The sequence below is a fragment of the Anastrepha obliqua genome, chromosome 4, assembly GCF_027943255.1.
Source record: "Anastrepha obliqua isolate idAnaObli1 chromosome 4, idAnaObli1_1.0, whole genome shotgun sequence".
Taxonomy (NCBI): Eukaryota; Metazoa; Arthropoda; class Insecta; order Diptera; family Tephritidae; genus Anastrepha; species Anastrepha obliqua.
Window position 1 is genome coordinate 90,790,283 of NC_072895.1, and position 72,089 is coordinate 90,862,371.

Genomic DNA, 72,089 nt, shown 5'->3' on the forward strand with positions numbered 1-72,089 from the left:
CTGCGCTCGACATATATTTGTCCAATTATTGTCAATGCGATTTTGTTAGAAAGTTTTACAAGTGTTTCTTGAGAGTGAAAGCGAAATTTCCGGTTCTTTTTGATGAAAAGAAATAAAGTAGAAGAAAAAGTGGAAGGAAAGCGACATATGTATGTGTGTATATAGCATTATGTTGACAGAAATATTCGATATGATAGCATTGCATGCGAGGGTTACCTCTTGTACTTTGCGTCTTTGCAACACCACTTGCTATGAGCTTCATATTCGATATTTGTTTATAAAATTTTAGTATTTTCTGTAGTAAAGTTATCCAGTCTGTGTCAGAAGAAAAGAACCGTTTTTTTTCTTGTAACTTTCAGATATATTCCGATCTGCTTTTTGTTGCGAAATAGTCCCACTCAAGGGCTACGACGCCAGTGCTAAATCAGGTTAGTGTCATTCGAAACTTTGCCGTAAACGCAACCAAACAAAAAAGAGTGAGGAATTCTCGAAGCGTTTTGAGGCGGTATTTTGATGCACGCACTGGAAAGGGCCAAAACCATCTTACGCCGCGGCTGCAAAAGTGCTTAAAAAATCAAAAAAGTTTGTTGTGATGTGGAATCAGCGATAAAGTGTAAAAAATGTTAATGACTTTTCCGAGCGCATCTTGAAGCGAGTGACGACAAAAAACAGAATAAAGTGATCGTCCAACTTTTTAAGCGGGACCCTTCTTTGTGACTACGTCGATCACGGCCGGTTCTTGCTAAAAAGGGAATAGATATGAGTATCAAAACCATCGAACGTCGCCTGAAGGATGCGAACATATCCTGCCGTCCCACATCATCAAAACCAATGCTCTCAGAAAAATACATTGAGAAACACCAACACAAGAAAATGGTGTCACAGTACATATTGGACTGGCCTTCCCAGTCCCCAGAAGTCAGCCTCATTGAAAATGTGAGGGGAATTATGAAAACGCATCTTGCCGGAAGTAAAGTCCATGATTCAAAGCAACTCGTGCGTAAAGTTCGCAAAATCTAGTCCTGTTTGTCGACGAGCTACGCAGAAAAGCTGGTTCAAAGCATAAAGAAGATGCTAGGCTAAACTCGACAACGATGAGTAATTGCGACTCGTAGTTTTGTACATAAAAAAAAAAAATAAATAATTGGCACGTACACTTCTGTTAGGTGCTTGGCCGAGCTCCTCCTCCTATTTGTGGTGTGCGCCTTGGTGTTGTTCCACAAATGGAGGGACCTACAGTTTCAAGCCGACTCCGAACGGCAGATATTTTTATGAGGAGCTTTTTCATGGCAGAAATACACTCGGAGGCTTGCCATTGCCCTGCCGAGGGGCGACCGCTATTAGAAAAATGTTTTTATTAATTTTGCTTTCACCGAGATTCGGACCAACGACCTGGCTGTGAATTCCGAATGGTAATCACGCACCAGCCCATTCGGCAACGGTGGCCGCAAAAAAATTTGAATATATACCTTTTATACTTCATCATCACGGTTCCTTTTTTCCGACACAGACTGCGAATCACGTTTTCACTTACGAGCTGTTCATGTTTACTCTTGACGTCTAAGCGCCACACCTTTTTTTTTTTTTTTTTTTTCGTGTTTTGGCGGTCGTTACTACGTGCGTTTGATTCCACTAAAACATCCCTCCCGCTCTCTTGCATTTTTTTCCCACCCCCGAGACTGCTTACGCATTGTTTCGAGGTAGAGGTCCAAGACGGCGTCCTAAGACGGACTTATACACTTACTCACCCAGCGATCAAGGTTACCTGCTTCCCAAAACACATGCCTAAGTCGCTTCAACATAAGTTTCGATTTCATGCCTCTTTTTTGGGATAATATCCTCAACATGATTTGCGACGGCAATCCGTTTTTCTTCGCCTAACATCACTTCCACGATTATTTCTACATACACCGATAGTTGTTCTCTCTGTGTTCCATCTCTTGTATTTGAAGAAGTGTTCAGTATCGCCATAAATACAATTTGGTAGGTTGAACTTTCCCATTTGCTACAAATACTTGCGAAAGAACCCATAACCGTACAAGAACTATGTGAGGTAGTAGTTAACCTCACCCTGCTTTCTTTCTACCCACTTTTCTAAATCGGGTATTAGTCTTGCAGTCCATCTGCCGTACCGTTCAGAGTTCCTTCTTGCCTGCCGAAGTGTGAGCGTTTGAATGTTAATGTCGAAGAAGCATGGTCCTGAAATCCCTTAGATTTTTGCCTGCCAACACAGTTCGAGCTCTTTTGCTCAAAGTTCTATAGGGATGGTTTCGCTGATAACTAAAACCGCTGCTCCTTATGAAACAGCCACTCGGAGAGCGTAGGGGCGTTGCACCGATTGCAAAGTTTTTCGCCAGCATTTCACCCTTAGCGAATCTGCCCATATTTCGCATCCATATAGAAGAATTGAGTTTGTCGTGTCCATGAAAAGTTTTCGCTTACTCTGAGTGGGATCTCCAATGTTTGCCATGAGCATCCTTCACATGCCGCTTACTTTGACAGCTGTTGTGGTAGCATGATTTATGTGCGCCCAGTAAGTTAATCTTGCGTTTAGTTGCACTCCTACTTGACCACTCTTTTTGCCAATAAAGTGGCACCGAGTACTTGCATATCTACATCGAATGGGATACGTCTGTTGGTTAAGAGGATTAGCCCTGTTTTCTCTGTGGCCAGTTTTAATCCGTGGTTTTCTAGCCACGCCAGTACTCGAATTATCACATGTTTTAACTTCCTTTCGACTTCGTCAGTGTTTAAAGCAGTTATTTCGGCTGCAAAGTCGTCTGCGTATCCAACTAGATGCCCATTCTGAGGCATATCTATTCGAAGAATTCCATTATAGCTTATATTCCAAAGTTCAGGTCCGAGTATTAATCCTTGGGTCGCACCTGCTGTTATGTGCTTTGTCTTGCATGTTTCGCGGGTTTCGTATAAGAATACGCGATTGCTTAGACAGATAATAATTAGATAATTTTCAATAAAATTTTGTCTTTAAGGTTTCAATTAGGTCGCAACATCCTAAACAGTTGAGAGCTTTTCTTATGTCCAGTGTCGCTAGTAATTCTAAACGCTTGGCGTATCGCTTGCCTGAGCTATTACGTTTTAGATAGCTCCAAACTGTGAAATGCTGGTACAGCGAGTTCCACGGTGGCTGTCGATCCTTTCTGGATGAATTTCGTGAATTTTGACGGTCTTCACGGATGTTATGTCCGAAGCAATCGATGCGAGGCGTCAACTGATAACGCAAAATCGTCATGTAACATATGACGAGATATAGGCATCCTTATGTATGAGTTGGACCAGCATACATTCAATATTGCATGAACATTTGGCCGTCAAGAAGCACTCGAGTAGATTGCTGCAACTACAAAAACGATGAAGAAATTCAACAGCGGTAGTTCAAAGCACCTCTACGACTTCGTAACTGGTGAAAAATTTGGAACCTATATGCATATATGAGCAGAAAACGAAACAGCAATCGACAGTGTGGACGTTCGAAGACGAGCCTAATCCAATAGAAGTAGTTCACGGAAGAAGCATCCCAAAGCAAATGGTCGCCTGTCTTTTCGGAAAATCTTGTCTCTGTCGCAACTGCACCAGTAAAAAACCTTAGAACATTGAGAGTGATACAACCATTTGTTTGCTTCAAGTTTTCGAGGAAACAAAGAAAACCTGAGGCCAGGTTAGGTTGGAATAAGCACACTTGGTCAAAGCTAAAGAGAGAGCGGGGAGAGGTGGTGATGAGATGGTTCGGAGGATGGGTTTAGAGTGTGTGGATTATGAACGATGACTGTGCTGCGCTTGCGCCAACAGCTTTGTGCTGCTGATGAAATTCATCAGATTTTTAATGTCAACGCCAGCTGTATCAGCAGGCGTAACAAAGGAGTAAGAATCGAGATGCCTAGATCTTAATCCCGTCAGAGCAGGGCAGCTAAGGAGAAGGTGCTGAGATGATTCCTGCTCATCCTCCATACATCCGACGCAAAAAGGACTCGAGATAATTCCAAGTCTCACTGCATGCATTCCTCGCGCATGGTATCCTGTGAGAAAACCCACGAGATTCGAGAGCTGATTTTTTCTCAACCTCAGAAGTTCGCCCGAGCGGCACCGATCCACACATGGCCTGAAGGATTTCGCTACCTTACAAGTTTGTGCACTTGTCCAACGCTCGTTGAGTTGGCGCGAAGCCCATCTTTGTAGGAGCAGACCGCAGGCAGTCAGGGGGATCCCAATTCACTCCCTTCGCGGGGAAATCACCCCCAATGTGCTCTGTCTGGTCAACTCTTCCGCCTCGCAGTTTCCCGCAATGTTGCTGTGACCAGGTACCCATATGAGGCATATGTCAAAGAATTCGCACCCAGTCGAAAGTGAGGGCAGGCATTCCCTGACCTGTTTCGAACGCACCGTCTTTGACCCGAGGGTCCTTATTGACGCCTGGATGCCGGAGTAAATACATATTTACTTTCTTGACTGTTAGTACGCATGTGAGTAGCCAATCAGCTGTCTCCTTAATTGCGGCTACCTCTGCCTGGTACACACTGCAGAGGTCCTATAACCTGATTCTGAGTCTGATGACAAGCTTCTCGTAAAAAACTCCTCCGCCAACTTCGCCTTCCAAGTTCGATCCATCCGTGAATAAGTTCACCAGGCCCTGTCTCCAAGTGCAACCCCCCGTCCACTCTTCCCTTGATGGAATAAGAGTAGAGAATTATACAGAGTATCCACAAATTTTCCTCTAACAATTAGTGCCACGTCATCCGCGTAGGTAATTACCCCGCAGCCCCCCCTCGCCACCTTGCGGAGTGCCCCTCCTCACCTGCCAGCGGATGGAGATGCCGCCCCACTCTGCCGCGACTATTCTGTCGCTAGGCATTCTGTAGATAAATCTTATAAGGTAGGTTCCGATCCCCAGTTTACCCGAGACCTAGTAATTGCCTCCAGGAGGGCGTTATTAAAGGCCCCCTCAATGTCGAGGAAGGCGCCCATCGCAAACTCCTTTCCAAAAACAGACTCCTCAATCTCTTTCACAATTATACAGGGCAGATTTCACCAATCTATCCTTACAATAAGCATGTTGGGTATGCGACAACCGACCCCGAGGAAAGAAAGATAAAAGACTGATTGGCCTGAAGTCCTTAGGGGAGATGTGCAAACTCTTGCCTGCCTTCGGTATAAAGGCAACCCTCACGGCCCTCCATGATCTTGGTATATATCCCCTGGCTATGCAGCTTGATACTTAATGATTTCTTTTTGTTCCCGAAGAGCTAAAATAAAATGTGAGGTTAACGTTTTTCAACGCCTGAAGAAGATGTTGAAGGCATTGAACAACTCGTTTTTAAGGCATCCACTTCTGAGTTGATTTTTCATTTTTATTATATGTATTATATTAATAACAGAATTTGTCGCTTGACGCCGTTCTATTTCTCGTATGCCCTTGTTATGTCATAACCAGAAATACTCTCACGGATGTGGTAATTTATTTATTTAAACTATCATCTTCGTTTTTGTATTTCCAGAGACTCTAAGCGCATTTAACCGATAAAAGGTATTTTATGCCATAGTTCATCCGGGCCACCAGTTCTAATTTACCTTACCTAGCATCTGCCCTAATAAAAAAAATATTTTTTTTTTCTAAAACTCAGGAAACCCCAGGAACTTCAGGAAATAGTACACTTTTTTACGGGTTCCTGTTGTACACTGAACACATCTCAGTTTGCTTAGCCACCATTCTTTCGTCTCCCAACGCGCCTTGTCCGCGTTTAAAAGCTTCTCGCTCTTTACCATACTTTAATAATGGTTTTTTTCTACTTTGTGCACATAAATTTTGCTGAAAGGACTTCACTTTTGACTTTTAAGCTAACTACTACAGTACTTCGTTGCAACGGATGTTAGCGGGATACATTTAAAATCATTATCCATGTCGCCTGCACTGACCTGACTCATCTTAGCTCAACGAGGCTAAGCCTGATGCTTACCAACAGCAGCAGCAGCAGCAAAAGTTGTCGTTATCGCGCTCATCATCGCGTTGGCAAGGGCTTTACTGTCACTGTATTCCACGGCTGACATGCATGAAAATGCCATTAATACCCGCCGAGTCACATCCACCGCGTTGGCACCGCCCGCTCACCCGTTTTGGTCCTTCCGCCTGCCGTTTGCATTTCATTACGCTTAAACAAGTAGTTGTAAATTGTCGCGATAGTTTGTGTTGACGAACAGCTCGTCTCGAGTTCTAAGTAAACATGATAGGCACACATACACATGCGCACATGCATCTATACTCAGTCGAGCGTGTCCTTGTCAGCTAGTTTGTTATGCAAACATTGTTGTTTTGGGTTCGACGGGGAACGGGATTATAAAATGCAACGCGGATGCGCATACGATTTAATTGTTTCATGCTTCAGCCAACTGTAATGAGAATTTTTGTATGAATAGCGAATAGGGTTAGGCGGCTGGGATGTAATGGGAATGGGAGGTGAAAGTAGTTTGTAATTATAGCTTAATATTAAAACGAGTGTCAGGCGGGTGTTTATTGATTTCAGAGACTTGGAAGAGATTAGAGTGTTAGGAGAGTGTGAAAAAGTGTGGGGAAGTGTTAGGAAAGTGGAGAGATTTTTTGAATTTTAAAGTGATTTGATGTATAAAACGTTTTTGGTATCGGTTGGGGTTGGTAATAGTGGCTGTTGCATTGCACAGGTTGCAGAGAAGTATGACTTAGGTCACGCGACCTAGTGTATAAGACGGAGGCTCCGTCCTTTTGCAACGTTTTCTTAGAGAAACTCTGAAAGTGAAGTTTTCTGGAAATTTCGAAAGTCTGGATGGACTAAAGATTTAAACAATTTTGTTTTAAATGACAAGAACGGAATAAAGCCAGCGATAAAGCTCGACATTCTCAACCTTCTCTTCAACTCTGCAGCTGTGCCAAAATCCAATTTAGAGAACGCTCATTCGTTTACCGCGCGATCGCAGTACTTAATGGGCTGTAAAGGTATTAAAACCCCATTATTTGAGGAACATTCAGACGAGAGATTCGGAACCTTTTTCGTTGTACTCTCACTTAGTCCAAGCGGAACTCTCTCCACCAGGCGTGGACCGGGGGCAACTCGTGGGGACAGGGCCTGGTTAACCTGTTTACGGATGGCTCGAAGTTGGACGGTACGGTTGAAGGAGGAGTATTCCGCAAAGAGCTCCCCATCAAACTCAAATTCAGGTTACCGGATCACTGCACTCTGTTCCAAGCAGAGGTGGCTGCAATCAAAGAAGCAGCTGACTGGCTACTTACTTGCGTAATAACTGTTAAGAAGGTAAATATTTCGCCCGATAGCTAAGCAACAATTAGGGTCCTAGGCTCTATTATGATGCACTCGAAACTGGTCAGGGAATGCCTAGTCCCACTTTCGATTGCATCAGAATTCTTCGACATAAGAATAATCTGGGTATCTGGTCATAGTGACGACGAACTGGCAAGACAACCAGATTGCAGGCATTCAACTAGATTGCAGGCTTACGTTCTGGGCCCAGTTACGGTACACGGCTACTAGAGTAGCGAAGGTCTCGCGAATTCTGAGCAGACCATTGACGAGCATCGGTGGACCAACACAGAGCAAAAACCGAGCAAGAGTCGCTGGTTATAGCGGCCACAATCTCAATTATCCTGTACGGCAGCGAAGTATGGGGAATTGTGCTGAACTACAAAGCCAAGCGCAAAGCACTGGAGGCAGGTTATGCAGCGCACAATGGCACTCAGAGTTGCCTCAGCCTTCCGCACTGTCTCTGGCGCAGCAGTCATTGTGATCTGTGCGGAGATATCCGTCGACCTCGTAGCTCGGGAACTAATGGATGCGTGGGACTCCAAGAAAAAACACGTAATCACTAGTATTGTGGAACGGAGATGACAAGCTACGCAGCGGTGTCAAAGCCGATGGAACACTGAATCGAGTGCAGATGAACGGCGAAGTTGATTCCTACTGTAAGCAAATAGACTCAAAGGAGCTATGGCGAACTGGGCTATTTGATGACTCAGTTCCTCTCGAGCCACGAATATTTCCGGAAATACCTATACCGCATGGGTAAGGTAAGTGACCCCAGGTGCATATATTGCGAAGCACCGAGCGATGACACCGAACACTTCTTCTTATTAATTGCCGCGATAACCGCTTACGCGATTTAGGCCGAGTTTAACAAAGCGCATCAGTCGTTTCTTTCTCGTGCTAAGCGGCGCCAGTTGGACACACCAAGTGAACCCAAGTCCTTCTCCACCTGAGCTTGCCAACGCAAAGGAGGCCTTCCTCTTCCTCTGCTACCAGCTGGTACCGCATCGAATACTTTCAGAGCCATACGGCTTGACCCATCCAACGCAGCCGCTGGATCTTTATTCGTTGCGTTATATCTATGTCGTCGTAAAGCTCATACAGATCATTGTTCCATTGCCTGCGATATTCGCCGTTGCCAACGTGCAAAGGTCCAAAAATCTCGCGCAGAATCTCTCTTTCAAACACTTCAAGTGACGCCTCATCGGATATTGTCATCGTCCGCCGTACGTTAGGACGGGCATGATGAGAGCTTTGTAGAGTGTTAGTCTTGTTCGTCGAGAGACGACTTTACTACTCAATTGCCTACTAAATCCAAAGGAGCACTTGTTGGCAAGAGAAATTATTTGTTGGATTTCCACGCTGACATTGTTATCGGTGTTAATGCTGGTTCCTAAATAAACGAAGTCCTTTACAACCTCGCGATCATAACTCTCAAAAGTGATGTGGGTGCCGATACGCGAGTGCGCCGACTATTTGTTTGATGACAGGAGATACTTCGTTTTGTCCTCGTTCATCACCAGACCCATTTGAGACGCCAAATACACGTTTCTTAATAGCGACAGATGGTTCGTGGAGAGAGATGCTCTGAGGGTCAGATTGGCGATGCCACGCCAGGACTGGACGTCGATCTGGGCGCTCTCGAGGCAATGCAGAAAGTAGTCGCAGGAAGGGAGTCTCACCAGAAGAGAAGGAGGGATTGTTTTAGCGGCCACACTACTCGACGCAGTAGGTTACGGTCGCTGTAAGTGCGAAGGCGTTTTGAACCCAACCTCACTGACCAAAAAAAGAGGTTGTCTGTAAAGTCGGTTTATTGACGATAGTTTAACGTGACAACGTCATAAGAAAATATTGATGGAATGGTTGCAATTTTCAAAAAAAAAAATTTAATTTTATTTGTTTGATAGATATTTTATATGGATATAGAGGAGGAGGTAAATCGAATTGCAAAGGAATAGGTCAAGTTACATTTACACAAACGTGCAAAATTACGAAACATTTATCAAATTCATGAAAGATATCTTCAATTTCGATTGTGCATCAGACGTTAATAAGTCAACAACACTAAGAGGCACCATCATCGATTTGCCTTTTTCAAGGCACTTTACACTCGAAACACTCCCTTTCATTTCCTACTTTTTCTATCATCGTCCTATTCTCAACAGAGAAATGGTTCATTACCATGCACACAGGAAGAAGGCATATGCAAATACAAGTATGTGAATTTATATACCTACATATGCGCACATACATACATATATATGCCCACTCAAGTAGGACAGAGCCAAATGTCGAACGTTGCCGAACGCGGGGGCCGATTGTGCTCTTTGTCGTTCGTTCCGCGCTCTCGCTTGCAGTTCAAGCACATTAGCTTACATTTGCTTGCGTACGGAATAGATTCGTACATTTGATATGTCCATATGACTTTTATGCATCTTTACATATAGATTTGTTCTTTTTGAAAATTGCGCGAAATTGTATATGTATATGCATGTTTATATACATAGATTAGTATACAACATATCTTATAAGGTATGTGGTAAATATTACCATACATTTTTTCCTTCATATAAGTTAAGGCAGCTACCTGACTGCAATACGCTAGCAATGCGTATCAGATGACACATGCGCAGCAGCGTTAGTATATAACCGCCGCTGCACCGTGTGAACCGCTATGTCAGCAAATTAAGGCAGCTACCTGACTGCGATTCGCTAGCAATGCGTATCAGATGACACATGCGCAGCAGCGTTAGTATATAACCGCCGCTGCACCGTGTGAACCGCTATGTCAGCAATATGTTAGATTAAGAATTAGCTTAGCTTAAGCATAAGAATAAATTGTCAATACACTCTTAGTTCTGGACTGAAGAAAACCTCAACGTATTTTCACTTGCTGCAAAACAGGAGTAAGTATGGAAAAGGGGCCAAGTGGTTGGCCCCCAACTTTAATTTTTTGGTGCTCCCTGAAGGGAGCACCTTAACTGGCGCCCGAGCAGGGACCCCTCTTTTTTTTTCAAAAAGATGGGGTACCTAACAAGGATCTCCGCAAAGGAATCCTTGTAGTGTAAAGGATCCGCAAAGGAATCCTTGTGGTGTAAAGGAAGTGGCAAAAAGTGAAAGTGAAAAAGTGAGTGCGCCGTGTTATAAAAAAATGTGAAGAAATAAAATAAAATGAATGGAAAATAAAATTAAATCTTATAAAATAAAATAAATCAAATTATAGTTAAAACCAAATTGAAATTAGACAGGAAACTAAAATTGGGATCCTAGCTAAAGTAAATTTTTTAATGTAAATTAACAAAAAATAAATTAAGTTCAAATGAAATTAAATTTAAAATAAATTAAAAAATGAAATTAAAGTAAAATAAACTAAAATAAAATATAATGATATGAAATAAAAAGTAAATATAAATTTAAAATTAGAATTGAATAGAATTAAACAAATAAAGTAAATATAACTGAAATTAAAACTATGGTAAAAATAAAAGGAAACAACTCGAGTGAAAATTAAACAATAATAGAAGATAACTAAATGGAAATTAAAACTGAATTTGAAATAAATTCAAATTAAATCAAATTAAGTGTTAAACAAAAAAACTCTCGACGATTCACGGCGCAAAACGAAAAATCACGAACACTTGAAAATGCCCTTCCGCAATGTGAAGCCGCACTTGTGCAAAATAACAGCCGCAATGCGGGCTTCACAAAGGATTTCCCTGTTTAATAAGGGAATATCCGGCAAAATGGAGCGGAGTGCGACGATAATTTTGTGAGGTGCAGTGAAGGGTGAATGCTTGGTGAAAGTAGGTTTCTTTCTCTTTCGAATAAAAAAAATAATTATAAAATAAATATAAAACTCGAAGTATATTGCTCAGCGATTCACCACCTACGGGGGGACCCTCCTGGCAATTTACTTACGAGGATGAAAGGAAACTGCTAAAATTTGTGAATTAAATAAAAGAAAATATTACTTATAACTGCACGACTGCGATAAATAAATGTAAAACTCGGAGTATATTGCTCAGCGATTCACCACCTACGGGGGGACCCTCCTGGCAATTTACTCACGAGGACGAAAGGAAAATTGCTAAATTTGTCAATGAAATAAAACAAATAAATAAATATACAACTCGGAGTAATATTGCTCAGCGATTCACCACCCACGGGGGGACCCTCCTGGCAATTTACTCACGAGGTTAAAAGAAAATAAATAAAGTATTACTTGTTACTGCACCACAGCGATTTTTCGTCTGCACTCGGTGGCATTAGAATTGCCACAGGAGGCCGTATGCCTACGCCTACTAGGACGGACTCCTGCGACTATAATGTCGATCGGTTACAGTCTTGTGTGCCCGCAATAGTAGTCATGCTACACCTTCCACATTGGAGATTGCAATGGGGCCAAGCTGGGTGAAGCAAGCTGTGCCTTAGTAGGTTGTCTGCAATCTGATTGCGGGTGACTAAAAAGGATAACATAGCCCTTCCGTGACCTAATAATAAAAAAAAAAAAAAAAAAAAAAAAAACAAAAAACAAAAAACAAAACATAAGACTTTGCTTTCCTAAAAAAAAAAAAAAAAAAAAAAAAAAAAAAAAAAAAAAAATTTTATTCATTAACAAGAATATTAAACAATTAAAAAAATAGTTTATTCTCATCTATAGGAGAGAGAGAAGAAAACAAAGGGAAAACCAAAACGGAGGAAAGAACCGAAAGAATCCGAATGGAAAAAATCCTGTAAGGAAGCAAAGTCGATATTAAGCAAAAAACAATTCCGTGCCGTGCCGTGCCGATAAAACAGAAAAAAATAAATAAATTTATCATTCTTTTTTCTATTGTACTGTGCCTTAAGGTTTAGGTAAAGAATTAAAAAATGGAGGACCTGAAGAAGTCAATTACTGAATTAAATGGGGCGGTTAACGCTATCCTCGATCAACTAAAAAATTTCCATAATCGATTAGGAGCATTGGAGGGCTCAAATGGCGAATTGGGGCGGTCGATCTCGCTCATAGAGCAAAAACTGGCAGAGAAGATATTTGACTTTACCCAATTGAGTCCTGCCGAAGAAGTAAGGCCCACGGTTATTGCTAGGGCTCCGATGACGGAGGAAGAGCTTAGAGAAATAGGCAGACTCCCCGACTGTGTAAAGGAAATTCAAGTTTTTGAGGGGAACCCCTCACAATACATTTCCTGGCTCAACAATGTAGAGTCAATTCTTAGAGATTATGAGACAATTAAAGGAAAACCATTGTATAGGTCAATAGTGCAGCATATAAGGCAAAAAATTAGGGGTAGGGCCGATGCCGCCCTGGTGTCACACAATATTTTCAATAACGATTGGTTGGAGGTAAAAAGAGTGCTGTCACTTCATTACGCTGACAAGAGGGATATCCGAACCCTCGAACATCAATTAAACCAATTGACGCAAAAGGGTTCGAAACTTGACGAGTTTTATGCAACTGTTAACCATCAGTTGTCACTCATAGTCAATAAAATTAAAACGGACGAGTACTCTGAGGAAACAGTAAATGTCCTAATAGGAACTTATAGGAATCGGGCGTTGGACGTATTTATTCGTGGCCTGAATCCTGAACTCTCGAAGATGTTAATTATACAAAAGCCGCGATCGTTGCCAGAGGCATACTCAGCCTGCCTCGATATACAAAATTTGACAATGAGGAATACCCTTATCCACGCTAACACCTTTAATAAGGTAGTGGTTCCAAGGAATGCCATGTCCGCTTCAAATCAGCGACCCCCAATTCCACCCAGGACACGTTTTTATAACAATTGGGCAAACAAACCATTTGGCTCGGGTCATTTCCAGGTGAATAATAATAACATGCAATGGAGAGCTGGCGGAGTCAATAACTCAGAAAATCCGGTAGTTAAAATGGAAGTGGATGGCACGGTTCAGACACGACAGGCCAATTATATGAACCGCCCGAGGAAATGGAATGCTGATAAAAGGGGACCATCTTCGTCAGCCGGGGGACTGCCCAAACAACAGAAGCTTTTCAACTTAGAAGCAAGCCTTGAAGGGGCTCAATGTGAGGAAAAACTCGCACAACACGATGAGACCGAGGAAAATTTTTTAACGGAGGGTCTTCCTGCTTATTTCATATAGGTGAGAAGACGGAAATCCTGTCAAGTGTGCCATATTTTACGTATGTGGCCACGAATAATAAGCAACTTAACTTCCTAATAGACACAGGCTCCAACATGAACTATATAAAAGAAAATCTGCAAACCAACACCAAACTAATCGAATCGCCTTTTAATGTCCAAACAGTAGCAGGACCACTGACAATAAATAAAGCAGTAAGAGCGAAATTATTTAAGTGTGTGGGAAACGAGGACATACTGACCTTCTATGTACTCCCAGGCCTCGAGTCATTTGACGGCATTATTGGGGACGATACCCTGAAACAACTTGGCGCAGTCATAGACAGGAAAAATCATATTTTAACTATTAGGCCGGGGATAAAAATAACGCTTAGGAATAAGGTAGTAAACAGTCTCCACCTATTGCGGACAACGGACATACCGGACAACGCAATCGAATTAGTAAACTCCTTGCTTGAAAAATACTCTGAACTATTTGAGCCCTTAAGCGACAATATTAGTGCAAAGACTTCAGTTAAGGCCGAGATAAACACCTCAACTAATGACCCCATTTACACAAAGAGTTACCCCTATCCTATCAATATGAGAAGTGAAGTGGAAAAACAAGTAGCCGAATTATTGGCGGAAGGCATTATCCGCCCTTCCAAAAGCCCCTATAATTCCCCAATATGGGTTGTCCCTAAAAAACCAAAACCCAATGGTGAAAAGCAATATAGGATGGTAGTGGACTTTAAGAGATTAAATGCAGTGACAATCTCAGATGCCTATCCAATTCCGGACATTAACGCAACATTGGCGAATTTAGGAAATGCGAAGTTCTTCACCACAATTGATTTAACATCGGGTTTTCATCAAATCCTGATGAAGGAATCCGATATACAAAAAACAGCTTTCTCGACCATGAACGGGAAATACGAGTTTTTGCGACTTCCCTTTGGGCTGAAAAATGCCCTAGCAATTTTTCAACGTATGATCGACGACGTACTAAAAGAATTTATTGGAAAGATATGTTACGTTTATATTGACGACATCGTCGTATTTGGGAAAGACCTTAAGGAGCATGTCAAAAATGTCGCCAAGGTATTTGAGAGATTAAATGAATCTAATTTACGAGTAAATTTGGAAAAAACGAAGTTCGTAAAAACCGAGGTCGAGTTTCTAGGTTACATTATCACTTCTGAGGGAATTCGCCCGGATCAATCCAAAGTCAAAGCAATTATCGACCTACCACCTCCAGAATCCTTGAAGGAATTAAAGAGTTTCTTAGGTATGACTTCATATTACCGCAAATTCATTAAAGACTATGCCAAACTAGCCAAGCCACTTACCAACCTAACCCGTGGAGAAAATGCACAGGTAAAAGCGAATCAGTCAAGCAAAGTTTTAATAACACTAGATAATCCGGCTTTAAGAGCTTTTAATAGTCTGAAGGAACTCCTCACCTCGTCTGAAGTTCTTGCATTTCCCGATTTCGAGAAACCATTCAATTTAACGACAGACGCGTCAGAATATGCCATAGGAGCCGTCCTCTCTCAAGGGGAACACGGCAAGGATAGGCCAATTGCCTACATTTCCCGATCCCTTAATAAATGCGAGGAAAATTACGCCACCAACGAAAAAGAAATGTTGGCTATTGTATGGGCGCTGGATAACTTGCGCTCATACCTGTATGGGGCTATGAAGATTCGAATCTTTACAGACCATCAGCCCCTTACCTTCGCTCTTGGGAATAGGAACCATAACGCGAAACTAAAACGGTGGAAATCTCGCATAGAGGAATATAACCACGAATTGATTTACACTCCGGGTAAATCAAATTACGTGGCTGACGCCTTGTCAAGAATACGAGGACAAATCAACCACACGACTGCTACAAATTACCCTCAGGACGATTCTACAACTGAAACTGCTAGCGAGGGAAATGGTAGCCTTAGAATCGATAGTGTTGGCGATTCTTCCACCGTTACAGCAAGCGAAGCAGGCACCATCCATAGTGCAGATCAGGATGCATCAGACCTCATCCCTCATGTAGAAGCTCCAATCAATGTATTTAGGAATCAAATAATTCTCAGGGAAGGAGGTGATTTGATATGCACAGAAAATCCCTATCCAGGGTATACCAGGCACTACGTAACTCTTCCAAATTTGAACAGCAATACACTCACCGAAGTGCTGAAAGAACGCTTAAATCCATCGGTAATCAATGGAATAAAAATTCCAGAGTCTCGAATACAATTGCTCCAAGACCTATACTTACGAAATTTTTTATATTACAAAATAAGGCTAACACAAAGAATAGTTGAGGATGTAGCAAACGACGATAGAGTGGTAAGCATCATAGAAGGGGAACATAGTAGAGCTCATAGGAATGCCAAGGAAATGAGGGAACAAATCCTGGAAAATTATTACTTCCCAAAAATGGCGAGCTTACTACGAGCACACGTTACTAGGTGTCAAATCTGCTCATTAAATAAATACGACAGGCATCCACCAGTCCCACCGTTAAAAGAGACTCCAGTGCCGAAGTTTCCTTGCGAAATAATTCACGTAGATATCTTTGAGTTACAGGGCGAGAAATTCCTTTCATGCATAGACAAATTCAGTAAATTCGCTAAGTTTTTCCATATCAAAGACCGTTCGGCTATCACTCTTCGTACCAAATTTGCGAAATTACTTCATTACTTCACAGCTCCAAGGATGGTGGTAACCGACAACGAAAGAGGATTCATGAGTCCGGTGGTGACCAATTATATCAAGGGGCTAGGTATAACCGTTTACCAGACGCCTATTCAGAGAAGTGAAGTAAACGGGCAAGTAGAAAAGCTGCACTCAACGATCCTCGAAATATACCGCTGTCTGCGACAGGAATTAAAAAATGTTAACCCAAAGGAATTGCTGTATATTGCAGTAGATCGGTATAACACCACAATTCATTCTGTCACTAAGCGAAAACCTAGTGACATATTCTTCAATCGGTCTGCTAGAATTAATTATCAGGGCTTTACTGACTTTAGGAAAAGGATTCACAGAGAGATACGAGCACAAATTAAGAAAAACCAAGAGCAGCGAAATCTCAGACTGAACAGAAACAGGAAAACACCCAAGAAATATGGAGTAGGGGATAAGGTGTACATAAGGGATAAACAGATAAAAGGGAAACAAAAACCCTTGTATAAAAAAGCAACCGTGAGTAAGGATAATAGAGTTACTATACAAACAAGCGAGGGGCGAAAGATTCACAAATGCCAATTAAAGACCAAAGGATAAGAATTTTTCATTCTTTTTACGGGGGGAGGCACAGTACAAAGAAAAACAGCTCTCTTCCAATCCATAAAATTGGTGGATATTCTTTGAATATCGGGGTTCGACTCCTCATGAGGAAGAGTGAATGAGTGAAAAATATATATAAAAAAAAAAAAAAAAAAAAAAAAAAAATATACATATATATATACAATATATAAAAATGGCACTTTAAAAGGCACATAAAAATTAAAAATACAAATATTTTTTGGCACGTTGAAATAAAAAATAAATACAATAAGAATAACTCTCTCAACCCATAAAATTGGTGGATATTCTTCGAATATCGGGGTTCGACTCCTCATGGGAAACGATGAAATTAATAGAGAGCATTTAAGAAAAAAAGAATGGCACTCAAAAAAAAAAAAAAAAAAAAAAAAAAAAAAAAAAAATTACAAATATTTTTTGCCACGTTGACGTAAAAAATAAATGCAATACAAATAACTTTCTCAACCCATAAAATTGGTGGATATTCCTTGAATATCGGGGTTCGACTCCTCATGGGAATGATGAAATTTATAGACAGCATTTAAGAAAAAGAATGGCACTTTAAAGAAGAAAAAATTATAATTAAAAATTTTTTTTTTTTTTTTTTGAATATTAAAATAAGAATTAATACACAAAATTTTAAAGTAAAACTAAAATTTAAAAGAAAAATAGAACATTTTAAAATTGCCTAGAAGTTTAAAACACTACAATAGTTTTAGAAGAAGTTATTAAGAATATCTTTAAACTTTAAATTTCATTGCAAGATAGGTTAATGTTAATTTGAAAGTAAAACTAAAATCTAAAAGGAAAATAGAACATATTAAAATTGCCTAGAAGTTTAATGCACTACAATAGTTTTAGAACAAATTGTTATAAGAATATCTTTAAACTTGAAATTTCATTGCAAGATAGGTTAATGCTAATCCCCGCCTCAATCGGATTCAGCATTTTTCAATATGAATCCCCAATTGTTACGGTGGAGCACGGTAGCGGCTATGTCATCAGCGGCCATTTTAAATTAATCCACGCTATTGACCTAAAATACTTCGACACCGTGTTGGCAGAATTAACAAGTCTGTCCAAGAAGAGGATCGGAAAAGAAGCAACCAAATCACTCATCGACTTCCAATTAAACCAAACACGTCTGCGCCTCATTGAATTGACAGGTGAAAAAACTAGAAAAACACGATCCATCAATTGGATTGGATCCGCATGGAAATGGATTGCGGGATCCCCTGATGCCGCAGATTGGGATTATATCGTTAAAAACCAAAACGAATTGATGACGAATGACAATAACCAATACGTCATAAACAAAAAGTTATTTAATGCGACGCAAGAAGTAATCCAGATGACAAACGACATGGTAGAATACACGAACGCCCTTGGCAGAAATATTAATGCAGAAGGTTGGGGCGCAATTATATTCAATAAGGTTCTACTTCTAAAGGAGCAAGTATCAGAAATCGTACGTGCAGCTCAGATGGCGAAATCCGGAATTGTTGATACAAACCTATTGGATAGAGAGGAAATAGAAAGAATACTTTTCGAAGAGAATGCCTTACCATATCAGAACCTGGTTGAAGCCGCAGAATACGCAAGCCCATCCTTTTACTCCAACGGCACCCTTCTTCTATATGTACTTTCGGTGCCAAAAGTCAAACCTGAACAATACCGACTTCTGTTAGCTAGACCTACAGCATTGGATGGCAGGCGCGTAGTTCTTGAGTACAGAAAAGTCCTTATCAACCGAGATGAAACTTATGGCGTGACGACAAACTGTTTCTCCATTAACAATTCCACCATCTGTGACAGAAGTTCAATAGAAAAACTACCAGAGAATAGTTGTTTGCCAAGGTTGATCAAAGGAGGCAATGCCCGTTGCCAGTTCGAGCCCGATAAGGGCACTACTATAGAACTCCTCGAGGAAAATACAATATTCTTGACTAATTTTCAAGGAATAGTGTGGGGCAAAAACCAAACGGCAACGCTAAACGGCACCTTCCTCATTCGCATTAATAACGAGACGGTGCATGTGGGCAATCAAACATTTTCGAGCACGATTGCTAGAACTTCACAAGTACTACCATCTGTTTTGTCAAATGTCACAAATGATGGCTTAAAGGTTAGCTTATCCTACATTCATGGACTTAGTCTGGACAACATAAATCAACTTAAGAAGCTTTCCTGGAATTTTCACCTCTCTTGGGCAACGGACGGAATTGTCCTTATAATTTTAGCATCAGCCTGCTATATGATCTGGCGGAAAATCACCTCAGGAGTAGATATACCCAGAATTGTTAGTGTGGCTGAAATTCATCAATTTCCTGCTTCCTCCGCCACAACTGAAGCCCCCCGGCTACAACGCTGTCATCTGCGGGACGCAGATCTTTAAAGGGGGAGGAGTTAAGGCAGCTACCTGACTGCAATACGCTAGCAATGCGTATCAGATGACACATGCGCAGCAGCGTTAGTATATAACCGCCGCTGCACCGTGTGAACCGCTATGTCAGCAATATGTTAGATTAAGAATTAGCTTAGCTTAAGCATAAGAATAAATTGTCAAGACACTCTTAGTTCTGGACTGAAGAAAACCTCAACGTATTTTCACTTGCTGCAAAACAGGAGTAAGTATGGAAAAGGGGCCAAGTGGTTGGCCCCCAACTTTAATTTTTTGGTGCTCCCTGAAGGGAGCACCTTAACTTATATAATAAAAAAATTAATAATAATAACATTAAAACAATAGGTATTATTAACAAACTTGGTTTTATTTTTAGTTCTTCAAGTAAATCAAATTAATAATAATCAATAAGAAGGCATATGCAAATACAAATACGTGAATTTATACAGTGAAATTCCCCATTACGGACAGTCCTTATAACCGGACAGATCCAATAACCGGACAAATTTTGGGCACACAGGTTTTTCATTCATTTTTTCATACAAATATCATCCTAATAAACGGACACTCTAATAACCGGGCGCGGACAAAGGATTTCAAACCATTTCCATAAAAAAAATTCTCATAAACGGACAAAATTCAAAAATATCACAAGCAAGCTTTATTGTTCATTATAAAAATGAAATAGGTGATTCCCCTTTTAACATGTATGCACACATTCAAGCCCTGTGTTTTAAATTAAGAGTCGTTTTCCATTCAGTTTGTTAAGTCAGTTGTATGCGAATGGTTGCGTTCAAAGTTCGTAATAATATAGCGCCGAAAAAAAGGTACTTTTTATTAAAGAAAAAATGGAAATTGTATTCGAAAAAGATAAATTATCAGTACGTGGAATTGCAAAAAGGTATAGTGAGCCCAAAGTATAGTGAGCCTAAAAATTGAATTGTAGGTACACGTTTCTTTTGCTTTGAAAGGTTCAATATTGGCAAAACACAAGCTGCTGAAATCAATAAAAATAAAGAAAAAATTCGTTCTAAATGGGAGTCTGGAGTTAATGTTCATCAAAAGCGAAGCTTTCTTAAAGAAGGCGGCTCTGAAATAGACAAGATGTGTTTTAATTGGTTCGCTAAGGCTAGAAGTCAAAACATTCCGATTTCTGGTCCCATTTTGAAAGCAAAGGCAATGGAAATTGCAGGCAAACTGGGTGTACCTAATTTTAATGCTTCAGATGGATGGTTAAACAAATGGCGAATAAGGAATAATGTTGCTTTTAAATGCGTATCTGGTGAAGTTGCAGATGTAAACCCGGATGGTGTCGAACAGTTTAGTTCAAAACTGCCATCTCTGTTGACCGGTTACAAGCCCCAAGACATTTACAACGCAGACGAAAGTGGGCTTTTTTTTCGTGCCTTACCTGACAAAACCCTCGCTCTTAAATCCGAAAAATGCGTGGGCGGTACACTATCAAAGGAAAGACTCACAATTTTGTTCTGTGTTAACATGGCTGGAGATAAGGAGCTGCTTTTGGTTATAGGTAAAGCAGCCCGTCCTCGATCTTTTAAGCATGTTCCAATCGTAAAACTGCCAGTGGATTGGAAATCTAATAAAAAAGCATGGATGACTCAAGAAGTAATGAGGGAATGGCTGCAGCGGTTCAATCGAAGAATGAAAGCCCAGAATCGAAAAATTATTTTTAGATAACGCGGCCTCTCACCCAAAGGAATTAAACTTAACCAATATAAAAATTATTTTCTTGCCGCCAAATACAACGGCAGTTAGCCAACCCCTTGATCAAGGTATAATCCAAAATTTTAAAACTTTGTATAGAAGCTTAGTTTTAAAACACTTGCTATCTAAAATTGACAATACAAGTTCAGCCTCAGAGCTTTCAAAATCGATTAATGTACTAGAAGCTGTGTATTTCATCAAAGCATCTTGGGATAAAGTGGAAGCCACAACCGTCCGAAATTGCTTCCGTAAAGCAGGATTTTTGGAAACTTATGAGGATCTTCCAGATTTTGATTCTGAAGATGATATTCCACTGGCAATCTATACTAGGCTTCAGGAAGGACTAGACTTGGCAAATGATTTGGAAGGTTTTCTCCAAATGGATCAAAATGTTTTCACTGAGGACAACAATATAGAAATTCAATTTGACCAACAAGATGATACTATGGACATAAGTGATTCAGAAGATGAATTTTCAGAAGAAATATGTGAGCCTATAACATCATATGATAAGGCTTTAAAACTTGTTGCGGGCTTGAAACAATTTGCAAAAAATGACTATGTAGCTTTCCAGCACATTAAAAATATCGAGAGTCACTTTGAAAATGAGCATTTTAAATTAAAGCAATCAATGTTTAAGCAATCTAGCATTACCGAATTTTTCCAATCAAACTAGTATTGAAATGTAAAGACTTGTACAATGTACTTAAAAGATATATGTACATATATGTATTTATATGTAATACTAAAGTATGCAAATATTGTTTACTTCCAAAAATTTCTTAAATAAACTATGTACAATACAATTTATATGTGTGGTATATATTTTGTGACTTCATCCCTTATAAGCGGACATCTCCCATAGCCGGACAAAAACACTGCGACGGTGAGTGTCCGGTTATAAGGAATTTCACTGTATATGTACATATGCGCATGTACATACATATTGTATATACGCTCACTCAAGTAGGAGAGAGCAAGATGTCGAACGTTGCCGTTCATTTGCTTTGTTTGCTTTGTCGTTCGTTCCGCGCTTTCGCTTGCAGTTCATTCAAGGTAACGGCAATGAGCAAGGTAACGACACATTTTTTCGTGCGTGCAGCCTGTTAAATCGAATTATAAGACGTTATCACGTCAAAAAATAAAAAAAAATGTGTATTCACCTACATCTTAACAATGTGGAGATGTTCTGTATAAAGGCCGTTCACTATATCTGGGCAAGACTGTAACTATAAATTCAAAATTGCAGGTGTAGGGGCTCAGCTGTAAAAAAGGAAAGCTTGGTCGAAGAAAAGCTATGCGGCCGTCATTTTCGCTTATATTATTCCACAGAAACAAGAAACCACACTGCTTGTGGCATTCACAAAGAATACCCTCGTTAGAATTTTGATTAATTCATTGTCTTGCTAAAAAAATCACAAAATATTTTTTTTTCCGCTGCTATAGATACGTAATCTAGTAAGCGCGCATCTCAATACCACTCAAGAAGGAAAAAAGCATTGGCCCAAGAAAACTTCAAAAAAAAAAAAAAAATCCATACGCAATGGAAAATATCCAAAAATTACTACAAACTATGTAGCGATTGAGTGACGCTGACATTCTTGTTAGTGGCTGATGACTTCCCCGCACTCGGCAACAGCTGGAAAAAAGGCGATAGAAAAGCGTATAACTAATACAAAAATAACAATATTTGCATGTAATAGCGCAGAATAGTTAGCCAACAACACCAAGTGGATGCAGAAATCGGTGAATAATAGAGCGCGCCATTTTATTACAGAGCGCGAAATACGCCAACCCTACGGAATCTTTGCATATTCATAGCCAGCGAGCTGATTGCGCCCACTTTACTCCTACTTAATGGCATCTAATATCCAACTAACTTACTGACGCCGCTTGGACTGGCCACATTTTTTACATTAAAAACGCCTACAGCTGTATGTCATAGACGCCGCCATTCTGCATTCTCCCGCATAGACCATCATTAGTGTATGACGTCGTCGGCAACGCTGTTAATCATTTGTCACATCAACGACATCAGAAACTAAGCAGCAAGCAAAATTCAGTCGACCACTCGACACTTCCGCTCAGTCGCATCGACACATTGCGTGGTAAGCAGCAAATTAACTGGCCGACCAAGCCGACCAAGTAAACCAGCTAAAGCAAAATTAGTCGCGCTAGAAGGCAACAACCTAGCCATAAATAGATTGGAATGTCGGGCACGGTTTGTTGTATGGACGAGTACAAACTGAGCAAGCTTGAGGGGTTTTGTTCAATATTGTCCCATTTGCTTGGTAATTGAAAGGCACGAGTTGGTCGCATAGTTCGCCCCTCTCTACTTGAATTCCAATTTACCAGCAACGCGTTGGAGTGCTGGGCCATTAGAGCTTAGTTGAATGGCATGTAATTGAGGAAAAGCTGAATGCGGTGCCCGCTAGCCAAGGTATTCATTTAACAGTTTGTTTAGACAGCGGAGGTAGTGTAAACATTATTCGCTCCCTGTGTTGCAGTCTTTGATTTGTGGCTGTCTTGTTTGGCCACAACAACGATGGTGCCATTTCAACGCATTTCACAGTGCTCTGTTGGTCATTGGATATCTCTCAGCGTCCTAGAGGCAGAAGTGAGGCCAGTGAATGAAAAACTATAAATGTGCATAGATCTATCGGCGAAAGATCTAAAATAGGAGTGAAGCACATTCAGTTTTGATGAGTTCAATTGTCATCTGAAATAGAGAAAGTACTCCACAAAACAAAAAATACGCCAAAAGCATAATGAAAAAATGTACATGTATACGCTTTTTATATCCTATTCTTTCTAATTTATTGGCATTTATTCACACATTTATTTCCGTATTTCAAAAATAGCTGATACCACCAAGCGACAAATATTAACTTTTTTATTCAGAAAATAATTCATATGCTCGTGAAACTATAGACTTTATGCAATAATGATAGAAACAAGATTGTCTCCATCAGAGAGTGCGTGACGTCACGTTTGCCAAGCTGTGCAGTGTTACCAACCATTTGCTCTTGAAAGTAAATTTAGTGCTTTTTTATACCCAAAATGCGAAAATTTTTAAGTTTGGTGTTTGTTTCTTCTTTTTAATTTAAAGCTACCGAAACTATAAGTTAAAAAAGAAATTTTATTATTAAACAAAAGAGTGCTAAAAAGGTCACTCTGAGAAAATTTTAGTGTTAATGAATATTTATTGGTTCTTATAAAATTTGATATTTTAAAAGTGTAAATTTATTTTTTTTTGCTCCTTTTAAGGTTTTGCAAGAATATTAAATGTCCTTTAAAACCTTTTTACACATTTTAAACAGCGTTTGAATTTACAGAATGCGAATTAAAACCATAGAGGTGTAATCGTTTCTTCCAGTCCTAAATCCTTAGTGGGACATAGGGCATCAAGAGGTGTATTCATAGTAAAAATAAGCTACAAAATACCAGAAAATACTAAAACAACCATAAGGACACTTTTACTAAAAGAGTTCCTTACAATATATATATATATATCCAATTGGCGCGTACACCCTGTTTGGGTGTTTAGCCCAGCTCCTCCTCCTATTTATGGTGTGCGTCTTGATGTTGCTCCACAAATGGAGGAACCTACAGTTTTAAGCCGACTCCAAACGGCAGATATTTTTATGAGGAGCTTTTTCATGGCAGAAATACACTCGGAGATTTGCCATTGACTGCCGAGGGGCGACCGCTATTAGAAAAATGTTTTCCTTAATTTTGGTGTTTCACCGAGATTCAAACCGACGTTCTCTCTGTGAATTGCGAATGGTAGTCACGCACCAACCCATTCGGCTACGGCGGCCGCCAATACGTTCACATATAAGCAGATGATCTACTTCTTCGTGCTTAACTCCCAATCCGTAATTAAAAAGTGAGATTACCTATACAAAATTTCTCTCCCAAAATCTGAAATTATAAAATAATCCTAGATAATAACCATACTTTTATCTTGCTACATAACCTCAAATATAGCAAAAAAGTCGTTCTCTTAACAAAGGAGTTTCTATTAACAAAAAACTCATAAATTAAGTTGTACATAACCATAACACATTTATTAAAAAAACATGCACATTTGAAAGACAATTTGTCACGCCTACAAAGTTCTTCAACTAATTCAATAAAAAATTGGTATTTTATTTTTTTTAAATGGGCATTTTAGTGCGTTTTTATATCCAAAGCTAGGCAACACTGTAGTAGCGAGAGAGAGATTTGACTGCTTAAAGCAGAAGAGCACCAACAACAACAATAATCACAGGAAATGCGACCAGATGTTAAAAAAGTAAAGCTAAATAAAACTGAATGAATTATGGAACTAATTTTTAAAAAAATATATATATAATATTATATTTTCAAAATTATAAACATTACATTTTAATTAGAACAGGCTAGAAAAATGTCATGAAGAAAGGACTAAAACTCCGAGACCAAATAACAAGAAAAAAATCAAGTTACGAAAGTGGTAATCTGGTCATACTGGTGTTAAAACGACGTAACTCATTGTCAAATTCGCTGAGAGCAAAGTAATGGTACCACGATAGGCGCCATCTCATTACTTTTCCATCATGGATTTTATGCATATAAAAAAGCTATTTACCCGGCTTTTGATTTTCTGATAAACTTAATTTTTTAAAGGACTTTAAAGTTAATAAAATAATCAAGTTTTCAATAAATACTTTAAGATGCTTACACTCACTCTATGACATGAATAGCAACACCAAACGAGAGAAAAAGTATCCAGCTCGTAAATATTTTTTCTACTTTTCGTGGGGGCAAGTGCAGACATTTTAATATCATCCATTCTTCTTCCTCTTAATTGACGCTATAACCGCTTACGCGATTTTGGCCGAGTTTAACAAAGCGCGAAAGTCGTTTCTTTCTCGTGTTAACCGGTGCCAGTTGGACACACCAAGTGAGGCCAAGTCCTTCTCCACCTGATCTTTTTAACGCAGAGGAGGCCTTCCTCTTCCTCTGCTACCACCAGCTGGTACCGCATCGAATACTTTCAAAGCCGGAACGTTTGTATCCGAATCCTGTGAATACGGGGATTTGAATAAATTTTCTTGAAAGAAATTCAACTCTCTTGGAACGAGTCGAGCAGCCACGCATCTCATGCCCAATTGATGGTGTAAAATGTTGCGAATTGATTCGTGAGACACGCTAAGGTCACGAGTTACCTGCCTCAAACTTAAATGGTGGTTTTCCAGCACCATTTTCTTAACTTTGTCGACGACTTTGTTTTCATCAATTGAAGACGTTGATCGACGACCAGACCGGGGCAAATTTTTCACGACTTCTCGACCCTCTGCAAAAGTTTTATACCCCTTGCAGACCCGTGTTTTTGATAAAGCACACTCGCCATAGGCTTTCTGCAACATTTTCAACGATTCGGCACACGAAATTCCGTTCAAACATACAAAATTTAAGGCAAATTCATTGTTCGATATTTTTATCCATAGTGAAAATCGCAGACCACACCTGCGGTTGACTGATATAATTAAATGCCAAAAACAAGCTAATTGACAGATGACGCTCAAACTCTGTGACACTATAGAGGCCAGTTTTGCCAACATTCCGGCAAAAAGAAAAAAGACATATTTGCAACGCGCGCTTTTAAAATGAATAATTCCCGATATTTTTTGACTGAATGTATAAGCGAGTTCCCGAGAGTTCTGGCTATGGGATTCGCTCCGACTCGCATCAAGCAAAGGTAGGCTGGTGGGTAGGTAGAAGTGGCAGTCGGTCTTTAAGCCAACTCTCTTAGGCTGTTGTTGATCTTTTGTGAGTAACAGAAGTAGCTCAGGAGATAGCCCATGAAATTGGCTATTCTTAAGGTCATCCGTATCATTCACGAACGTTGTGCCAAAGTATCTACACTTAGGGGCATGCCTCACAGGACAGTAACAAAGAAGATGTGTGACAGACTTTTCCTCCTCGTCATTCTTGCAGCTTCTGAAATGAGGCACGTTCAATCATTGAACCTATCGACCTAGGAGACAGTAGACTGTGATCAGAGCAACTAACATAGAGACATTTTTCCTTGATCGATCAAGTAGCGTCTTTGAGCGTCTGATGTGGCCAAATTCTTTTTATAGCGCTGCGACTATCAATCCATCGCGTGTTAGCTGAAGTGACAATGCTCCTGGTACCACGCAGTTTATAGGTTGCGAGGGGTATGCCTACAATCTGCATACCAAGAGGGAGGCGAGTGATAGAGCCTAAATAGACGGGATCGATCTTTCACAGGCCGCTGGGCATATAAGTTGATTCCCAAACTAGATGAATGGATAAACAGAAGACATGGTGAAATACATTTCTATCTAATCCAACTTCTTAGCGGACATGTTGGCTTTCTAGCATACCTACACGGGTTTAATCTAGCAGATAATTCGACTTCGAATGCCAGAGCGAAAATGAGAGTGCACAACACTCAACTTTTCACTGCGCAAGATTTTACGAAGAGCGTTCCGAGCTCGCAAATGTCGAGGACATCGGACGTCATCACCACGTCACTCGAAAGAGAAATGGGATGCAGTGAAAAAGTTCGCTAATTTGTTAGCCCTCCGCTTCCCTGGTATGTCACTATGCCCTGGCATCCATATCAATTGGTTTCGGAAAAAATCCGCCATCTCTTTAAGGCATGCCCGGCATTTAGGAGAAATGCTGGAATTATTGACAACCCAACCAAGAGATGGAAGCGCCACTTAGCTTACAGAATAAAGAGAGAAAGAATATAGATTTCTCTAAAGGTAGTCACATTTTTGCCTCACGAGGCAGTTACCTCATTAATGGCTCTAGTACTAAATAACCGATTATAATACGGTTCATCCAACCAATAGTCAACAGGATTTATTGGAACCAGACCGAGTGTTATGACCGAGTATCCAACACCTCAATCGCGCTCTTGATTAGTTATGGCAAGCCGAACAGCAATTTTATCTGCATTTTGTTTACTAACAAAGTGTAAGGGAGCTGAGAAGGAAGGAGTATTCAGAGCATCAGAGGGGCTGGCTTTTCGTAGTATTGTCGAGAACTGTTCACCAGATTATAGTCCCGTAAAGGAGGATAAGTCTGATGAGTCAGTGAATATTATTCGGAGAAACCCCTCACCTGCGTTCTATGGCATTTTTGTATGAAAACAGAGCTACAGTAGCTTTTTTTAGCCGGTCCTTTACATTCATGTTCCAGTTTAGTTTCTTGTCGAGAACTACACCCAAAATGTCATCTTATCTCCCACTGCTAGCCGTACACCATTCGATGATGAGTTCCTTTATTATATTTCCTCGAGAGCAACATTACTCTGGTTTTCTGAGGGTTTACACTCAAACCGCCATTTAAGATACCACTGTATAACAGACTGAATGGAAGGGTTCGCCCCAAAGCTTCGTACAACGCAAGTGATGGATGCCTTAAAACTTAGTGGAGGATTTAAAAAATTGTATCGATAAGAAAACTAATAAATTTGAGTAGAATTTTTATTCTTGCTTCAAATACTTACTTAAGTGAGAAATATTTTTTGCATAAGAAATGATGCGAAAGTATTTTTTTTTCCAAATACCTTAGTTTGATTTTTAAAGAGTCTGACTGTGGGTTATTTTTCCATTTAATATTAATAATAAAGTATATACTTCTAACTCAGAAAGGTGTTTTCAATAAAAAAGATGTAAAAAGTTCTCCTATTTTTCGTAAACTTTGGTTAAACAAATTAAAAATTTTTCTAATAACTTTTATATAAATCCTGAAGTACTAGCAGATATTTTAACTGTGTAAATTTTTTTCTCTAGAATTTTGATTTAATTTTAAAATCTTCATTATGAGGTTTTTCTGTTTAGCTACATGTGAGAAAATTCTCTTCTTTTAAAATAAATATCTTATGACAGCACTGCTTTATTTCAACCTAACTCTCTCTCTCCCTCTTTTACATAATTATGCCACTCAGCGCACAATTATGCTCACATCTCTCTTCCTCTTCTGATAAATGAATCATATAGTCACACAAATATGTTCCCCCTAAAAACAACACACACTTTCTTACTTATTCTCTCTTTATCTCTCCTACTTATACTCTCGCATCTCTTCTTCATATTTCTTAATTTACTCCATTACTAGATGACCTTTCTATAATGATATTATCTAAACCAATCTATTTTTCTTTGTTACACAACAACAATAATTTACATTTTGACTCTCACTATTAGTTTTTAATATAATAAATATGAGCTTATGAACTTAGTTGTAAGAATTATGTAGCCTTAGAAGTGGAAAATAGCACGAGAAGAGAGTTTTAACAAAATGCAGGTGAGCACCTGCATAGTTGAATCTATTCTCTTAAAATATGGTAAAATAACATTAGTTTGGATTACTGCGTTCATGCTTTTTATGTAAAATAGCACTATCTCAATTGTTCGTGCTTTTCGCTAACTTAGTGCAGAGGAACAATAGCACCAAATGCAATGATAGAGAACGCAATGCGATTATGGCGCCATTTTACAAAACAAAGGAATTTAGTTTTCTCTCTCTCCCAAACACCAACTATTACATTTGATGCAAAAAAGAGATCAACGCTACAAAGACAATACAGCATACAAAACAAGAAGAGCAACACTAACAACTCTGCGCATAATACTTAAATAAGAAAAGAAAAACAATTAAAGCACCAAATGTACAGTTAAGTATTCACATACTGTCGTTTTTGTTTTTGTGTTTGGTTTCTGTTTTATTGCTTGTTGTGTGTTAAGGCATAGCAACACAATAGCCGCAAATAAAGCGTAACAAATCAAATCCCTCGCTCAAAGTCCGGCCAGCAACAAGCCAGCCACTCGACGTGATTCGCCTCGTAGCCATTACATGTAAAGAGAAGGATGGGGAAGTTTTGTTAATATATTTGTTTGCTTGGGGCGCACTTTGGAATAAGCAAACAAAGCATTTATTGTGCCACAAAGTGATATTTAAGCAAATGGGCCCAGCGAGAGAGAGAGTGAGATGGAGTGAAATAGTAGAGGGCGTAAGTGCATAAATAAAAGTTTATTTGCGCTCCAAAGCAAAGCAATTTTTTTATCTTCAAATATTAGCAGCATGTGCCCCAAATTGCGAGTGGCGCTGACTGTGGTAGTGCCCAGTGCTCATTTGCTATTGTCAGTTAAAGTTTGCCCACTCATTTATCTCGCTCATCACCATTGCTGGAATTGTTGTGGGTGTATGTAGGAAGTACTTAAATGCCGTATTTATTAATATCTTTTGTATGTTTTCTAAGGACACCAGTTGAGTGTTGGTGTAGAGGATATATAGAGTGCAAGGTAAGTGTGGGAAGGCGTTTAGTGCGGAAGTCCGAAAAATAATTTGCGTAATAATAATGGAAATGCCAGCACAATAGTTTGGTCTAAGCGTTGGATGTGAATCACAGTTGACAGTTAATAAATTAAGAGAAATGTCGCATAAGGATTACAACGGAAAGCTGCATTAAATGTTATTAGCATAAATAATTAAGCCCGAAAGTGATGCGTGCCCTTAAATGGATTAGGTGTACTTTAGAACGGATTTGAAAGAGATTAGTAATTAAGAGAAAAAGAAGAAATAATCTTAAATCGAGTCTTACATGGGGTGCTCCATCTATAACTGGCGCCTGAGCTTGAACAGCTTTGAACAGCTTTGACTGTTATTGCGCGATATGCTTCTCATGGAGTTTTAGAAGCGTCTACTCATTACAATTTTAACCACGTGGTGCTACACAGGCCCAGAGTGCGCAGAAATCGGAAAATTTTATTTTCAAAACCAGTTCTCGAATTTCAATGCAAGCCGATATCGGTCCACGTTCACAGAATTTTTTCAATTAATCGAAGAAGCCCAATTGAATGGCCATTCTGCTGAACGGCGGAAGATCTTACTGAAGTTAATATGACATCTGCGGATCATCTCTAAAAAAGATGCTCTGGACAGGCTTTCTCGCTCTCTCGGCCTGATTGCGTCAGAGTTTTTCGGTAAGAGAGACTCGAAGGTCAATACAATTGAAGAAATTGACCTCATTGCACCATAAATACTTCAAAATATTATGAAAAAGGCAAAAAAAAAAAAATAAAATGCAAAAATAAATAAATATATACTAAACTGGCGCGTACACTTCTGTTAGGTGTTTGGCCGAGCTACTCCTCCTATTTGTGGCGTGCGTCTTAATGTTGTTCCACAAAAGGACCTACAGTTTCCAGCCGACTCCGAAGGGCAAATGGTTTTTATGAGGAGCTTTTTCATGGCAGAAAGACACTCTGAGGTTTGCCATTGCCTGTCGAGGGGCGACCGTTATTAGTAAACAAAAATTTCTATCATTCGGTGTTTCATAAACGGAGATCAGAGCCCTCGAACTTCCGAATGGTAGTCACGCACCAACCCATTCAGCTAAGGCGGTCGCCAAAAAAATAGTTAATATCGCATCGTTGCTGTATAAACTCAGTGACCCAATAAATTGAATCAAAGAAAAAATGAACAAAAAAAATTTCCCTGAGGTAATCGAAATCGATGCATTTTTCACTAAGTTATTTATAGGTATTTGTCTAATCTGAATTAAACACCCTGTATGTGTAAACGTATAGCTAAAAGTACACCATGCCGATATTGAGCAAAAAGAGACTACTTTTTTATAACCTAAAAATACCTTCGTAAATCAAATGCCCTTGGCATGACCAAGCAAGTTCGCTTTCTCTGGGCGCCAAGTCATTCACTATTAACAAAATGAGATTGTTGATAAACTCACAAAGAAAATAGCATCGACTTTGTGGTGTAGTAAAAGGGTTTGAGCATTCCAGAGTACTATTAGGACCTTAAAGCCTACACCTTTAAGCGATTCATCACCTGGAAACTTAGCTGGCATCTACAGATTCTGCAAGGTAAACCACAAAACTGTAAGGCTAATATTGGAGAAGTGCCCTACACTAAAGTACCAACGCAAAAGAATCCTGAGTGGTCAGCTCATAATGAGCCGCACGTAGATTCCACGCTTGGTGGATTGAAAACAAAAAATTTTTAGAATATTCTTCAGCCTCAAAGAATATTCTCTTGAATGGCGCATAACAGAAATATCAGAGTGTTCGCAGTGAACTCCTGTTTGATAGACTATTGGCAAACCTATCTCGGCAAAGCGCCGAAGGTTGTCAAGGACGGTCTGCATTATAGCCACTGAAACGATCAGTGGATTATATGCCAAAGAAGCTGCTCTTCAGAATGCCCAAAGGCTAAAGGAAATTGAAAAAGAACTTTCTAGGAAGAGCGGACGGTTGGACATGGACGTATTCTATATTTCTGAGAACGCTGAGTTCTTAGGAACTACCGATAAATCGGTTTATATCTGACTTACAATATTATCGATATAGGAACAAAGTAGCAGATGCATTGGCAGAGAGGCGTTGCAGTCTCTTCCCTATAGACGCCGAGCCCTTCTTTCCTATGGGACAGCACACCATTAAAAAGAAGCTTAAGAGTAAACAGCTAAGGCTAAGAAAAGTTAGCTGGCATCTAAATATGGAGCTATGCCAAGTGAAAGTCCTTACTGAGGGAGTACAATCGAAAGAGGTTTAGGAAACTCATAACCCTCCCTTTCAGGCTTTCGCACAGGCCATTGCAGATTGCGTAGTCATCTGCACAGGATGGCCCACAGACTTTTGTGGTTTCTATGGGCAGATCCCAGAGGTTCCACTACAAGGGGAGTTACACACTAAGGGCAGTTGCAGCCAGAAGAAAGACATATAGACTAACTCAGCTCTATCTTAAGTGTAAAAAGGTTTTGTTTATTTTTTGAAGTAGTTGGAGCTGGCTGTCCTAGCGCTATCCGATAAAATGCGAAAACAGTGTTTGTCGAGCTCATTGTCAGAGTTTGACAGCGATTGGGCCTTTGGCAGCACCACAATGTATCTCATTTCAAGTACGACTCTTGATTCCATGAGTCAAAGACCACGGAGAGGATCGTTGGATCGAAATCCATGCCTTCTCTGTTGTCCAATGCCGGTCTGGAGCCGTACCAATTGCCATTGAGTTTCAGCCTGCAGATGGCCTTCAAGGCATATCCTTTGAAGGATGAAAGCATTGAGTGGTGTCAGGAGGCTGTGAGTGTTTTGAATGTCTTTGTTTCAACGTGTGACTTCGTGGTGATCAGCAGAGGGCGCAAAAGACTATGAGGCAGAAGTGAAAATCTTAAATCTATCTAACTATCTAACGATCCCACTCAGCAGAATCTTTAAAACATTGTTTCTCACTAGGGAGTTGGAGGAACTCACAGTGAATCAATTTAAATATTCGCCTGCACATTCTCACCGACGACTTCACGAGAAACTGTGGGTTGGGTGCGGAAATATTTTTAGTGGATCTTCATATCGAGAGATATTTCCAACTACCACTCATAGCGAGTATTTTTTAAATCAGTTTGTTTTTAATTTTTGTAGAAACTTGTCAAAAAGTTCTACCGTTCAGATGACTTGGGCTTAACATTGCTAACTTTTCAGATAAGCAAGACAGTTGTAAAATATCTTAGCTTTGTTTTAATGATATCTAGCTTCGTACAGTAGTGAAGAGAGCACACCACGGGCTTATCTTGTGCGTACAGTGTTACCTTGCTTTCAGTGTTGGGGCATCGTCACATTAATGGTAATGAAATGGATGGCTCGGCCCTAAATATCTTCGACTTAGAAGAGGTTCTTGTGGCTTTCAGTTTTTTCAGCTGGTAAATCTCTCAAAATGCCTACTTACAAACGGAAGGGTCAACAATCTTGCTGAAACTGCAATAGCCTATCGCTTTTCTATTGCGCCAGACGAGCTGCGATCCTCATGTGAGGCAAGCAAATTGCGGCAAAAGTCATCGTTATCGAATACAAACTGCACACATTGAACTGGATGATTAATCCTAGAACTCTTTTACTCCTTAAATATCAAAGTCAATTATATAAAGCTATGTTTTATCTGATTCAGATTTATATATAATAGGGCGGGTCGATTTAAGAATCGCTCATTGCTCTGTGAAAATCGTATTCTAGGGATCAAAATAAGAAACTTTGCCGAAGGAACCATACCTCTAAAACGAATTCTGATGTCAACCAATTTGGGTCGAACTTTTGGGTAGGGGCAAATTTTGAAAAATCCCACTTTGACCCATTTAGAGTGCTCCAATCGAGTCCAAATGTATGACCGACCCCCACTAACTTATAATAATATCTATTTTTTCTCTTAAGAAATTTATTTAGTCAGAACATATGTAAATGAACAAATTAATTTAAGTGAGTTATAGAAAAGAAACTAAAAAGTTCGACCCAAATTGGGGGACATCAGAATTCGTTTTAGAGGTATGGTTCCTTCGGCAAAGTTTCTTATTTTGATCCCTAGAATATGATTTTCACAGAGCAATGGGCGATTTTTTTGCCTCCCCACAAATCGACCCGGCCTAATAATAAATATATTATATATAATTGGTGCTTACATACTTGACATCTTTTACTAGAAATTCGGTCGAGCTCTCCTTCTAGTTTGTGGTGCGTGTCTTAAAGTTTTTACACAAATAGAGGCTCGTACAGTTTTATGGCGCCTTCGAACAGGAAATGAATTTTTAAAAGGAACTTTTTCATACCAGATATACAATAGGAGGCTTGCCATTGCCTCCCGAGGAGTGACAGTTATTAGAAAAAACTTTTTCTATTAATTGGTGTTTCGTGGCCGAGGTTTCGGGCAGGTGTATAACCGAATAGTTATCACGCACCAACTCAATCGGATACGGCAGCCGCTTCGATTTAGATTTACTACATTGAAATGTGGGTATAGCTCCTCAAATTAACAAAGAAAAACTTCACGGTCTGCCACTCTCGTTCTCTGAATGATCGCTAAGTTCTCATCGTAAATCAAAAGCTCCGACTTATACAGAGAATCGTTACAACCAATTGCTGTTGATGCTGAAGTGGCTACACTGAGTTAAATATACCTGCAGTAACTTTAGAATTATCATCGAATTAGCTTGAAGTCTATTGATCAACAGAAGTGAAAGTTTTATATGAAAAAGGATGCAATGACGTGATAAAAGACCCTTTCGAATTCCGCAATGCCAAATATTATAGCATATTAACCCAACCAAAGCCAGTTACCTACTGCATTTCATACTTGAAATTTCTTATCTTAAAGCATAACTAATTTCAAAGCATTGGCAGGGAGAACTTTAGAAGCACAAGTTGCAGGATTAAGAAATGTTCTGCTAGTGTCTTAAGAAATATTTAGAAAACAAACATTTTATGCAACAACAAAAACAAAATTAAGTGTTGAACGGAAATGTATGACACTACAGAAAGAAAATCTCCTCTAACCGCTTTTAACAGTTAAGTGCTTATGAGGATTATTGATTCCAACTTCACTTTTATTACTGAGCAATTTACTATTAAATAATAAATAAAAAAAAGCAATTTTTATGGCTGTTCATGACATAGAGAGCTTAACTTATTCTGACTTCATAAAATCTATGCATCACTTCGTTCATCATTGAAGCCAATCAAAAAAAGAAACTATAAATCCAAATATGAGAAAGTAATAAATATTTCGGGCAATCAAAAGAGTGCAGTAGAGGAGAGTCATAAAAATTCAGCAATGATGATTGAGTGGCGTGTAAGAGCGGTAATGAACTCATATTTTGTAAATTTATATATACAAAGCTCACCCTGTAGGGAATTTCAGTGATGCCGAACTCGTGTGATGCCGACTGTAATGAATTTGCAGCCAAGTCTAGAAATTTCTTTCATAGCTTTCCTTATATTTTTCTATAGAAATATTTGAAATGGTGAAATGTTTTGGGGTTGCGCTTAAGGGGGGACCCTCATTTATCGGGTCAAAAAAATCGATTTTTTGGAAATAATTTTAATCTATTCTGCAACTATTTAAGAATATACTTTCAAAATTTCAAGTCGATATCTGTATTTTTGAAGGAGTGACAAAATTTTTAACAGGACGCGACGGGTGGCCTGATCGCCTGTATCCAAAACTTTAAACGCGTTTTTCTCGAAACATCATTTTTCGATTTTGTGTACACAATTGAGAACGCTGTATTGAACCAATCAGGCTTTACAATAGCTCATTTTAAAGATAATTAAATTGTTTTCAATGTGACATTAAGTGTTTTTAAAAAAAAAAAAGATTTTCATATTTTTTTGTAATTTTAAAGTCAATTTTTATGCATGAAAAATCACTTTTAACATAAAACTGGGTAAAAAATATCAATTTCGACATTTTTTTTTTATTACAAAATGTCACATCGAAGGTATTATCCTAAAGTTTTAAAAAAAATTTGGTTTTTTTATTTCAGAAAAAAATTCAGAGCGCTAGAATGTACACAGATAGAATGAGGTGCCATGGACGAGGTGTATATTTCCGTACTTAAAATGTTTTTTTTCTTCTCCGAAAATTTTTGTAGACAGTCAAAACATTTATTAAAGTACTTTATGAATTACAAAACGTTTGAAGTTATTTTACCTGAGAAAAAAATTCCCAAAAATGATGCATTTTTCGACCGTCTAAATGAGGGTCCCCCCTTAATTTAAAATAAATTAAAAATATTTATGTAGGTAATAGAACTTATTGAACCCATTTTAATAATTTGATGTTAATTTTCAAACATTTCTTTTAAGTTAAATTTTCGGCTTTTGTTTTGTATCTTATACTATTGGCAATAGTCGTACTTGATGGCTGTTCTTGTAATGCAAAAAATAAGTTTTTAAAGGATGCAGAAAGAATTGTATCTTAGTAGTGAAGCAAGCAGTTGAAGCCAAAAGTTTGCAAAAATTAGTCTAACAAGAACTAAGTTAAGTTGTAACAGTGAGTAGAAAAAAAAAATGCGGCAGGCAAAGTAGCGCAAAGCACAAAAGTATGAATGTCGCAAATAAACAAAAAAAAAAACAATATGCAACGGAAGAACTTTAATGCACTTTAATGCACTCAACAAAAGTATTTCCGACTGCCTTAGTTGTACACCAGCACTTAATGTCTCAGAGCTTTAAATATATTTATGTAAATGTATGTGTATAGGATTTTGTTGCACTTGTACTACACTATCGCTTGCTGGCAAATAGAACTTTTGCTTAAAACATTTTTTCTATAATACATGAACCGATTGATAGACAATTTTTCCAGAAAATACCGCTAGACATCACAAAGTTCACACGGGTTGGTGGTCTTTGCATGTACACCAAAGCGCGAAAATCACTCAACCCTGACCTAACCTCTCTCTGTCTCTCTGTCTCTTTCTCTCTCCGGTAAGTTGCTTGCTCCACTGAAACTCATGCAACGCTTACTCTTCTCAATTTGCTCTTCATTTGCAGCTGTCTATAAAGTTAACGGAAGTGCTCGAACTTTGCTAGTGTAAGACAGTACAACAATACCACACTAACAGACACTTTCATTTACAACAAAGAAATCATTCGAAAATCCGCTTTGAAAGGCAGCACAAAAGCCGCGCCGTGAAGTAAAAGTGTTAAAGTTGACTAATGCACACACACACACAAACTAGCATAACTTATAGTGCACACCTCATGAAATATGTGAAGGATTGTGGCGGTTGAGAAAATATCAAAGTTTTTTGTATTAGAAAAAGTATTTGTTAAAAGCTTAAGGGCGTATTTGTGTTCAACAGCTTAGCACTTTTTGTAAGCGCCTTTTCGTTTTTTGTTTTTGTTTGCTTAGAGACTTATGGGGCTTGTTAAGCCATAGCACAATAATTGAATTTTATTTTGACAACTCAAATCGCGTTCGGTAAAATAACTGAATAATAAAATACCACGACGAGGTAAAGTAAAATGCTAGGCTTTTTTTGTTACTTTTTTTTTTGTTTTTGTTAAATTAAAGAAACGAAGACGAAATGCGCAGTCATAAAATACATCGGGGAACGCAGTCTGAGGTGAAGTATGTTTATGTAGCGCAGAAAATTGTTTGCGAGTTCTGAAATTTATTTGCTTCTGACTTAATTCTAATATTTTTTTTATGAAAGTACATATATTTTTATTATTTTTATTAAAAAAAAAAAATTTGAATTTTTCTCAAAATTTCAACGTTTTTGATTTTTGCAAAAAAAAAAAATTTAACAATAATTTTGGTAAGCATCTTCGTTTTAATTTTTTTTGTAAAAAGTTTATTGCTAAAATTTCGACATTTCTGATTTCTTTTAATTATGCTCAAATAAAAAAACTTTTCTTTAAACTTTCTCAAATCTTGGCCTTTTGGTTTTTGTAAAAAAAAAAATAGTTTTTTTTTGTTGGTTTTGGTAAAAAAAAAAATAGTTTTTTTTTTAATTTTACAATATTAAATTTTGTTTGAAATTTTCTTAAATTTTGGCCTTTTTGGTTTTTGTAAAAAAAATATATATTTTTTTTAGTTTCACAATATTATATTTTGTTTGAAATTTTCTGAAATTTTGGGATTTTTGGTTTCTGTAAAACAAAAATTAAATTTTTTTAAATTTTACAAGCATTTATTTTTCTTTTTTTTCTGAAATGTTCGCCTTTTTGGTTTTTGTAAAATAAAAATATAAGATTTTTTGTTATTTTAGTACTTAATTTTGTTTTAAAGTTTCTCAAATTTCGACATTTTAGTTTTTGTAAAACAAAAATTTTAATTTTTTTTTAATTTTGTTCTAGTTTTTCTCAAAATTTCAAAGTTTTTGATTTTTGTAAAAAGCTTTAACAATAATTTTGGTAAACATGTTCGTTTTAACTTTTTTTCTAATTCAGAAATTGTTGAATTATTTAATTTAAAGAAATATTTCGCTCGAAATTTGCAAAAAATTTTCAGATGCATTTAAAATGGTTTAAAATGTACGTTTAGCGTTAATAAAAAAACTCGATTTTTTCCCAAAGGCGTGTACATTTTTTTGTAGATAAGTTGTTCTTAAATTTTGCGATTTATTTCTATACGTCAAAGAACATGCAGCGACAGCTTAATCTTTTATGGAAACTTTGCAGAGCCTAAAACACGATCTGCTACTCATCAATATAATAAGGAATATTATATACAAAAAGAAAGACACATTTCAAAAGATCTACGGATATATGCGTCAAATTACTTAGCCGACAAACACGTGAACGATTGGCCCGCCTATCTACACTACCACAAATTAAATAGGTTCTGGGAAGTAAACCAATTTTCCCATGCAAGGAACCTCTATGGAGACCCCTCTAACTTCGAGTAGCACAACGCACCAATTCTCTCCGAAAGCACTACAGACAAGTTTCTTTCATCCCCAGAATGAACGACTTGAACAAAAAAAATTTTTTTTTAATTACTTTTTAAAGTGGAATACATCGAAAACGGCTAACTTTTGGATATCATGCCAAATAACCAATCAGAATAAGCAGAAATGAATTTAATAATAATGCCTCTATGTATCTAGGACGACTTTCCCGGTAATCCTGTCTGTGAGCAGCGGCCATTACATATTCCATGCCGCCCACGCCCCATTAAAGCTGAAATTACGGAAATTTCTGGTAAACAAAATACACATAAAAGTAATGTATACGTGCAGAAACAATTGTGCGTGTCCGAAGGCAGACTGAAAGCGGCAAATATTTTATTCGCTGAGTTTTTGATTTTTTGCGCCAGTGTGTGGAAAATTTAGCCCACAATTTTTGCACACCCAAAAATGGGTGTGTAGATGTGCAAATTGCTATACATTTATATGCATGTGGGCCGTAAGCGCTTTAGTTTACTCGCACAGCTTCATGTATATGTATGTGTGCATATCTGCACTAAAACACACACTGTAACTAAATTTAGTGCATATTTTCGGGCGTTCGCAAGTGATTTAAGCCATTGCCGGCAGCTGAGTGAGTGAAAATGTTAGCGTAAATTTGCTAATATAACCACACACGCACACACTCACACTCGCTTAGTAGTCAGCCAATATTAGTGAGGCGACACGCTTTCATCCACATGCTCATTAACATTTATATTCATTTTTGTGAGCGCATGCATATTTAAGTACATAAGCTTGTTAGATGGATTGTGTTTGTTTGGCAGTGTGAGTGTTGGCCACCGTTTGTTTACGCCGAAAAAGTTAATCACATCAGTTTGTGGCAAGATAGTTTGGGTAAAGTATTATAAATAGAAAAACTGAAAAAGACAGAGTAGCGAAAACTCATTTGAATAAACTCATTTGGCTCATTGAGCGCTTGGGCAACAATAAAGAGGATAATGTTGGTAGGGATGGGATTATTAAATGCAAAAAAGGACCGTATGTAATATGTGGAAAAATATAAATGTGTACATAGATTGGGAACATTCGAAATTAGCAATTTTTATTCAAATTTAGGATGAATGGAATTTAAAAGTTATTATAAAAAATATTAATTCAGTTGGCAAAGCACAGTCATTTTTACTTTAAGCAACTCCTATAACACAAAAGCATTACGAATATTTGATCATTTTATATATAGGGTTTTTCAGTAAGAGCGCTTCAACTTTTGAACTTTTTTGAATAAAACACAAACGGTTTGACTTTTTTAACTAATTTTTTTTTATTATCGAGTTTGAACATATACATATAAGTATGAAATTCGATTTCTTTTGCATGACCACCGCGTGCACGTTTTACGAAGTCCAATCGTTGAACCCAATTTTCGACCACTCTTTTGCATAAATCGGCCGAAATTCCAGCAATTTCGCATTCAATATTGGCTCTGAGCTCACAAACCGTCGCCGGCTTGTTACTGTAGACCAATGACTTCACATAACCCCAAAACGGGACGGCTTGTTAAATGGACCGTAAAATGGCTGTAATGCTGTTAAAGTAGCAGCAACAGAACGATTATTTTCATAAAAAATTTGCACGATTTGCAATCGTTGCTCAGGTGTGTAGCGTTCCATGATGAAATGTATACTAATGAAGTTTACAAATGACAAGCGAAAAATAAAAAATATTGCGTCGTTCGCCCTCCCTATCGGAAAAAAGTTGAAGCGCACCTATTGAATAACCCTGTACTTAGTATTGCCGCCGTAGATGAAAGGGCTGGTGTGTGACTACTATTCGGAATTCAGTGAGAACGTAGGTTGAAATCTCGGTGAAACACCAAAATGAACAAAAAGTTTTATCTAATAGCGCTCGGCCCTCGGCAGGCAATGGCAAATCTCCGAGTGTATTTCTGCCATGAAAAAGTTCCTCATAAAAATATCTGCCGTTCGGAGTAGGCTTGAAACTGTAGGCCCCTCCAGTTGTGGAATAACATATAGACGCACACGACGAATAGGAGGAGGAGCTCGGCCAAACACCCAGTACGCACCAATTATATGTACATATATACATATTGCCATAAATTTTATGACGAATATTACAAAGGTTCCGTTATTTTTGCTAGTAATCGTCCTCGAGTGCTTCGAATCAGTGCCGCCTCAAAAGCCGTTCGACAAAGAATTCGCAGAATTCTCCTTAAAAACTTGCATATTTTGTATGTCTTTAGGCACTGCATTCCTGGCCTTATGGGTTAGGCTTAGGCCTTTATGCACTGCGACTAGATTGAACTATTGTGTACTTAGTGTATCGAGAAATCGAATCAACTGCTTAGGAGGGATCATTTGTAAGTCTTCTTCCTCTAGTAGTTACGAACCCAAGACTCTGTGTGATTAAGGCCGTTTGTGCCATTCTAGTATTCTTTGGTTTTTGTTTGGGTCCATGTTTTGCTTTCCTGTTTTAGGTTGTTTTTGTTAAACTCAAAAAATGGAGTTGGTGCAATAAATGGCCCTTCCACCCCTTTTTTGGCATAAGAGTCTGCCTTCTCGTTTCCTTCGTATGCTACATATTCTGGTACCCAAATCAAGGAAACTTTATTGCGAGTCGGCAGTTTGTTAAGTGCTTGTGGCACTCTATAAGACTTTTTAATTGAACGTAAAGGTATTTAAAGCTTGGAGAACTGATTAACTATCCGAAAGTGTTTTAAATTTTAATTTGTCGAACCCTCTTTTGGATACGATTTCAGCTGTTTCGATTATGGCGGAAAGCTTCGAAATTGTGGTATCTGTGATCAGCGCTAAAGCTTAGTGTGCTCAAGACCCTACTATTCCTGCTTCTACGCTCTGGAGCGTTTTATATCCATTTTTATACCATTTGTGCGAGTCATCAGCGCAAAAAGCAAAAACGGTTTGTTGTAGATAGTAAAGTTTTGGTTGCATTAGCTATCAACTCGGCAGGCTTCGATTGTGTCAGCGTTTATTTAAAGCCCAAATTTTGTTGCATATTCAGCCATCAGATCAATTTGCTTTTCGTATGACTAAAAATGTTGCTTAGCAGGCAAAAATTCATCGACTCTTTCCGTTAAGCGCCACGAGTTGCCTCTCTTTTCCTTGTTGGCTTTCAGCAAAACAATATCTAAGACGATGTTAAAAAGTAGTGGAGATAGAATGTAACCTTGCCCTACCTCGCATTTAACCATTAGTTTTTCACCAAGCTATTTTTCGTGGAGAATGCGGTAGGTTGCCTGTATATAAAGTGCTTTGACAAGTGATATAAATTTTTTTGGAGTACTCTTGCACGCCAGTGCTTTCCAGATGGCGTCGTGTTTAAGAGTATCAAAAGCCCTTTCGGAATTTATAAATACCTATTGAGCAGATAACGAGCGGTTTTGTCCAAAAGCCAATGCCATTAAACTCAGGTTGGTCCGCTGGTTTGCCTGAGTGCGAAAAGGGAAACCCTCAGCAGTGGTATATTCTTCAAACTCTTCCAGGTGCTTTTCGCAAAATCCGTAGCGAAAAAGTGAGAGCCCAGATGTCTAAGTCTTTGCCAGACGAGAGCAGGGCAGCTGAGAAGAAGGTGTTGAGATGATTCCACCTCGTCCTCCAGACAGTTTCTGCAGAACGGACTTGAGGCAATCCCAAGTCTCACGGCATGAACACCAAACGGACAATGTCCGGTAAGGATGCCCACCAAATTCGAGAGCTGAGGCTTTGTTAGCCTTAGGAGTTCCCTTGAGCGTCCCCGATCTACCCGTGGCCAGAAGGATCTCGCGACCTTGCACGTTTGCGCACTAGCCCAGCGCTCGCTGAGTTGACTCGAGGCCCATCTTTCCAGGAGCAGACCACAGGTTCTCAATTTTCTCATTTCGCGACGAAACCATCTTCAAAGTTCCCTGTCTAGCCAGCTCATCAGCCCAACAGTTTCCCTCTATGCCGCTGTGCCCGGGAACCCAAATGAGCCTGATGACGAAGTATTTGGATGCAATCGAGAGAGAAGCCAGACATTCCCCGACCAATCTCGAACGCACAAACAGCGAGCCCAAGGCCTTAAATTGCCGACTGGCTATCGGAGTAAATATTTACTTCCTTAACGGTAATTAACGAATTAAGCAACCAGTCCACCGCTTCCTTAATTGCGGATACCTCCGCTTGGAAAACACTACAGTGGTCCGGGAGCCTAAATTTAAGTTTGATGGGAGGCTCCTTACAGAATACACCCCCACCAACCCTTCCGTCCAATTTCGAGCCATCTGTGAACATGTTTGCCTCGCCTTGTCGCCAAATGTTGCACCCCGCCCACTCATGCCTTGAGGGAATGTGAGTAGAGAAAGGTCCGCTCGGATCTAGCGTGGGTGTACAGTAGTCCAGCACCATGGGGATGAACTCAAATTTTTAAGAATGCTAGAGTGTCCGTAACTTAAGTCTAGCCTATGGCCCGAACACCTTAATCTGATTGCGGCGCGTGCAGCGGTCGTTTTTCCTACAATGCCCACGGACGCCACATTCAGCATAGCGTTAAGTAGAGTAGGAGTGGTACGGAGCGCCCCACTAATTCCAATGAGGGCAACCCTTTGCACCCTCTCCAGCTTAATAACTGATGCCATCCTTTCTAGCGAGTTCCACCAGACAAGGACTCCGTATAGCAAGATTGGTTTTATAATCGTGTTATAAAGCCAAAAAGTGACTTTAGGCGAGAGGCCCCATCTTTTGCCGATAGCGCCCCTGAAACCATACAAGGCGACTGTTGCCTTCCTGATTCTCTCCTCAATGTTTGGCCTCCACGTAAGACCTCTGTCAAGGTTGAGGCCTAGGTACTTCACCTTGTCAGAGAGCATCAACGGAGCGCCCGCTATTGAGGGAAGAAACACTCTTGGTATTTTGTATTTCCTCGTAAATAAGTCGAGCTCCGTCTTCAGAGGATTTATCGATAGGCCGCAATTTGCAGTCCAATTTATAACTAGATTCAGATAACCCTGCATCAGTTCCATCAGAGTATCTAGAAACTTGCCTCTGACAATAAGTGCCACGTCATCCGCGTAGGCAATCACCTTACAGTCCCTCCACTCCAGCTCCTCCAGGAAACCGTTAAGTGCGGCAATCCAGAGTAGTGGCCTTGCGGAGTGCCTCTGTTCACTTGCCGGCGGAGAGAGGTGTCACCCCATTCTGCCACGACCGTTCTATCGCTAAGCATCGTGTGGATAAGCCTTATGAGTTCGGTTCCGACTCCTATTTTACCTAGCGACCTGGTGATTACCTCCGGGAGGACATTATTAAAAGCCCCCTCAATGTCGAGGAAGGCACCTACAGTGAACTCCTTCTGGTGGAAGGACACCTCGATGTCCTTAACAGTTGTATGCAAAGCAGACTCTACCGATCTGCCTTTACAGTAAGCATGTTGAGCGTACGATAAACGCCCCCGAGGAATTTCACTCCTTATGTGCAGATCAATCAGCCTCTCCAGGGTTTTTAGCAGGACCGAGGAGAGACTGATTGGTCTGAAATCCTTAGGGGATACATGTGAAATCTTACCTGCCTTGGGTATGAAAGTAACTCTCACAGCCCTCCAAGATCTAGGTATGTAGCCCCTATCTGTGCAGCTCGCGTATATAGGAAGAAGCCAATGGCATGATACCTCAGCAGATTTCTGCAGTTGAGCCGGTATAATGCCATCGGGCCCAGGTGGCTTGAAGGGCTTGAAAGAGTCAATCGCACAAGCCAGGCGTCGCTTGTTCAGCCAGCGGTGGTGGGTGCGTGAAGTGCTATGCATCCTATCCCTTAGTGACAGTCAAGCTCTTCTAAAGGTCTTAGAGATCGCTCGCACCACTTTAAACATAGTTTAGGTATGTAAGTTGAGGCTAAACTTTATTGCAAGGGACAATGTGGTGTTTAAGACAGTTCCTTGGAGTTTTGAATTGTACCGGAGCCAATATGGCAGGCGCCCACTATAGTAATTTATGTACGTCTAACGGTTCACTTATCTGGGCAGTGTGATAGCGCATAATGGCGGTGCAGATGCTGACGTAGACTCTTGCATTAGTAAAGCTCGCGCAGCCATCTTCAAGGTGAAAATAATCTGGGATTTCAATTTTATATTCCGAAACACCAAACTAAGAACCTTCAACTTAAGTATCAAATTAGCCCTTCTGTGCGCCTCAGCGATACGGAAAGACACTGACGCGATCTACAGTAAATTGCTAGTTTTTATTAGCAAATACCTACGCATAATCTACCGAATTTTCTGACCAAATTCCATTTCAAATGAAGATCTCTATGCGCTCACAAACCGTAATTCCATAAACTCAGAAATCAAAAGGAAAAAAACTGAAGCGGAAATGGCCATTCCATATAAATATAAATTAATTATATGCGTTTTTCACAGTGTTTTTTTTTTGACACGCGGTGCTGCGCTTAAATGAGAGAATTAGTACTTAGCGAGGTAATAACCGTCGGCCTTTATTTTCCAAATTCAACTTACTTAATAAAGACCTTAATTCCTAAGCATAAGCTAGCCCTAAGCTCCAAAGACGCTGGTCTTGCACTTTACTGTAAGGAATCGTGTTTCGTCGCGAGACATAGCTCGCAACATTTATGTGCATCGACGTTTCCATTGCCAACTGTTATTTTTTGCTAAGTTGGTCACTCATGTTAATTTATACATCAAGATTCTCAGCAATAACTCTCTGGCTTCTGACTGACTTAGACGTTGGATCGGATATATTGAGAATGGACGAACTACATTCCCTTTCCCGCGACACACTGCTAAGCTTCATAAAGAGTCTAAGCAATTTGCTGAGAAGTAATGCATCTCCATCTCATCTGTGCCTTTCCTTTAAAATTGTATTTCTTGGCCTTAAGTGCAGTACGCCATGCTGCCTGAGGGCTTAGGAAAATTTTAGGTCAACCACAATTCCATTCCATTCTGGTGTTTACTAATAATAATTAGAGGCTGCTGTATAAATTTCGATACGAGTTGCAACTATTTTGGTAGAGAAAAATTACCACTTCTAAAAGATTTCCCCACTAAAAGACAGAGTAAACCAATTAGCTATAAACGCATATTTCACAAATTCCCTATTAGTTGTAATCATCCACTGAACACAGCTGAAAATATGTAACCATTAAGGCCACACTTCTAACAAATTGGATTGCAATACAGTTGCTAAGCCATTTGCGGCCAACCGACTGACTGCCGATTTATGCAGTTGAGTTGGAGATTATTTCCTCACTGGAATATCACATTTTGAACTGTTCATTTGTTTTGATTTTGAATCCAATTTGTATTTGTTTTTCACTTGCTGCCTTGATGTTTGCTGTTGCTGCTATTAATTGTATGGGATTAAGCTACACACACATGTGTATGTTGGTGTGAGTACGTACGTATGTGTATGTTTTCATGACAGCACTTTTGATTGTATGTTTTTCTATCTGTTTGCTTGATGTTTGGCTACATTTTATGTGTCTGGTGGCCTAATCGAAAATGGCAACCAAAGCAAATTATGTAGAAGTTGCAAAAAACCGGCGTCAAAGTGGGAAAGCGCAAACTTTGTAAGAATTGAATTGCAGGAAAGAGTAGAGTGTACGAGTACAGCTAAGTGTAACTGAATGAATGGCATACTGCTTAGACAGCAGTGAACAAAATTAATGTAACAACACTTAATGCTGCAAGTGGTAATCCTGCAGGGAAATTCACTAGTAACAAATTGAGTTGCTTCTTTGCGAATTTGGAACCCTGACTGGTTGAAGCGCCTTTTATTTTCCATATATTTGTAGGCTGAAAAGTGAACTAAATACTCCTACGATGATGTTGTAGAAAGTGTCAGTTAATCCCCACTGCATACCTTTTTCAAAAGGTACTCGAGTCTACTAGTAAATTAGGCATAAGTCTAGAAGAGTCTCCTCGTCATAGCCTGTGCCAGAGCATAGCCGATTCTTTGCGTTTATTTTTCTGAGGTTTTGAACCTGTCACACTCTGCAAATAGATGCCGCTACTCGCAACTTCAGCAGCGTTGTGATACACAGTTGTTCAATTCGCACTAGTTATGAACCAGTTCTGAACTCCTTTCACGAGTGTGTGATTTTCCCTGCAGGCAGCTGTAAATATGTGTACGCGTATGCCTTGAGATATAATCAAAAGCTCTCTTCTCCTGTAGCTTTTGATTATCTCTGATGTACAGTTAAATGCGAAAAGTAAGTGAAGGAGTGTGGGCAAAAATAAAAAGATTAAGAAATAGCAAGTAAAACGACTTTCTTGCTGTTGGCGTTTTGTGGCGAAGCGCAGACTTAATGAAATTTGTGCTAGTGTATGTGCATGTTGTAAAGTTCGTTTGTATGTGTGTTTATTTGTGCGCTTCACCGACATTAATTGGAGTAAGCAAGTGGCATTCTATAGAAGTACATAGCATATTGGCTTTGTATCTAAAGGCTGTGAGTGCGATGCCAACTTCTATTCAGAATTAGACAAGTCGCTTTTTCTATTATAACAAAAATAACAAGTTGCTATTGCGCCGACTGGTATGCCCATAGTGCCTTCACAATTGTTTCAAAATATTTTCGGTTTTCAGCCTTTGTCTTGAGTTGAGACCACGCCACTTTTAGCCGCTTGCGCTGATTTCACCACTAGGACTGTTTCTCGGGGTCATCCACTGCTGCGCATCCAATCGAGGGCTATTCTACTGATTTCGGAAGCCAGGCTTCCGAGCAATGTAGAAACAAGATAGGAGAAATTTGTACTAATAGATGAGACTCAAAATAATGGGTGTCTGGATAGTAAAGAGTAGAGGGGAAGTAAGCTAACCGGTGATTTTTTAGCTATTATCTTTTTAAACAGTTGGTTCAAACAGTTGACGCACGTTTCGTGTTTTATTTCACTGTCAAACATCTTCAGTTTGGTCTATAATTTTACCATGAATCGTCTTACAAGCGAACAACGCTTGCAAATCATTAAATTTTATTATAAAAATGCGTGTTCTGTTCAGGGATGGTAAATGTCCTGCATGTAGGGATTTTCGTCGAAAAATGTGGGTGTAGGGGAAAGAAGGACAGATTTTTTTAAATTCTGTAAATGTAGGGAATTTTCAAGAAGGACGGATAAAATTTTAGAAAAGCGGGAAAAATTAAAAAAGTTCATTTAAAATAAAAATCCGCAGTAAGATTTCATGTCAGACTTTTGAACTGCGGCAAGTCTGCACGCCGAAACAAAAATGCACCAAAAAATATGAAGGCAATAAAAAAGTCACTTAAAATAACAGTTTTTTTTAAGAAAAAGCTGAGTAAACCATATGGTTCCAGAAATTTCGAAATAAGACTTAGCATGTTTTTCGCTGTGCATAATGTCGCGCTGCAAGTGGTGGACCACTTAATCCCGCTCTTAAAAGAAATCGTGCCGGATTCGGAAATAATAAAAAACTGTGAGCTCGGAAGAAAGAAGTGCACCAGCGTAGTAAAAAATGTATTGGCAAAAGAGCAAAAAGACAATTTAGTTAGTACAAAAATTAAAAGTAAACAAATTTTCCATAATGATCTATGAAAGCATAGACATCGGACTCAATAAGCATATGTGTCTCCTGGTGAGTTTTTCGATGAGGAAAGCGAGCGGGTTGTGGTTAAGCTGCTGGATCTAATTCCAATAAGAACTGATTGCTCTGTACGGAATTTTTAAAGAATCAATTTTATCTCTTGGAATTTCATTCAACAACATAATTGGTAATCAAAGTAGATTTATTTTATAACATTTAAGGTATGTGCAGCGATGGTGCCAGTGTAATGGCAGCATAGTTCCTTTGCATGAAGATTAATTAGGGACATACCAAATGCTATAGTTGTAAAATGCCTATGCCATTCTGCAGCAATTATTACAAGTAAGGCTTGTTTAACGCTATCCAGAGGACCCACAGTGTGGCCGATTCCCAAAAAGCTGGCCAAAAGTCGAAAAAAAAGTTTCTAGATAGAGTTTTTTTTGTCTTTGGGTTGGCTACATTAATGCCTTAAGTAGTGAAAACCGTTCATAGCAACGTCCTGCACCCTAAGTATCCTCTGTATTTTCAGTCGCAACGTGGCCTTCGTTTGAGCATCGTATTACTGTCGATGAATAGTGAAAGTTGTACACATTTGAAAGATTTTGTAATGGAGTAAATTGAACAAAACCAAATGGAATCATCTTCGGAAGATTAGTAAAATTCGAGAAATCTTTAGTATATTACATATCAATACCTCCACACAAAATTTTTAGCTGCAACAATACGTAGAGACATTTTTTGCAATTTTTTTTATAAAATTTGAGTTTTCAAACTGTATAGTAATACAACGCCGTCATATGCTGCTTTGAAACCTATTAAAGGTTACTTAAAAAAGTAATGGTTACTGAATAAAACAAGATTCAGCTGCTACCACTTGCTACCAAATTCGTAATCAGCGACCCCGACAACCCCTGAGTAAGAAATTTTGAATCAATTACTTAATTTTTTGAGTTTTGGCCAGCTTTTCGGGAATCGGCCGCACTGTGGGACCTGAGTATCTTTTGCGGCAAACCGGTTCGTACGTTTCGAGAAGTTCCAAAAGATGCGCGCAATTAGAAGCTCTACAGGAAATGATAACGAGAAGAAAAAGAAAATCCTTCGGACTTATGCAACCAGGTGGCTCTCTCATCACAAATGCGTCGAAAGTGTATTACAAAATTAGGGTGTGTTATTGGCATTTTTCAACCAAGCTGTCACGCAGGACAAATTGAAATCAACAGAGGCGATTTTATTTGAGCTCAACAACCAGTGCAATAAGATTTATTTATTTTTCCTCAAGTATGTACTCAATTACTTCAATACTCTAAACGCACTTTTTCAGTTGAAAGCACCTTTAATACAGGTATTCCAACGAGAATCGATCAAAATATTTTTAGGCTTAGGTAAAAATTTTATTAAAAAGTCTGAGCTTAACATTACTTGTGCTGTTACATCGCCACATACTTCTATAGTATGTGTGGATGTCAAAGTTTGCCTTGTTTTAAATAGAACTGAATGTAATGAAAAAGTATAATTTTTAGTCTTTTTTGAATTACTCTTTATATATGTGTTTATAATATAATAAATATGTATATTTATATATATTTAAAATAAAATTTATTTTTATTATAAAGTATCAAAACAGCACCAAGTCCAAAACTTAAGCAAATAATTCAATTTTGACGTTGCAAGTGCCTCATTGTAGTGTAAACACAGGAAAAAACAAATGTAGGGAATTTTGTCGGGAAACTTTTTTGTAAGCATAGGGAAAAGTAGGGAATTTTTTTGGGCTGTGTAGGGATTTTTTAAAAAATCATATACCATCACTGGTTCTGTTAAGAAAGTTTATCGCGCGCATCTTCCATTTTATGGTCAGTTTAATTGACCCACTGAAGCCGCTATTCGAGCTATTATGACTAAATTTAGAACCAAATTTACATTATTGGACATCAAACCACCAACACGCTTACGTAGAGTGCGAACTGAAGAAAATATCGCAGCTGTATCGGCCAGTGTTAATGATGGCCATCAATTATCGATTCGTTGCCGTTCGCAGCAATTGGGCCTCTGTTACTCAACAACGTGGAAAATTTTGCGAAAGGATTTAGGTGTGAAACCTTTCAAAATATAACTGGTGCAAGAATTGAAGCCGAACGACCTACCGCAACGCAGAATTTTTGGTGAATTGGCTCTTGGAAAGTTGGCCGAATATCCACTTTTTTATCGAAAAACTGTGTTCAGCAACGAAGCTCATTTTTGGATCAATGGGCACGTAAATAAGCAGAATTGTCGATTTTGGAGTGAAGATCAGCCAGAAGAATTGCAAGAGCTACCAATGTATCCAGAAAAGGTCACAGTTTGGTGCGGTTTATGGGCTGTAGGTATCATTGGACCATACTTCTTCAAAGATGCTGCGAATCGTAACGTAACTGTGATTGGTGAGCGCTACCGTGAAATGATATCCAACTTTTTTTTTGCCCAAAATGCAAGAGCTTGACTTGCATGACATGTGCTGTGTGTGTGTTCAGCAAGACGGTGCCACATGCCACACAGCCCGCGTAACAATGGACTTGTTGAGAGGCGAGTTCGGTGAACATTTTATTTCACGTTCGGGACCTGTCAATTGGCCACCCAGATCGTGCGATATAACGCCTGTAGATTATTTTTTGTGTGGCTATGTTAAAGCTCATGTCTATTCAGACAAGCCTGCTTCAATTAACGCATTGGAAGACAAAATTATACCAAAATTCGACTTAGCTAATGGACCATTTGAAGCACAGTCGCGGTCAACATGAAATGAAATAATCTTCATTAAATTATATGGACTGTACTATCGATTTAAATACAAATTTCATGCATTTTTCTGAATTTTTTTTTGAAAAACTTTCTTAGAGCTCTTAAAAAATCACCCTATATAAACCAACTGTCATTCATAAAACTGTAAGCTCAACTTTTTATAAAGCAAGTGAATCATGACGAATGCTACCAATTGAAGATGAAGCTCGGCCCAAAACTGCTAAGCTTACTTTCGCTTCACTATTACTAGTGTTGGCGTAATAGGATCTTCTTTTTGGCTGCCGGCAACCAACGGCTGATTGCTATGCCAGCAATTTCCCATTTCGCCGCTCCTCGCCTGCTCAAATTAAAACTGGCGCAGTTCACTTAAATTTTGGCTTAAATGTCTACACTTGGTGGGCTTTCAAATTATCATAGCTGCTAGGCTTAACCGGGTTGTTGTACTTGCATGTTGTGCTTTTTCGGTTGTGGCATTTTGCTGTCACTTTTTCTGTCCTTCTCTCTGCTCCACTATCCGTTTGCTCCTCCCAAGTGTTGATTGCCAAGCAACATTTTCACACAAATTCACATACGCGAATGTACAGGAAAAAGTATGTATGAGTGTGTTGGTGTAATGCCACACATTCACATTTGCAGCGTGTATTTAATTCCCGCACACTTAGTACTCTTCCTCTTCCGCTTCCATGGCATGTCGCGCCATGTTGGCTGCTCATGACCGGCTACTGGCAGCCTACTGATTTTTGCTTTCAATTTTGTGCTTTCCTTCTTAGCGGCTCTTCTTAGTTTTTGTATCTGCTGCATAACCACATGCGGATTCTCCTTTCTGCTGTCTTTATTTCGTTTTTGTTTTTAGTTTTTTGTTCTTTTTTTTGGTGTTTTTGCTGTCCGCTTGTCTTGGTCGTTAACCAGCAAACTGCTGCGTTTGTTGTGTGTCACTCGGTGATTTTCCGCTGTAAAAGTGATTATACATTTAAGTTAAGTTTTTGTTTGTGAAAATACTCGTACATGCGTTAACTTTAACTTAAAACAAAAAAAAAAAAAAAAAAAAACAAAGCAGAGAAGTGCGGATTTGCCGGAAAGGTCTAATAAAATCTGTTTGTGATGTGTAATGCTTTTTCTTTGCCTTTGCAGATGGTCGCTCATTTTTCTTAGTGAATTACTTGGTTATTCGGAATGCCTGAGAGGCTGTAGGGACTTTAAAGGATAACACTCAGATTAGTATTTTCAAGGCAGTTAACTATAGGTTGCCAATAAATATTTTTGGTGGAATTTTTTGTATCCATTTTTGGTGTTTCTCTTGCGCCCTTTCACAACGGAGCTGCATAAAGACTTATGAAGTTACTTAATCTTGATAGTAAATATCGCCTACTATCACATGGCCAACTTACGCGCGCCCAAGATCTTATAACACTACCTCGCTACGCACAACTTGTTGTTTTTGTTGTTGTGGCAGCTAACTAAACTCTGTCTGTGCGATGTAATCATCTGCCGTCTTCATTTATCTCATCTAACGGGAGACCCAGGAAACGTGCTGTTTCGAAAGGTTGGGTCCAGAGGGAGAGTGGTGCTAGGTGAGTAGGTTTGATAGGACATATGAATACAGTACCTGACCATTGAATTACATATTTATGGCTTTGAGAGCGAATAAATAGCAAACGGCTTTAAATCATTTAAAAAAGTTTACACATTAGTTTTTATTAAAAGCTTCTTGATATTATTGAACTAAAACTATTTATTTTAAACTAATATTTCGTGGCTCCTCCCCTGGCTGTTAAGACGGCCGCAATTCGTTGAGGCGTACTGGCTACGGACTGTGTTATCTTCATCTTAAGATTTTGGTCATTATACCACATATCTTCGATGTTTTCCTTAAGCTGTTGTATTGTGGTATTATTCCGCTGGCGGCCGCCGTAGCCGAATGGGTTGGTGCGTGATTACCATTCGAAATTCACAGAGAGGTCGTTGGTTCGAATTTCGGTGAAAGCAAAATTAATAAAACCATTTTTCTAATAGCGGTCGCTCCTCGGCAGGCAATGGCAAACCTCCGAGTGTATTTCTGCCATGAAAAAGCTCCTCATAAAAATATCTGTCGTTCGGAGTCGGCTTGAAACTGTAGGTCCCTCCATTTGTGGAACAACATCAAACGCACAACACAAATAGGAGGAGGAGCTCGGCCAAACACCTAACGGAAGTGTACGCGCCAATTATTTATTTTTTATACTGCCGATTTGAGGTAGGCCCAACAATTTTCGATGGGGTTAAGGTCCGGTGAATTGCCAGACCATGGCAAAACCATTATTTCCATTGAATTCAGACAATTCATGGTCATCCTGGATGTATGACATGGTGCTCCATCTTGCATAAAGGTGTATGCGTCCCTCGGACACTTTAGGGTTTCTAAATAGCACCTCCTTTTCCAGCCCCTACACGTACTGGACAGAGCACATTGTTTCCTCAACAAAATGTAGCGGACCTGGTCCCTCTGAGGTTATACAGACCCAAACCATAACACTGACGGGTGTTTGACTCTTAGAAGCACACAATCTTTAGAATATCGTTCTCCGGGTTTTCTGCCAACAAAATTTGCTGTTTTTGTGACCACTTCCAATCGGCATTCTTCGCTGAAGATTATCTTTTAGAAGAAAAACACAGCGACAAAAAAGTGTGAGTATTCACATCTTCTTACTACTGCTATTTGACAAAGGGAAACAATTTTTTTTTTAAACTTGCTTTTTTCCAATACTCCGCGTCGAAGGCTCTGTGAAGTTGTGCCCAAAGTTTCCGCCGATTCCGCATACAGGGTGTTAGTTTTTGCTTTTTTGCTGGTCATCTGCAAAAAAGTCCATTTTCGTATAAGCGTCGTCGTAACGTTCTTTCAGAAATATTTACTCCAGATTCCTGAACCTCTCTTAAAATCATCCGACTTGAAGCATTTCTGTTGCAGAGAACTGTTTGCATGACTTTGTGATCCTGCCTGGTTGCGGTGATGCGTTCTCGGCGACAATTTTGGCGATTGTTTGAAGTTACCCCTAAAACGTTGTTGGTATTTTTCAACTTTTTGACAACATTTGCCACAGATGCCTTGGATATTCGAACGGTATGTCTGTATAGCTCAAGTCCAATGTCAAAGCGGACTTTCGGCCCATTTTCTAAAAAAAAAATGGTTAAACTGAAAAAAAGGATAACCCACGTGACAAAACAAGCAAAACAACTGATCCTTTTCCAATCGTAGCAGGCCAATTGACTGGAAATTCTTAAAACCATCTAAGAACAGGTTAAAAACCCCTTAATATCCTTTTTATTTGGGAAAGCTCAAATTAGATTGAAAATTTTACCTGATATTTGAAGTTTTCAGAAAAAATGCCATCGGTCATAATTCAATGGCCAGGTACTGTAGATGGTTAGTGTCATACGGTGTGCTTTACAATAGCCACAACGAAATAGGGCCAAAATTTCGCGGGTCTCACGAGGTAGCTGAAGCACGTCTTCTGCAGTAGGTGGTGACTGGACTCCGATAACGGCATTCGGAGGTCGGGAGTTTAGAAAGATGTTAAGGGTCTCCCGAAGATTGGAGTTTAATTTTGGCCTGTATACTGTCTGGACCAGTAGTTTTAATTGTAGTTTGTCCTGGATTTCGTCAGTGTAGTTAGAGAGATGCCTCCTGACGTGCTTGGGAGGTGGCTAAGGTTCAATCAAATGTCTGGAAGGAAAGCACCCTAGAAAAACTGCTTGCTGAACATTTTAATGTGCTCCTCAAGAGGAAGCATTAATGCCTCATTGTGTAGGTGTTGCAGGGAGTACATCAGAAGACACCCCGTGGCTGTCCTGATGCACTTTTTGCTTTCAGATGCTCATTGACAATTTTGGTAGTTTATAAAATTTCCGGAATACTTAGTACTTTGTATTTGTAGTCGTATATATGTTTCGAGGACACCCCAGTATTAAGACTTCGGCTTTGAGTTAGTTAGCTCAAGCTGCACCTTTAAAAGTGAACTGATAAGTCTTTTTGCTGCTCTGTTGCACGTTGCTTGAAGGAGATTCAGTAGTCTTCTCATTGTTGTATTTCCTGCTAAGTCAGTTTTTAAACGCCACCAGCGGTAAGTGTTGGGGGTTTACCACCACTCCACTAGCGGCCATTATTACTCTTTACCCATAGTAGGAAAATCAAAAAGCGTGCTTTATCACACAATATAAGACTTCAATCGCACCCAAACCCCTTAATTACAGAAATTACCACCAATCCGATTTCCTTTAACAGATTAAAAAGAAAGTCAACCATAGATCTCATGTGCTGAAAAGTAAAAATTGAGGAATGGTTGACCCACTAGTTGTTTGACTCGTAGAAGATCTTAGTCTCAAGAACAAATATTGTTGAATGTTACTAAACAGATCGCAATTTCTGTTTTACGTTGTTCACTCGTCTCAGGAGCATATGGCAAGACTCGTCCAACGTACACGGTTCTGTGCTGTTGTTTTTGCACCGTCCCATGAGATGTCGGTATCTGCTAGTTCGCGCATCATCGACCTTCTCTAAGTGGTTTTTGGTCGACCGCGACCTCTGCTCACGTGCGGGTTGCAGTCCAGTACCATTCTTGTGATGCTATCTGGTGGATTTCTGAATGTGGGACCTACCCATCGCCACTTTCTGTGCATGGTTTGCTTAGGGATGGGTTTCTCGTTCGTTAATCTCCACAGTGCGTCGCTACTGATGGTGTTTGGCCAGACTATTCTGCAAATGATGCGGAGGCATTTGTTAACGAAAGATTGTAGCCTCTGTGTGATGGTGTTAGAGGCCATGTTTCGCTTCCGTACAACAATATGGACTTCACGCATGAGCCGAATATTCGTAGTTTACTGCGCAATTTAATAAATGCATAATATAAAAAAAAAAACTATAGACCATCTGGCTCTTTATTCCTCCCTGGAACCATAGAAAATAAGAATATTCTGATTTTACTGCGGCTTTTTTACACAGGCTTTTTTACCTTACCAAAACAAGAGCAAAGCTGCCTGGTGATAGTTGGCCAATGCATGAGGTATACGTCAGCAAAAAAAAGTAAGTGTATGTTTTATTTTTAGAAAAGCTAGCGTTCTGTGTACAGATATCGAAAAGCTGCACGTTTTTGTCAATATTTATTACCTCTTTTTGTTGCATCTCTGTCTCTCTCTATAACCCGCTGAGTATTTATCTCTCTCTCTCTGTAAGACATATAGTTTTTCTGTAATTCTATTAGTTAATTTTTTGCTGTCCCTGCTTCTTATTTCTTAGCCGGTTTGTGTCACATGTCCCTGAATTTAATTCCATTTGTCTCTTTCTTTCTTCTTCTGTCTATGTATATGCCTATGTCTACGTCTCATTCTGTATCTACATGTGTTTGTAGCGCTTTTCTATTGTTGGTTTAGGTTTCGTAAAGTTTTTTTTTTGGGTGGAGAAATGGAAGCATCAAAAACCTATTACCGAAGCCGTGGTGTGGAACTTAAAGCCAACTAAACCGCCCTTCTCGTCGACGGTATGTCCTCCCGGAACCTCACAGTTAAGTAGTACATTGGGAGGCCAATGTGAGTATATTATTACTCAATCATCTATTATTGTCGTTCTGTCTGAGTCCGATTTTTTGCAATATATTGCGTTAACGAGTTTTTGCTACAGATCTACAAGCATTTTCTGTGCATTCAAGGATGTTTATGATATATGCGGCCATTGCACTAGTCGCCTTCTCGTTTTTTGCTTTTTTGCACATAAATGGGATAAGATTTTTCTCGGTTATGGTTTTACTAAACGCTCTCTCAAGCATATTTTGCTCATTAATGAACCCCGGGCAAGGATTGTTGTCGTTATATAGATGGAACCTATGGTGGTATGCTTTGAAGCAGACGTTAGGTTTGGAATTAGTTTGACCGACCTCTCTCGGATTGCTTCTATTCTGTAGTTGTTAGCAGTCTTTCTTCTGTCTTAACTGCTCTCTATGGTCTCTGCCTAATGGTATTACAAATGCGACGAGTTCGATTAGCACCATTCCTGTAATTTATGTCTATGCCTATGTCTATCTCTATGCTTGCTCCTATTGTTATGTCTATGGATATTTGTAAGTCTTACCCTATGTCCAACCTATGTTTATGTCTATATTTGTTTTCTTTGCTATGCCTCTTATGCCCATGTCTGCGACTATTTCTAAAATGTCTCTGTCCACGTCTAAATCATTTATGTCTATTAAGTATATTTTTTTTCGACTTGCCATTTCCCAGGAAGCGTCGAAAGCATTGTAACTTTCAGTGAGGGAATTTAACCCGAACTAAAACCTCTTATTGTCGAAACAGTTGCTTCTCCAGGAAACTTGCCATACTCTCTGGCTCCTCACGCCAGACCGGGCAAAAAGGGTCGTTTTCCAAATTAAAGCGATGTAGGTACTATTTAAAGCATCCGTGACCGCTCAGCAGTTGCGTCACGTAGAAGTCAACTTTCCCGTGCTACCTTCGATAGCATTTCGTTAAATTTGGTATCAGTTTGTGCGTCCAACGATCATTTCTGAAATATCTCAGGGTGCTCCTACTCTCTGATGGTTCGCTGCCTCATTTGCCCAGCGCTGCGTGTGTTATCATGGATGAGGTGACAATTGAAGGAAGCTGTCGGTTTTTTTAACGAGGTTCTCTTATATTTAGCATAAGTCTTGAAAGCGCACTGTGCACTAGCTGCACTTTTTTGCCTATTGCCTCACAATGATCTTTGAACGTTACTCTTGAATCAAAGATGCCTCCTCGGTACTTCAAGTACGGCTGAGATCATATGGAGTGCTCGCCTACCGTAATCATGATCTCTTCACGCGTCTTTCTTTTGTTTAGCAAGACTACTTCCGTCCAGTTCCAGTTTCGCAGCTATCAACCATTTTCGTATACGCGAAATTGCGTAATTGCATATGGCGGTCAGTGGATCGAGATGTTTATCTACTATCACCATGTCTACTATGTCTATAGCTATGTTTATGGCCATGTATGTGTGAGCCATTTCCTTAGTAGGTTTGCATTTTGGTGCGTGCAATTAAATGTATTTCACAACATTAATATTTTCTTTTTAATGCCACCTAACCATCGTCTAATAAAAGTTTTCATATGCAAACCCTTGCATTTATTAACCTAAATTCACTGTTCGCGCGGTGTATGTTTTTTAAATTTTCATCACTTTACAAAAGTACCCACAACGCACAGTGTGACTTTTTTCACTTTTAGAATGCCAAAATTAATAACAGCCAAACCAATGGAGCAATTCATTTCAAATTTTGCAGTGTGGTTGCAGATACCTAAATCTGATTTGAGAATAAAAATGGGCGTGATACGCCCCATTTTTCTCCTTGCCCACATATAAGGTAAAATTTCGCATAATCATATTTTCTACTTTAAAAGCATTTTCCATTGCCAATTTAAATACAAATTGTTTAGATTTCTTAACTTTAGCTCAGAGGCTTATGACTAATATTTAAAAGATTTCATTCAGCCCCTGGATACCTTGATACCTTTATACTATTGTACATTATACTGCTCAATGAAGGAGATAATCACAAATTGTTTCAATGATAAATATGTCACTAATCTTTATTTTATTAATAGTAAGCCAATAAACAGTTTCTAAAGATTAAACATAACAAAACATAAACACTTATTCGAAAGCAATAATTCATAATACTTCTTTCTGGGCCAGCAATGCAATTACATCTTGAGGCAAAGTCCCGCGCTTGGTTTTCAATGGCTTACGTAAGCTGCAAATGTAGGGATCGGATGATATTAGAAGCCTATGCAATAAATCCTCATTGGTTTGAGTTCATGAATTTTTCATTGTATACCATTTGCGATAATTTCTGACATCTTTGTTTCTCGATTCTTGCGCTTCTTCGGAAAGCTGACCAATAGGAACCATGCATAACGATATTATATGTCTTGAATGGAACAGTATTTTATGCAGACTGACTGGCATATTGTACCACTCATATTCCCTCAAATAAAGATCGCGTGTGTCTCTCACGTATACCTCAAAGGCCTCAGCATTTATCTGAAATTCACACCCTAAGCAAGACAATATGGTGAAAAGCCTTTTTAAGAGACATAAGTTAATGCCTGTAATGTCTGCAGTAACTTCTGCATTACTAAAAAAACGTCGTGCTGTGTTTCCGTCATTTGTATTGCCAGATTTCTCTTTTGGCATATCAATTAAAAGCCCAGTTTCGTTTCTTGGTCTGGCGATAAACTTTTGTTGCGCTCTTTCAAAAGTCGACATTTTTTCAACACAGTACCTCTTGACGCTGAAGATAAACACAGCTCTTTAAATAATATTGCGGAATTTCTCTTACCTTTTGATCTAAGTCCCATTTCTGCCGCCATTAACACTTGTTCGCTATTTCATACTGCTAAAAGACTCTTTGCTTTTCTTTTCTTTGTGCGAAGAGAAGAATCGGAAAACGCCACATGTGGTCTACCTACATTGGATCTAATAGAGGATGAAGTTGATGGCCCAACATCAAGACGGTATTTTCCAAAGTCTTCACTCTTGGAAAACCAACTATAATTACGGGCCTTAACTCGGCAAGACCCCTTCCACTTTGAAGAAAATTGGTAACACAGTTTTTTTATACGCTCTCCTAGCTTTTTAGTATCCACGTCTCATCCGATCACCGCAAAAATTTTCTCTAACACCGCATCACGACGCGTTTCTTTTGAGTTCGTCAACCAAATTTCAAAAAGTTCTATCCGAGGAATCGCCATGAAAACTTCTTTTAAAGCTGTGGTAGCAAATTGTAGCAAAATTTTATTCCAGTATCTGAAACACAGAATCCTAAAGGTCATTTCGCTGTTAAAGAATGGACGGAACTCGATGGACCAATATAAGTTTTTCTCAGTAAATTATCAAAAATAATATTAAGCTATGGCTGTTTTAGTGATATTTTACTGAGCGGATTTGTATCGATAGTAAAAACTTTATAATCCTCTTACTTACCCCTGAAGTACAAAATTGTTGAAATTTAATCAGCAAATACTCAATTTTATGAAATTGATACTTATTCGTATTATATGTTTTTAAAAAAATTCACAGCGATGTTCGGATAATAAATAAAAAATATTCAATTGACGCACCGGCTTGTGTTTGTTAACGGTTATCTTTCTTAAAACTATTGTTTTGATAAATTCTGAGTACACTGTCGTAAAATTTGGTCATTTGTACACAACATACTGAAAGAAAATCATTTTCGCAGAACTTTTTTTTTTTAATTTTGGCATCGTAAAACGATAAAAAGTCACAGTGTGCAACGCATGCACCACGTCGTATGAGTGATCCCATGTGCAATATTTCCGGCAGTAAAAGGGTCAAGTGCTAAATTCGAAGACATTAAAATGCTCGTGCAGAATGCAAACGTAATAGTAAATATGTGAAACAAATAAAAACGACATTACCCTCTAAGCCGCACATGTTGTTATATGCAGAGGCTATAAAAATTTATTATGACGCAAAAAATACACATAAACATACAGATATGTCTGCTTTATTTTATTTGCAAAGAGAATAGGTTTGATTTTTATATTACCTTCAGGTGCTTTCATGTCAGCTAATCAGATTTTATGTCTGCGCATAAATAAAATAAAAGTTTTTGTAGGGAAAGGATGCTGGATGTGTATGGAAAACCAAATTAAGCTGTTAGCAGAATTTAAGTTTTCACAGCGGCTGTCGTAATCGATTGCTATAGTGCGTGGTTTATGAGCTAATAGTCTGAAGGTCAAATGAGTATTATATGAAAATGGCATAAACTTTCCAAAGGCTGAAAAAGTTATGGCATGCACAAACCGGGCAATGGCAAAGTTACGAGTACCGTTTTTTTTGTTTTGATGAAAAGGTCACCTCATAAAACTCAGCCGCCATTGGTGGAGGGACCAAATTTAAATCCCCCACACCACAAATTCGATGAAAATGTCGGCTTAGGTGTGTATGTATTGCATTACTATACCGCTATACTCTTTTTACCAGTAAGTTCACCACACTCACATTCACACAAAAGCTTCTGCTTATTCACTCATCTATATTTATTTAATTCTGACCCTAATCAATTGTGTAACTACAACTTTTTGATATATTTCGGCTTATCTGACTATAAGGGTTGTAAGAAAATTTGATCATAAAAAAGGCTTTCAACTAAAACTTGCTTTAATCCCCCAATATTTTTTACCTTTTGTGTTTTTAAATGACATTCCTAAAAAGTGAATAACAAATAAAAATGAATAGTGAGTATGACTTGCTCGTTTCACTGTATTGTCAAAAATTTAATGTAAATTTAACTGATGTGGCATTTATGGGGAAAAACAACATAGCCACACTGTAAGAGGTAATAAACCAATAAATAAATAGAAAGTTATCAAATTAGAAAATAACCACCAACGGCTATGAGCAACAAAATCAATTAAGCAAAATTAAGAAAACACATAACGGAACGTCCACATAAGCAATAAGCTCCCAACTCCAAAAAAAGTATTATGCGCCTACACGAACTACAAGGTGAAGTCCAAAATAAGCAAAAAGCTGGCGTCATAAAAATGTTTTCTTGATGGCGCCATCTTCCTAATGAATTAGTGCGATGGAAATTACATCCCCAGCTGACTTCGAGTGAAAGCTTGGTGACATTCGATTTAGTGGAAGCGAAGTTATTGCATCTAAAGTGTCAGTATGCTTGTGTCATCGGTGCAAAAATGAGTTGCGAACAAAGAGCTAATATCAAATTGTGTTTTAAAATCGGTTAAACGTTTGCCGAAACATTTGAATTGATGAAAAAAGTTTATGGCTATGATTGTATATCTCGTGCCAGAGTTCATAAGTGGTCCACACGTTTCACAGATGGTTGTGAGAACATAAATGACAATAAACAGACGGGCCGCCCAAAATCAGTAATTAGCAAAAACTCCATCGAAATTGTTCGTAAATGTATCAAAAATGAATCGAAATCATCGTTCAAATTCATGAAATCGGAGTTGGATATCTCCAAAACATCAGTTTATCGCATTTTAACTGCTCATTTGGGCTTACGAAAGGTTTGTGCACGTTCAAAAATCAAGTCGATGCTAATTTGTTTTTACGAATCTAAGGGAATTGTCCACAAAGAGTTCGTCCCAATGGGCCAAGTCATCAATGCAATTTTCTATTTTGGTGTTTTGAAGCGTCGAATACCGCGAAGGAGGAAGCTGGTGCTTATTGCATGATAATGCACCATCCCATCGATCCACTCTTGTGGCTGATTTTTTGACTAGAAATTGCATTTGAACCATCAACCACTCACCGTTTTCACCTGATGTGGCACCCTGTGACTTCTACCTATTCGGAAAATTGCATTTGGCCTTGAAAGAAATCGTTTTGTGTCTGTAGAGGCTATCCAAAAGGCTTGTACCAACATCCTGAAGGACATTCCGGTCAATGACCTGAAACATTCTTTCGAAAATCTTTTAGATCGCGTAGAAAAGTGAATCGAGGCCAGAGGGGACTATTTGGAATAAATAAACTCAAAGTTGTCAGAACAAAACTCCTGTCGGTTCTATTTTAGCTCAGTCTTGTTTATTTTTTTTTGACTTCACCTTGTGTGTATAATCGAGCTATTAGGGAGAGGGACACTAAATGATATGGAATTTGAAGCCAGTTGGCGAAAACTCACCTGCAAATTAAATTAAATTTTTAGTGGAGGTAGTAGTCCACAAAAAAGCTCTTTAGCTGGTGCTACTCCACAAAGTTACAGCGCTACTGTTATTAATTTAGGTATACTACTGCTGAAGCACAAAAATATCTCTTTTAAAAACAATTTGCTTTTTAACTGTGTTAGTTGCAGCTTCCAAGAAGAATACTTCCTCTTATTATTATTTTTGTTATTTTTATTTTTATTTTTATTGCATCCCAATAAAGGAGTGATTAACATTAATTGGCAACAGCTTTGCTGCAAGCCAATAATTTATAACAGGTACAAAATATTACAATTAAATATATACAGTAGGTTCTGTTTTTATGCGGTAGATACGTTCCGCAAGAAACAGCATAAAGAAAAAACAGCATAAAAAAAGCTACTAGTTCTATAGTAAAACTATAGATACGTTTCAAATGCTAAAACCGCATAAATCTGAAATAATCGCATAAAAAAGGGCACTAGTCCCATATTATTACTATAGATACGTTCCATAGACCGCATGAATCTGAAATAATTAAATAAAATCGCATAAACAAAATATTGTATCTTTGAAAATTATATCTTTATATATCTTCCATACTTGTAGGGTTAGCATTTCTGATGAAATCTGTGATGAGTTTTTGCTTAGCTGGTTTAGAATCTTGTTTATATGTACAATTCCCCATAGGTCGACATGCATTTTGTAATTTAAAAAAAAACCGCACTATTTCAAAACCGCATAAAAAAAAGCCGCATAAAAACAGAACCTACTGTATGTAAATATTATACAAAATAGTTAACAAATTCACTAACAAGAAAAACGTTTACTGTAAAAAGTTTCGGACTATAGACAAGAATTGAGTAAAGCTGCTTTCTGCATGTCGAAAATTAAATATTCTGGGAGTTGAAGAGTTTTCACGTTGTCTGCTAAGTCTTTATGCACTAGTCCGTGGGCTGAGATGATAATTGGTAGTATGTGCACCTTCCCTAGCTTCCACTGGCGTTTGACATCAATGCCTAAGTCAGAATATTTGGATATTTTTTCTGCATATGTTTTTTGCATGTTTCTGTTTAGAGGAACAGCAGTATCAACTATATAACCAGTCGCTTGAGATTTATCAATAAGGAAAATATCTGGTCTATTGTGGTCTCTTGTGGCATTTGTTAAAATTGTTCGGTCGTAATATAGAAGGTAGTTGGAGTCTTCTTGAACAGGTTCTGGGGTGTATCTGAAGTACGGCATTTTGCTTGGATTGAAGTTGTACATCTGCGTCAGTTTAAGATGGATTAATTGCGCCATGTCCTTGTGTCGCCTCAGGTACATAGAGTATGCCAGTGTGGTGCATCCCGCTAGCACGTGGTCTAATGTCTCACTCCGACTATAGCATCTTCGACATCTGTCTGCAGCGGCATTTGGATCTCGCATTACATATTTAATGTAATTTGTAGTTGGATCACACCATCTTGTATGGCGAAAATGGTATCCTCCGTTTCGGCAAATATCGACCTGTTGCTAAGCCATAAGTGCGACAATTTTTAGTCGACATGTGGGCTCAGCAAGTCTTTTCGATATTCCCCGTGGACAGTCATTTCAGACCATCTTTGGATTTTTTCATCTATTCTGGTTGCGTTCCTGTTTTCGTAGGCTTGATTCATCCAAAGTGGGGTGTAGTTATCCTCCGCAGCAATTGCAGCCTTTTGCATATCGGATTGTGAGCACTTATGTTGGAAGTATGCTCTTATGTTTAAGATAAGTTTGTCATGCAGTGCTCCAACATCAATCTGTCCCCTGCCGGCCGCTTTTCTAGATAACATCATTCGAACGACAGAGTTTTTTGGATGACGTGATTTGTATTTAGTCATAATTGTGCGTATTATTCGTTGTAGATTTTCTATTTCAGTAGATGACCGTTTTACAATTCCGAAACTATACGATACCACCGGGACGGAAAATGAATTAATAGCGTGGATTGGGTTTTTGCCATTGTAAGGTTATTTTACCTTTATATAACACATCCGGGAACAAAGGAAACGCACGTTTAAACTGCTCGGTTGCTTTATTTCAACTAACTGTACATATTAAAACTAAGAATAACGCCTGAACCAAAATGTTCATGGCCAACTATGATTCTTACAAATCATGGCCTGCTATGATTCTTACAATCATTGTTTGCTGTAATTCTTATAATCATGGGTTGCTATGATTCTTACAATTCTCCCTCTCAACCCAGTTATTTTATAAATTACATTTTTCAAAATTTTCCGTATTTTAATATTTTCATTACCACAAAACTGTAATAATAATATTGCTACTTTTGAGTACATTTTAATTACATTGTAAGCTTTAGCAATTTACACCCATTTTTATGTTTCAATTTCTTTAAAAATTTAGTCATTATATCTGCTGCATTTGCATCAGAATTTACAAAATGTACCTCGATTTCGCCCTTTTCAAACAACTCACGGACGTAATGAAATCTTAAATCTATGTGTTTACTGCGCTTGTGCACCATCGGGTTCTTCAGCAAAAATTGTGCACTTTGATTATCGCAATGCATGTTCGTAGGTTCATTTACGTATCCGTCATACCCCATTTCATGCAACAACGCTCGAAGAAAAACAACATCTTTTGCGCCTTGACATAGAGCTATATATTCTGCCTCCATTGTACTGAGGGCAACGATAGACTGCTTTTTTGATTCCCAAGAAACCAGACCATCAGACATGAATACTACGTAACCGCTGTATGATTTGCGATCAGATACGTCACCAGCCCAGTCGGAATCTGTGTAGCAAACCAAATTTTCGCCTGTAGATGAATAAGTAATTTTCGCTGCTGAACTCTGCTTCAAATATCGTAACACGTGCTTCGCGGCTTTAAAATGTTCTTCATGTGGATGATTATTAAATTGTGATAATTTAGATACAACATGGGCGATATCTGGCCTAGATATTACCGCCAGGTACATCAACCCTCCGATTAAACTTTGGTATCGCATCGCGTCAATATCTTTACACTGCTTCTCACACTTCTTGAGTACCGTGCCATCAACCCAAGGTGTAGTTGCCGACTTGCATGAGTCCATTCCCCATGTTTTAAGAAGTTGATTCACATAATTTTCTTGATGAATTGATATTGTGCCAGTAGATGCATCTCTCTCTATTTCCATACCCAAATAAAACGATACCGGCCCTTTATCTACAGCTTCAAAAAACTCATTTAGCTGCTTTAAAATAATTTTCGTCTGCCCTGCATTAGAGCAAGCTAACAGCATATCATCCACGTACAAACCAATAAGACACATGGAACTATACTCCCTCTTAAAATATACACAACTATCCGCTTGACATCTTTTGAAGCCCATAGTCGTGAGGATTTCGGAGATCTTTTTGTTCCACTCGCGGCCTGCCTGTTTACGACCGTAGATGGGTTTAATTAATTTGCACACCTTGTTGGGGTATCTTGAACTTTCAAACGCTAATGGTTGTACCATGAAGACGTCTTCGTTTAAATCACCATTTAAATAAGCTGATACTACATCGACATGATTAACCACCAGTTGGTACTTCGCTGCTAAAGTCAACAACAATCGAATGGTCGAATGTCGTACAACAGGTGCGTAAGTCTCGAAGTAATCAATATTGCGCCTTTGGGAGCACCCCTGAGCTACCAATCTCGCTTTGTACTTTTCGATACGACCACATGGTTTTCGCTTCTTGGTGAACACCCACCTACAACCAATGACGTTTTTATGTTTTGGTCGGTCCACCAACACCCACGTATTATTTTTAATAAGCGAATCGAACTCTATTTGCATAGCTTCCTCCCAATATTCACGTTCTGGCGAAGACAAAGCTTCTTCTACAGTTTCAGGACTCTCAGCAATGTAATTTAAAACCTCTACCTCATTATACCGTCTTTTTGGTCTACCAACAGTACCTGTTCGTAATAATTTTGGTCTTCCTCGACCTCTTTTTCGCGTAACTACCGGGTCGTTTTCTTCATCTAAAGAATACCCCTCATCATCATCATCGCCATTGTCTTCGAGTTGCTCTTCAACAACACTTTCATTCTGAATCTCACCGCACTTGCCATCATCCGATGGAGATGACTCTTTTATTTCATGGTAGAAAGGTACTTCTTCACTAACGTCTTCTTGTATTAAAATTGGTTCAAAAGACGATTCGAAAAATATACAATCACGAGCTATAACAATGCTTCGCTTGTTTTGATTATAAAGTCTATAACCTTTAGCACTTCCGGCATAGCCAACAAATTTTAGTTTAGTGCCTTTTGTATCGAATTTGCCACCCTTATATGGCCCTTTCTTTAAAGCCACCACGTCACAGCCAAAAATTTTAAAATGTGACACTGAAGGTTTCCTTTTATACCACACTTGATAAGGAGTTAAGTTTTTCAACACTTTAGTTATTGTTCTATTTCTCAAGTACACCGATGTATTAATGGCTTCTCCCCACAAGTATTGAGGCAATGTCGAACTTTCGAGTAAACAACGCGCCATTTCCACTAATGTTCTGTTCGCTCTCTCAGCCACGCCATTTTGTTGAGGCGAATAGCTAACTGAAGTTTGGTGAACAATACCCCTTTCACTAAAATATCGCTTAAACATCATATTGGCAAACTCTTTACCATTATCACTTCTCACAGTTTTTATTTTTCGGCCTATCTGTGTCTCCGCAGTCACAGCAAAATGTTTAAATGCATCAAAAGCATCAGATTTATTTTTCAAAAAATACACTGTCATATAACGGGAGAAATCATCAATAAATGTAATGAAATATGACGCTCCCCCCAACGATTTAACCCGCATGGGACCACAAAGATCTGTATGAATCAAGTCCAGCACGTTTTCCGATAATACCCTACCATATGCATTGTAAGGCAAGCTACGAATTTTGCAAACAGCACAAGTTACACACTGATAGTTATGAACGCCACTTATATTCAAACCTCGTACCAGATTTTTGTTTGACAGGATTCGCAAATCGTTTATATTTACATGTCCGAATCTTTTATGCCACTTTTCTAACATTTTGTTTTCAATTAAGGCATTTAACTTTTCAACCGGTTTTCTAATTGTCATTTTAACAACAAATACACCACCGACTAACTTTGCTTTTAACATGCTTTCTCCTTCTTTTGTTTCCATTAATGCGTAATTTTCCGAAAATTTTATTGAATGACCGTATTCTATGGCTTTGCCAATTGAGAAAAAATTTGATTTTAGTTCAGGAACATACCACACATTATGTAAAATTATGTTCATAAATTCCGTTTTTAAGCTCACCGTACCTATACCTTTCGCATAAATTGTTTTTCCCGTTGCAAGCACTATTTCTTGCCTTCTGGGCTCAATTGAGTTGAAAAAACTTTGTTCCATACACATGTGCGAACTAGCACCACTGTCCAAAATCCACATGTCACTATCATTTTTTCGCTCTTCAAACAAACAACATGCCTTTTCATTTCTTTTTTCTTTAGGCATTGGCACTTTACATTGGGCACGTATATGTCCCTTTTTGCCACATTTAAAACACACAATTTTTTGTCGACTTTTGGACACCTTTTCATCAGGAGTTGAACACTTTTCATTTTTGGCGTATTTCGCTTTCCAAAATTTTTGACACCAACGCATCGAATTTCGGCAAGGTATCCCGGCTTTCAATAGCCACTACAAAACTTTCCATCTCATCAGGGAGACTACAGAGAAGCAAAATTGAGATGAAATCGTCTGGCACCACAATTCCTATTTCTCTAAGATCCTCAACAATTGAACGAAACTCATTTACACGCGCTGCGAACTTGTCTTGCATGGAAATTTTGAAGTGTATTAACTTTTTAAATAGAGCAACCTTACGCGCGGCACTATCTGTGCAATAAATTGAATTTAGGACCCGCCACGCTTCCTTTGAAGTTGCACAACTTTTTACGTGTATTAATTCGCTAGATTTTACGCACAATGTAATTGTTGCCAATGCTTTCTGGTCACTTTTTACCCAGAGAGCCCTTGCAATCTCTTCGTCCGGCTTTTCGCCAACCACATATTCCCACAAATCTAATGTTACTAACAGGCTTTTTACCTGTACCGACCACGTCGCGTAATTGTCCTGGGAAAGTTTTTCAATATTTGCGATTGCACTCATTTTTCCGTATCAACGCGATACCCAAAAACGAAACAAAATCAATTGCCCACGTGATCTGGGCCCATAACCAATGTAAGGTTATTTTACCTTTATATAACACATCCGGGAACAAAGGAAACGCACGTTTAAACTGCTCGGTTGCTTTATTTCAACTAACTGTACATATTAAAACTAAGAATAACGCCTGAACCAAAATGTTCATGGCCAACTATGATTCTTACAAATCATGGCCTGCTATGATTCTTACAATCATTGTTTGCTGTAATTCTTATAATCATGGGTTGCTATGATTCTTACAGCCATTAAGTTGGGTTTTACAGATAGCGTGAAGGCGCATTTTAAATTCTGCTATTAGAGATTTCCTCACTTGCATCGCATTTATGCTGCTGTTTCTAGACTGTCCATGTTTTAATACAAACCCATGTCCCGTCTCATTCAGGATGTGACTTAAGGGGTTCATGCTGAGAACAAACCAGAGCGGACTCAACGAATCACCTTGAAAGATGCCATTTCGAATGTTTATTTCGGTTGTGTATTGAGAGCTTTCAGGGCCAGGTATTTTTATTCTGCGTTGCATAACTTTTTCTAGATAGAGTATGATATTGGGATTGAAGTTGTAAATACGAAGTACTTCAGTAAGCCAGGAGTGTGGAAACGAATCGAATGCTTTCATCCAGTCAATATAAGCTGCATAGAGGTTTCTGCTCTTCTGTTTAGATTGCCCAAGGACAACTTGATCTACAATCAGTTGCTCTTTACAACCTTGTGATGCGCGTATACATCCTTTCTGCTCTTCTGCAATCAGGTTATGTGTTTCGATATGCTCATAAATGATGTTAATTATATACGACGTGAGTATTTTGTAAATAACTGGCAGACAGGTGATGGGCCTGAATTTTGAAGGGTCGTTGATTTCATCACATTTTGGAATCATATATGTCGTACCAAGCGTTGCAAAATTTGGCAATTCTTCTTCGCCGGTTATTATCTTGGTGAAGAGGGCTGCAAGTTTGTCGTGTATACATGTGAGCTTTTTGATCCAGTAAGCATGCAAGTTGTCGCAGCCTGGAGTTTTCCAATTGTGGAGCCATCGAGCAACTTTCGCAACCTCTTCAGGTGTTACGGCTGAGAAACCGAGTATTGGAATACTAGAGTGCTTTTCCTTCACTTCTGCTACCCAGCTTGCCGAGGTGTTGCATTGCTGAGGTTTGGGCCAAATAGACGACCAGTATGATCTAAATTCATCCTCTGATGCCTGTCGCGTCTGCTTTTGAACGTTCGTGGTTTTTTTTATTGTAATTGTTGCAAAAATAGCTTTTGATTGCTTTCAAACATACGATTATGTTGCTTGCGTTTCATAGACATGTTATATTTTTCTCTTCTGGTGATTAGCGTTCTTAATTTTTGCTTGGGCGTATCGAGCGTACGCTTGGGCATTTCTTCATTATTTTCGAACTTCGAGTGAGTATTAAAGTTTTCACATATTTTGAGGACTTGCCATTTCAATCGTCCGGAGGTGTTCTACCAATGCTGTTATTTTTCCTATTTTTCGGCGGTGCTCTTCAATGTTCTTATCAAATCTTTTCAACCACTTCGGTTTATTACTCTTGCCAGTTGATCTGGAGTGTTTTGGCTTCTGATTGTGTTGATTGTTCTCAAAATGTTTGTTAGCGATTATTTCAGATATAGTTTTAGTATATGACTATTATTAGTTCTTCGATACTGATCTCTTCGTTCAGTGTTTCCGGTAATACAACAGCGTTGTAGTAGTGAACTAATTTTCCGAGTTTTCTAGAGGTGTTTAGTTTCGGCAAGTGCGGCAGACTCATCACAGGCATTCCCCTATATTTCGCATAATTTTCTTGAAAACTACTATATGCGCTTTCAAAATCTATTGACTCTGCATTGTCGTTAACGGGCTCAATAATTAAAGGGGTATTCTGTTCGTTCTCTGCATCCATACTACCATCCTGTGGTGTGTTGTTTGGTTGCACAGGCCTTGCTGGGGCTCCAGAGTTGCTACTGAGCTCTCTCGCCACTTACTGAGTAATTTCTTCCCTTCTTGCTTCTGTGATGTAATCATGTCTGAGTATTGCTCTTAATTGATCAGACAAATTTTGCTCTGACGCGTTCGTTTGCGGATATTTTTCTACAAACTTTTCACGTAAACGTTTTCGGTAAAGGGTTCTGTGTGTTTCTAATTCAGTGATCCGTAGGTATGTGCGTAATAAGGATTCGTTATTTTCTGATGCCCATTTTTTACGCTGTCTAGTTGCTACAACTGGGCTGGTCGCTGCATGCGATGCTTGCGAATCAGTTCCCGGCTACAAAAAGTCTTGTCTATTATCCCCAGAGTAGTTGTTTGTATCTGGAGTATGATCAGTCTGGGGCCGAGTTGGACCACATTCCAGAAATGTGTGATTAGAATTAAGATTAAGGTTATCCGAGGCTTGATTTATTCTTCTCATTTTTTATAATGGTTCCATTTTATACCTGCTGGCAGGTGGGTTAACAGCCGCTTCGCTGCCGGGCTTAGATTTCCAGTTTTTGGTCCGCGAGCGGTATTTTATTTCCCGCCTACCCTGTATATCTACAGAGCGTTCCCCTATCCTCCACCTGGGGACGTGTCCAATGGGAGAACGGATTGAAAACTCCCCACTTTATTTATTTTATTTTATTTTTATTTTTGTTTCATTTCATTTCACATTATTTTAGTTTATTTGATTTTATTTATTATTTATGATTTATTTATTATAATTATACCTTTTAAATCAACGGTTACCCGTAGCAAGCTTGAATCGTTCGAAAATTACCGTATTTACTACCTCTAGGGCGTATACGCAACTTCTAGTATCCTCTTTGGAGGTAATCGCATTTGCTTA